Source organism: Anser cygnoides, chromosome 8 (genome assembly GCF_040182565.1).
Source record: "Anser cygnoides isolate HZ-2024a breed goose chromosome 8, Taihu_goose_T2T_genome, whole genome shotgun sequence".
Classification (NCBI taxonomy): domain Eukaryota; kingdom Metazoa; phylum Chordata; class Aves; order Anseriformes; family Anatidae; genus Anser; species Anser cygnoides.
This window is the reverse complement of record NC_089880.1, coordinates 9,463,801-9,526,088: the sequence shown is the minus strand read 5'-3', so window position 1 is coordinate 9,526,088 and position 62,288 is coordinate 9,463,801. Positions and strand designations below refer to the sequence as shown.

At 38.4% G+C, this 62,288-nt stretch overlaps 2 protein-coding genes and 1 long non-coding RNA gene across 4 annotated transcripts; 2 read left to right on the top strand and 1 right to left on the bottom strand.

Moving 5' to 3' along the window:
* Positions 1-3,516: 3,516 nt before the first annotated feature.
* On the bottom strand, positions 3,517-22,460 carry LOC125184907 (uncharacterized). Of its 2 annotated transcripts, XR_007169541.2 has the most exons (6): positions 22,382-22,460; positions 17,384-17,433; positions 10,475-10,549; positions 8,638-8,796; positions 4,680-4,768; positions 3,517-4,248 (listed from the first exon to the last, which is right to left on the bottom strand). It is a non-coding gene; the product is annotated as an uncharacterized lncRNA (long non-coding RNA). The 2 variants fall into 2 exon arrangements; XR_010833054.1 differs by lacking the exons at positions 8,638-8,796; positions 10,475-10,549; positions 17,384-17,433; positions 22,382-22,460 and adding an exon at positions 4,965-6,170.
* On the top strand, positions 11,474-22,396 carry RGS18 (regulator of G protein signaling 18). The gene is made up of 5 exons (XM_013190110.3): positions 11,474-11,817; positions 12,516-12,617; positions 15,566-15,627; positions 17,879-18,045; positions 20,636-22,396. Exons 1-5 carry the CDS (start codon positions 11,699-11,701, stop codon positions 20,888-20,890), a joined length of 705 nt encoding a protein of 234 aa, XP_013045564.3. The 5' UTR covers positions 11,474-11,698; the 3' UTR covers positions 20,891-22,396.
* A 5,621-nt stretch (positions 22,461-28,081) lies between the features above and the next one.
* On the top strand, positions 28,082-35,400 carry LOC106041579 (regulator of G protein signaling 21). The gene is made up of 5 exons (XM_067001165.1): positions 28,082-29,926; positions 30,345-30,418; positions 32,648-32,709; positions 33,321-33,487; positions 34,466-35,400. Exons 2-5 carry the CDS (start codon positions 30,408-30,410, stop codon positions 34,667-34,669), a joined length of 444 nt encoding a protein of 147 aa, XP_066857266.1. The 5' UTR covers positions 28,082-29,926; positions 30,345-30,407; the 3' UTR covers positions 34,670-35,400.
* The last annotated feature ends 26,888 nt before the right edge of the window (positions 35,401-62,288 follow it).

The following is a 62,288-nucleotide window of genomic DNA, read 5'->3' as shown; positions in this document are numbered from 1 at the left end:
CAGTTTTGCTCTGAAATAGCCCTGGCTCCCTCTTGCTTCTTCATGCTACCAGGAAACCTTCTACAATAATGACTTGTTTGGTTGTCCAGTGCTGTTAAAACTCTCATCTCTGTGTATCAAACACTTTAAGCAGGAGGGACATTGAACGTGCTTAGCTTCATCCCTACGCAGCAATGGATCTACACATTTGCTTAAATTTCATGAAGGTCAATCATATGTGTTTTTGAACCACAGCCTGAGAGAAAAAGCTTGAGAAGTGCACACTTTGTACATGTGTACCTTGGGTCTCCTTTAGGAATGGCTGTCAGTCAGCTGCTGGTAATGGTTCCGATTTCTCAGCAAGACTATTATATGATGTCCAAACTTCATTCTGCCAGTACAATGTGACACAGGTTTTGTTGGGATGTTGCCTCTACATCTGCTCCTAAAAAAAAATCTCATTTTTCTTTAAGGTTTTTGTCGCTTGCATTTCTCTGGGGGCATCCCATACTGAATCTCTTAGCAACCCTTCTCTGGGCTGGTTTGCATGGAAGGAATAGTCCCTCCTGGGCAGTTCGTACTGTATTACCTGCTTCAGATAACCCATGGAAAAATTCCTGGCCTTTGATTTCCATGGCATCAGTTCTGGCACTTCATGGTGTAAACTGTGTGCAGCACCCTGGCCTTGAGTGCTCCAGTGAGTATGTTCCCCAGCATCCACTTCTCATGACTGTGTGGAACTTGTCTTGGGAAGTCAACACAGGAGGCACAAATGCAGTCTGAGTCAGTTTTCAGGAGAACAGCCGCTGTTTAGATGGGACCGAACATGTGCACAGTGAATTGTTTGTGAGGATTTTGCTCATCTCTGATTCAGCCTAGGAAGCAGCCAGCAAAAACCACCCAGCCTGGCTTCAGGCCCAGCTCACACAATTAGAAAAGTATTAGTTGAACTTAATAGGAAAATCAACATTAAGCAGATAGAAGCTGGTGCAGTTGTTAAAGACAATGTAGTGTTTTTCCCTGGCAGAAGCCCAGGCTAATGGAGGGCTTCCAGCATCCAGAGCAGCCTCCAAATGAAGGCTTAATTGGCCTCTAAAGCCACTCATATAATTACAAACACTTGTAATGAAACATGAAAAATACAAGAGACCAGGACTGTGACTCGGAGGGAAGAAATGATCTTATCTGTCTCAGGAAATAAATCAAAGCTCTTTTACCTTTTTCCTTACGTTTAACCTTCTTTCCAGCTCCTGTCTAGCCTGCAGACTCCACTCTGGTGCTCGTTTCCACGGCAGTGCTGAGACCAAGGCGAAATCTTACTGCTTCCTGAAATCAGAAGCACAAAACTAAACTAATGCTTTTCCCTAGCAGCTGGGGACACCTTTCCACTCTGCCACTCTTGGTGCAGGTGCTTGGACATTGGATGAATGCTAGAATGGACTTAGACTGCCCACTGCTGGTATGCTTGGCACAAACCTGTCAGCTGCAAAACATCTGCTTGGGTGAACGTTTTATATTTTGATTCTGTCCAACTTTAGCTAAATGACCCTCCACAATTTCTGTTTGACAGGAAGAACAGAACACAGTGTTTGTGTAGCTGCTCCCTGAAACATGCATCTCTGCCAATTACTCACGTACAGCAGCAGCAGCTGTAGCACTTGGCCCTAGCAGATCCAGGTACCTCCCCCCTGTGGCCCCCTACCAGGGACCTGCTGCTCCTGCAAAGCGTGTCCCAGAGCAAACTGGGAAGGAATCCGAGGTAGGATTCCCTCCGTTGCTCTTCTGCATTGAGACAAAGATCAATGAAATTTGTGCCATTTGGTGCTCTACAAGTTTCTGGTTCACTGAGGACGACTCGATGGGTTGTTTGTACTAGGGCAGACTCCTAAGCCCTTCTGTGAGTTCAGGGTCTCAGAGTAACAGAGGCTAGAAGGGAGTCAGGAGCCATCTAGCCCAACATTCACACAAAGCAAGGATAGCTTTGACATCTTCTCTGCATCCTTCCTACAAATCAGATGGCATCAAGTCCAACTGAAAGGCAAATTAAACCAGGCTCGCTAGGGAGGGCCTAGAAGTTTTTAAACTTACATCAAGAAGGATTTCTTTCTACAGATACCAGAAAGACAGTTGTAACAGCACCACACCCAGCCTCATCCAGTCAGTCATGCCATCACCCTGGCTAATTAGCCCACTCAAAACTTTGCAAGACCACAGCTATATTACTTTTTTTTTTTTTTTTTTTTTAAGTGTCAGTTCAAATAACATCAGATCCTTCTTCTTTTTCAATGTTGGTCATTCAGGCTAGGGACAGGAGCTGTGTGCATCTGTCACCCGTGTCTCTGTTCCCAGAACTCACAGCTGCTAAGGCAGGAGGGAAAAAACAAAATAACAACAAAGCAAGAGAAAAATCCCAGTCTCTCCTAAGGGAAGGGAAGGCATGGCACAGGGACTACCACCCCAGCCAGGACAGCAAGAAAGCAATGACTAGTTGGGTGCCTGCCATGGGGTAGATACACACCATCGAGCACCACTTTTGTTTGGGTTGGTTTCCACCAGCCACTTGTGCCTTGAAGGCTCACTTCTCTACATGCACCTTGGTCTTCTGGCCTCGTCCCCGTCCCTTGTCCCTTGATCGGGGAAGCTCTGGTGCTCATTTCTGGTGTGTCTACACATGCCCAACACAGTGTCCAGACAAAGCCGCTGAGTCCTTGCTGGTGGGGATGAGGCGAGAAATTTCCATTTTCTCCAAGAAACTAACTTTGGCTGGACTTATTCAGTATTCAGCCTTCTGTTATCTCTGTGGCATTCAGCTGCAATTAAACACATTGAGGCTTGAACCTCGGTCAGTGGAGGACCATTTGTTTCATGTGACTAATGTTTGTCAGAAACTTCTGTCCAAGAGTTTAAATCCTGCGTGAGCCAGACTGCGTCAAGAAATACCATAGGACAGTCTCACATCTAGCACTCGTGATCTTACAGTGCACCAGCTGGTCTGCTGAAGGATTCAAGCAAGCGGTGAGCATCCTATCCCACCTAGAAAGATGGTGGTTAATGTAAACTACAGCTTCCCTGGCACAGTCTGGGCACAGGCAATCCCAAAGTCACACGTTTTTCCTTGCTTGTACTGGCTTTTGTATCCTTTTACAGCTTAAAATGCTAAAATGTGATCAACTCTTGTTTAGCTAGAGCAAGACCTGGCATGAGCTTAACTGTTCTCAAGTGATGATAAGCAGAAGGTTCAGATAAAGAAGCCACCTTAAAAGAAGCATGCTTTGCAGGAGCCTGAGTGAGACCTGAGACAGGCTCACCTGCGTGCAAGAGGTTTTCCTCTACTTTCTGTAGGCTCAAGCCTGGGGTTTTCCTTTGAAGTTCCTGCTCTGGCTCTGCCCCAAGGAGTGGGCTGGGGTTCCTTGTTTTCAGCTCTGCTCAGATAACCATCACAGTCAATCTGGCTAAATGAATACAGAATGGCAAGCACAGAGGTGAAGCAGTGACAAATGTTTCTTCAGCAGCCATAAAAGGACTCCAGCTCACAGTCCATCTGTTTTTTGCAAGTGAGATTATGCAGGTTCCTGCACGCACTCAGTTACTAGAAAATGACCCCAGGTGCAAACATGAAGAGCGGTTTGCGTGTTTTGTCACGTCTGCACAGCCCTGTCTTGAAAGCAGCAGAAACAAAAAATAACCAGCGTGCGTACCCTCAGCTCAACCACGGATTTCTTGCTGATGGAGCTGTCATTGGGAGAGGGTGACCAGGAAACCTGTGCTCTGTCTCCTGGCTCTAGATACTGGAGATTCACCAGAAGCAACAATGTGCAGGCTGGGCAGGAGTCAGGTAAGAGCATCCTGGCAATTCTCAGCAGGGACAGAAGGTTTCACTGATACCCAAGGATTTTTCCTGAGGTCTCTGGGCATGGCCATATGTCAAGCTGAGAGCTTGAAGCCTGACAAACAGTCCTCACAAGGCCTGCACACCATACAGGCCGCTCCACTGTCCCTCAGGAGACAGAGCTGGGCCTGCTCGTTTTCCTGCCATGCTCAGGTGCGGCAGGGATGTCCGGGCTGCCATTTCTTCCTGTAGCACACTGGGAGATGGAATCTCGGTGCCCAGCAGAGCTCTCACGGCCCTTCCTGTCAGCAGAAAAGTGGCTGCTCTGCCAAGGCTGCTACTGCTGTGGCCCTGCATTGTACTCCTGCCCACAAGATGAGATGGTGGCCATAGGGACTCTCCCTATCCCAGGGCCTGCTGCCCCCGTCCTGCGGCCTTTCCTGGAAAAAAAAAACATCTCCTCTCACTGAAGTACTTTCTAGGCAAAATATTAGCAAAAGATCAGACTAAATGTTTGACTTTAGGCATTAAAAGCGTATTTCTAGTGTATTAATACGTATTTCTACGTATTGCTACTGCTGTTAAAACAAAAAACCCTCTGCTGGGATACGTCAGGCAAATCTCAGCATTATACATGAATACAAGGAAGGAAAGTGCCTGCTGCAGAATGCACACAGCACTCGCAGGTTGCTTAGACTTGAACAAAAACACTGCCATCCATGCAAGGCTGTCCTGTCCCTTTTTTGAAGGGGAAAGGCGTGTCACAATTTTTCCAACAGAGGGAGCACCGTAGCCATTGCACTGCCTGCCCCTCCTTGAGGTGCCTTGTTTTATCAGTGGAAGTTCTGGACCCCCGTACAGCTGTTCTTACCTTTCTTCCAGGGGAGGTTTATCATCATTGGCAGAATCGAGGCTTAATTCGGTCATCAGAAAGCAAAGACATGAAACTTGGAGACCATTCTGGAAAAAAAAAAAAAAAAAAGTCAGCCTCAGTGACAATCTGTAAAGTTAGAATGTGAAAGGCACTTGTGGATCAAGCAAAGCAATCTGAAGATCTGCACTATGAATTACAAGAAAAAAAAAGAAAAAAAGAAAAAAAAGAAAAAAAAAGGCTTGTGGTCACTATGAATTGAAATGGAAATTATTTCATACATACCACGAGGACAAGCTTTACACTATCAGCTTCCATCATCAAGCAATTTGGGCTGATTTGCAACAAATGAAACGTAACATTTCTATTATATTCACTGGCTCCAGAAATGCTGAAATTATTAAATACATTTATCAAATTGACAGGGTAACCTGATAAACGATCACCTGTTTTTCCTCAACAGAGAGACTAGAATAGCTTGCTTCCTGGTACGCATACTGAAAGTGCAAATATCACGTTTTCTTCATTTTGAGGAAGTATTTTTGGCAAGCTTTGCAAAACTTATTTTTGCAATTACAGTTATTCTAGCTGTGACAGGGAAACGCAGGCAAGAGAAAGACAGGACCAACAGACTGTAGCAGATGAGAATTGGGTTTAGAAGTTGGTATTGAAGTAAAAGGTTGCCATGGTCAACATTTGGAAAAGTCATGGACTGTGTCAAATCAAAATGGTAATAGTGAAGCACACCGTGACGTGGGCTAAAAGCCAGACAGCGCCGAAATGGCACGTTCATTTGTCATGAGCAGAACAGCAAGGGGTGACAGTGAGGAATCCATAAAATCCATACAGCTGCATTGAATCCAGAATGAAGAGGTGGGTTCAGTTCTTTCCTTTGTTGCTGCTCACTTCTCCTGCATACCAAAACATCTCAGATTTTACCCAGATGACCATCTCCAACCCGACTTAGCAAGTTCATCAGATAAAATTTCTTGCATGACTGAAATGAAACATAAACATAAGTACTTTACGAGAGCAGAGTTTTATCTGTACTGTGCCCGAAGCTTTTCTGAAGCCTAGTTAAGCTTGTAGCCCTCTGTGTATTACTGTATTGAGTAACGAGATTTTTTTGAGGGTTCTTGCAAATCTGAAGAAGAAATTGGCTGGCAGTTTTGGGAAAGCTGGTGCTACCCTGATGTTTGATAGCTGAAGAATTTCGCTGCAAATTCTGGTATTAACTAGGAAGAGGAGAAACTATGACTGGCTGGTGAACAGTGACAATGAGCATCCCTGCCTTGAAGCCAGCCTCCTCACCATAGATGATTTATGACAGATTAGGAGGAGGAAACTACTACTGCAGAACCTTTATCATCTAGGAGATAAAACTGCACCAATTTACATTTTAGAATACAGATTTTCTAGATCCTCAAGTAATAGTTGAACCTTCCTGAAAAATTCCCCAGTCTGAAGAAAATTCCCCCAGTCTGAAGAAATTCTGAAGATTTGATAACCGTTGAAATTTCACCTGGAATGATTATTAAGTTGTATCTAACTTTAGTGGTGAACTTACTTCGTGTAATGGCTGAGGAGAAAAAAATCAAAGTAACTGGTAGCTTTAAAATCTTCAGACCTAGTCTTCTTTTGACAGAGAGATATTTTGTAGCTCATTTTATATGTTTATATAAATATATTTTATATATTTAGTGATGACTGAGATATTTTTTCTTTTATTTGGTTTCATTTTTTTACTGCTCTGATGAGCAATTCACCATACTATTTTCTAAAACCTAGCACTATTTACATCAGCTAAATCAGGACATCAGAGCAATGCACTTTCAGGAAGAAGTAACAATGAATATAACATAACCTATAAGCTGAAGAAAGTATTATTGCAAATACCTTGGCTGTGCTTTAAATAAGCATAATTCTGTATATCTGCACCAGTGTGAACTGATACAGAGGGAGGGCTAATACACCGACGGAGCATGAGATACAGCACTACAACCATCAAGGGTGTCTTTACAGTAGAACCTGAGCTCCTACGTCCTGCCTAATTTAATCCTGAATACCTAGGGTGTGACCATCAGAACATGTTTTGACTACTCTCGCAGCCCTGGGAGCAGCCCTCTTCCCCTGCAGAGCTACCTTTTTTATATGAAATGCTCCTCACATCTTCCCCAGCTTTGTGTTATGGACAATGCCTGGCCTAATAGTTCAACCCGTGCTGCAGGCATCTCGGAAAGATCCCCAAATCACCTTAGTAGAAAAGCAGTGAGGACATGCCTTGCAACACTTGAGGGCTCTGCTTAAACCACACAGTTCTCTGATAGTGGACTCAAGTCTGAGGTAGAAAAGAGATTTTTATTCCCTTGTCTGCTGTAGGGAATTTGATTTTATGACTCAGTCAGTGGACCACGACTCACTGTATTCTATCATGGCACTGGGAGGTTACTAAACCACAGTCTCTCTGTTCTGTTCTCCCACACCTTTCATAGAAGGACCAGAATACTTGCCATTGCTTGCACTGTTAATATGGGCTGATAGAAACTTTCTCTTGAAAAACAAGAAGGTTTTCATGTGCTGAATCCCTGTGGGTTTCTGTAAGTAATGCTTAATTCCGGTAGGATATTCTGGGCAGAATTTAGAGTACGTTCCCGCCTTCAACATTTCCTGTGAGTACACACTAGAAAAAACACATTTTAAAATGTATGTGTCCTAGGTAAGCACTTCCAGAAGCTGGGCATTAAAACGCATTTGTCTAACAAGCACTGATGTCATTGCTATACACTTGTGGAAAGCTAGTTGTAAACATTGAGTGGTTCAGCTGGGAAACCAGCTTCCTGCAGATTAATTGTGACAGTGACGTATGTAATATGTAAATAGAGCTAATCAGAAATGCAGGCCATATAGCCATGGGGCAGACAGGAAATGAATACTACTGAGAACTTTGCAGACTCAGTTTCTTATTTTGACCTTCCAAAAGACTAAATAATAAATTTAGTTTAGCACAGATGTAAACAACTTCCATAGCAGAAGTTCTGCAGAAACTACAAGCATTCCCAAAGCCTACTCCAGGTTTGATTTTTCATCTAGGATGCCTTACAACATTCTTTTGAGACCTCTGGCTGACAGGGCCTACAGACCCTAAATGCGAAGCACTCTGTTTGTGTTTTCTGTGATGCATATCTATAAGCAATGCAATTGCGTTTCCTTCCTTTCAGACAGCAGCAACAAAAGATTTCGTAATGTGAACTATGCATAGACGATATAATGGTTCTCTTCCACTAACTCTTAAGTATCCCACATGCCAAGTTCCTCCATTATGATGAATCTTTTAAGTGCACCACTAAATAAATTCACTGAAGTAGCAGAATGCAACCTCCTCTTCTTGGGATTTACAATAAAATTATCTTCCCTGTGGTATTGCTTCAGGAAGCTTTTTTTTTTTTTATTTGAAGACAAATAAAACAACAATAGAGTTGTTGATCATAGTGCTATTAAACTGTAGGCCCAATTATGGTTTCCAATAATGGGTAAACAACAAATATTGATGGAGTGGTGAATTGTTGAGATGTTTCTGAAGAGCAGTAGAATTATTTTTCAAAGCCAAATTCATTCAAAACATGTAGTTTTCATTTTCATTACTTCAAATATCATTGCAATAAAAGGAAAGAGAAATATGGAAGAGACAAAATGGAAACATTTTTCAGCCCATGTTCTTCAGTAAAAATTTTTACCTTGCTTATTCTTCCCTGGACAATAAAGATACTTTTACATTTTTTTCTTGACATAGGGATGAGTATCACTTCCCTTCAGCACAAAAAAGAACAAACATAACCCCACAGAAGCTATGTAGGTGGTAGAAAGGGACAGAATAAGAACAGTTGTAGAGCTCTACTCAGAAATCGGGGTAGTGCTAGAACGTGAACATGGATGTGAAGGAGGCAAGGTTTACACTTACCAGGCAAGTAATAAAAATACTTTGAAGAAAGATGCGGAGGGGTTGCTAATAAAGGAGAACTTCTGATTGTATTCTAGTTCTTAGTGCTGAGCTGAAGCACTCAATCAGGGCTTCACTTGTTTTCTGCAGAACTGAAAGTCTGAATATTTCAAAGCTTACCTTTTGAAAAAAAAAAAAAGACATTCAACATATAATACAAAGTATTTGTTGCTAATGCTATCGGTCAATTTTTCTTTCACAGAGGACAGCTATCAGTTCTATGCAACTCAAGCATGACTTTATCAATCAGCTAGATGGGTCCCCATCAAACACTTACAGAATTCAGTGCAGAGACATTTCAGATGAGAAGCAGACCCAAAGAGATGGTGCATCACCTCAAGGAACTTCCTGCACTTTGTGATCTATTCATTTTTGCTTTTTTGTCAAGGAAAGATTGTTTTTGGAAATACATATTCTATTCACCTAGTTGTGAAATGTTTGTGAATACATTTCAGAGTTTAGATAAATGGTCGTGAATTAGGACATCAGTTCTGATCCCAAATTTCTTTAGAGCTTTCTAGGGCTGTAGTCATGTCATCAGTATAATATTCTGGGCCTGTTTTTCTGGCTTAAAATAACTTACTCTTCTAGATTGTCATCTTGCAGTATATAAAACAGTCCAGAAGCATTTACAGGGTCATTTACACTGTTGCTATAACTACTGTAGCCTGCAGTGCAAAACAGAAACGCTTATTAGCACCAGCACCGTCACTGACAAAACACAGGCTGACTTTAATGTAATTTGGTTACTTCAGGGACAGGATTTAATATTAGCTTTCTATTAATGGAGAAAAAAAGAAAAAAAAAAGAAGATTGATGGCAATTATTCCATATTTTCTTTCAAAATTTCCAAATGAAGTCTCCGGAGATGTAGATCACAATGCTGCATTTGAGACTGATGCTATTACCACAATACAGTACAGCAATATTTCAAGCCCCTAAGACATAACCTGTTGCTCTGGAGTCCTTTAAGAATGGATTGGACAAGCCATTCAGGCAAACGCTGGTCAGAGCCCATCATTAGTGCATGCTGGAGGAGATGTCTCAACCATTCATTTCCACCTATAACTAGAATAGTTACTGTCCACTGGAATAGTGGCAAGGCCACCAGAAAGTTATTCACTTATGAGTGATGTTTCATGCTACAAATCTTTCTTAAATCAGCTTATATTAACTATTGAGTCTACAACTGATGACTTTTTTTCAGGAACTGCAATCACCAGGTAATAAAATTATGACTGATCAACACATAGACAGCATTAAACATCCATAAAAGGTGGAAAAAAGAGCTCACGTGACTACCTCTGTTGCAGAAAAGTGAAACAAAATAATGCATTCTCTATTTATTCTTTACTTATTTTTAAAAGGCAGAATATATTATTAAAGACAGCTGTGGTTAAAGCCGGTTCACAATAAGCAGGATGTGATATATAAGCCTACTCTGAAACTGAAAATGCTGTTTAAAACCATAACCCTGCTTCTTAAAGGTTCTTGGGCTACAAAAAGCAGTTTTGCACTGAATATTTTCCATTCAGTCTGATTTTAAAATTTGTGTCACAAAGATAATACTACGTATTTCTCTCTCTCTCTTTTTTTTTTCCTGTCTCTTTTTAAAAAATAAATTCACAATAGATTTTTTTATTATTATTTAATTTTTTTTGGTTATGCTTCAGGAATACGGAGTCCCAACAGAGGTGGTGTTTTTTTTTTTGTTGTTGTTTGTTTGTTTTTGACTATGAATGCCTCAGCTCTGCAGCCACAAAGAAAGGACCATGGTAAGACTCTCACCAGAACTTACCAGCATTGCATTAAGTGGCAAAAGTCATGGGAAGGTGATGAGGTCACATCACCTCTCCAGGGCTTGGTATCTTACCTGAATAATCAAAATGAGACATTAGCATTAAAAAGAGAAAGACTATATAATTCTGAATCAATGAACTACTGCGTAATTTAGCTACAACAAGGAGATTTCCTCTAGGACCATCATGTAGGTTGCTCTTTTCCAAGCCTTAATTCAACTAATAGTGAAGAGGTTTCTTTGGTAGTTGTATTATTCCTGTCACATCTCCAACACAAATCTTTGTTAGAACGAGAAGCTTAACTGAGACTGAGCTTGTACATGGAAAGGTTGTGGTGATCAGCCTAAATAAAATAGTACATTTAGGTTATGTGAACTGAAATAAGAATTTTTTGGTTATTTACTGCCAAAAAGAGAAAAAATCACAAATTTTGTGCTGAAGGACATTTTATCCAGGCTGGGAGATTGTAAATGAAAATAAAGCCACAGGTATAAAAGATAAATGAGAAGCTTTAAGGGGACAAGCTTGAAATTAGGCGTTCAACATTTCTGAAAAATTGTGTAAAAATTAAAATTTCTGCTTACAAAAATACCTGATTAACCACAACATCATCAAGCTCTTGCAGGACAGACTGAGAACCCCCCAGTTTCAGCTTAGCACATTGCAGATAGAACTAACTTTGTGTCCAGCATATGGCATCTGAGACTGCAGAAAGCAGTTAAAGGTCAGCTAGAAGCTCTGCTAAGAGCTTCAAGAAAATTTTGCATGTTTTTTAATGCAAACTGATTTTCTTCAAAGTTCATTTTAGAGAAGCTATACACACTTCTCACAGGTCTTTGGAAGAAAATGATGGTACCAGCCTAAGTCTACTAAAATATCAAGTTCTGCAAGCACAAAAGCAGGAGTTGCTCTCTGCCAGTAGCTGCGTTTGTCCGTATGATCAACAGCCATTTTGCAAAGTTGTAATCTCACTTCCCTAAATGACGACTGTAAAAACAGAACTCTACTTAAAGTCCTGTGTGTGTGCAGCTGCAGTGACAGCGGAGGTGGAGAACCTCCTTCTTTCCACTACCTGCCCTGGGAACCCTAACAGCCTATTGGGGGCAACGCAGCCCGATACAGCATGAGCACGCCTTCCTGAGCACGCCAGTTACACCAGATGAAACTGCTGTAAGGAAGTTAAAGAAACATTTTCTAAAACTGGGAAGCTTTTTTAGAAGAAGATGGAGAACCCAGTTCTTTTATTCCCCCAGCTAAACATTTCTGCTTCAAAGGATAAATCCTATTACAAAGTCACGAAGTCAGCAGTTAAGGAAGAGCCAAATAAAGCAAGCAAGGCTGGGTAAGTTTTAAGGTCATGCTGACGCTTTGAGTGCTCTGTTTATATACAGGATTCTTCTAACATAGCTCGTGGGTATGAATTTAGGGCACAGATATTTTTATTTCTGGCCAATATATGTGAAAACTCATGAATTACAAGCCTGGGAGTTGTATGCATAAAATATTAATTCATCAATTTTTATTTTATTTTATTTTAAGAACAAGAAACAAATAAACTAAACAAATAAGAAAGGAAGATTTCATAAAGTTCCTAGAAATGCTTTTTAAAGCCTTAATATGATCCGGGAAACTTTCTTTTTTTAAAGATTTCAAATGTCTGGAAGCAATACTTCCCTTTTCTTTGCAAAATGTTAAAAGTAGAAGATACTGAGTCACCTGTTTCATGTGTTCATGAGTTGCGTTCATGTTCTCTAACATGAAATTTCACCCTCCTATCTTTAAAATAAGGGAAAGAGCTGCTGAAAACAGAGAGATGTCCATTTCTCTTTGCCAATGCTTTGCATATAAATTCATGTTAATGTAAGAAGAAGAAATTCGTTAATGTGAATAACATAAATAGGAGATTGACAAAATATTACTGTAAGTGAACATTTGAGGGTCTGTGATGCAGAGGCAGAGTATCTTTTTCTTATTCAAAGAAAGAGTTTGGAAAAACCTTTAAATGAGGTTGATCTAAAAGCTACCTGAATTCTGTTGTAGAACAAAGCAGAAGAGAAATAGGCTGAGCCTTCTCCTGCAGAGATCTGAATACCACGAAGGTGAACATCTTGGTAAACCTGGAAACTTGACGAAAGCATCAAGGTAGGCATTATAAAAGACCAACAACGGGGATTCCTTCCAGGAAGTGTGACTCAGAACATTTCCTGCATTTTTGTGCGCATTCAGACTTGGCAGAGAGAAATGCTTTCAAGATCTATTTCATTTGAAAATCAGCTACCTAAACCAAGCATACAGACGATATAGAATTATCTGGTATACACCAAGGTAACTCACCACTAATGTTTTCATACCACTAAATGTAGACTGGTTACCCACACACGCATATGCATAAAAGCCTTTACTCATGTCAACAGTGTTTTTCTTAATCCACTGACTATATTGAGCAAGCATTGACTCAGAAATGAAGCTGACAAATTATTGCTTTGAAGGAAATCATATAGCTACTGGAAAACAGGTTTTCCAAAGAATTCTGTGATGAATGTCTAATACTGGATGGAACTATAGTTCCTCAATAATTGCAGTAATTGACTGAACACTGTCTTGTCTCCAAAATTCAAATATCGATGTTTAAACACTGCTGTAATATCATCTCTATTACACTGTTTTCTATTATGTTTCAGGGTGAAATCTTGTTTTTGTAAAATTCGGTAAGAGCTTAGTTCCTGACTTCACTAGGATACCAAAATCTGTGATATACTAAGAATTACATTTGTAGGTGAAAAGAACTGAAAAGAACTGCAAATGTACTGCAACTCCACGGCCTAAAAAATTTGTAGTTCTTTTCTTTCCATCACAGATCACTTCAGAGATTCTCATGTCATTCTTTGGTCTTGTTAAGCCTGATGAACCTTGTTTAAGCACCTACGCATCTGGTTAATTAGGTGGTGTTTGTTGGTATCACGTCCAAATATCATGGGCATCCAAATGAAGGGATGTACTCGTGATCTGGAAGACTTTCCACTCTACTGTCCCAGGGGATTTCATTACTTTTTTTTTCCCCCCTCTCTCTTTCTTTCTTGTGCTGCTGTTGGCAGAAAACTTAATTCAATGGTTTTACAGTTCACTCAAAAATAGAAGACCTTGAAATTATGAACAAAGGTAAAACCGTGTTGAGAACAACCTTTTTCAGTACCTCGGTTCCAGACATGTAAAATTGTGCTAAGACTGTATCTAAAAATAGAAAGTACAATCTCCATATCACCTGTAGGTAGACTGTACATTTCCAATACTCATTTTTATTTAAGTGGCTGATTACCCTTGGGCATCTCATACAAAGTACAGAGCCATCAAAGCATTCTTATCAGCTGTGAAAAGGCACTTTCAGACACAGATACAATATTGATAAGGAATTCTCTGAAGAATTTCCCTCTTCTACCAGACCAACACTTCCTTGCTCAGCCAACTACATTTTACCATGTTACTCTCAGCCAGATGCTTGACTAACATGGATTCAATTGAATAAAAGAGAAACTGGTTTTGGACTGCATATGTGCTCTGAAGCTGTCAGGGTTTATCTTTCACTACTGCAAAATTCATTTCTCTAGCTGTAGGAATCCATTGTTCCCAGATGTATGAGTACACACAATTCGAAGAACTGCACTTTTTGTACTTCCCATGATTAAAAAAGATCTGTAAGGGAGTGAGTTCTCTTTTTCCCCCCACTCAAGAATTCCCCTACTTTATTGGCCTACTTTTTTATTATTTTTTTTTTAAATTTCAGTTCTCCTGCATTTGTAACGCTCGAGATCTGTTTATTTTTCCCTAGCTAAAAATTTCATTCCTATAAGCAATGACTTCAGGAAGGAGACACATGACACCTATAAAAAAATAAAGAAACCCTCCTTTCAGTTTTGTACAAAACCAAGATCATTACTGACTTAAATTCCTACCCATAGTCATTAGAATTTCCCTTCCTCTAAAATTCATGGTCTTAGAGATTTTACCAAGGAAGCCCAAGCTATGTAAAATCAGGCTACAGGGCATACGTAAGCATCAGGCAAGAAAAAGAAATCATTTCCAGAATCGTTCAATCATAAGAACAGATTGTTCTGGTTCTCAGCCCCACTATCAATCAACCCTGGACAAGTTGCTTACATTAGGACATTGACAGTTTCGGTGTACAATGCTGTGCTACGTCAAAAATGGTTCTAAATATTAATACTCCTTCTTCGCCTTCAGGCTTAGAACTAAGCCATAGTCCTGGCCTCATAAAGTTAATTCCAGGCCTGCGCCAGCTCTGGTCTGCAAAAATCAACGTACTGTTCAGGGTTAATTTGTACAGCACACATAAAAAGTGCTTCCTGAAAATTTCATTTGGGTGAATGAAGTAGGATATTGTTTTTCCCTCTCTGTATTGTTCTCTAAGACAGAATATTTGAAATCAATGAAAAATACGTGTAACTTAGCATCTTTGATGAATATGTGGAGTTTTATAAATAGAGTTCAGTGTCTCAGAATAGCATGATATTTGAAAGACGGTTGTGGTGAACAAAGCAGACTGTATGTGCTGTTACCCTAGAAGACTGTCACCTAAATCATAGTGCTACAACTTCATCTTCAGCTTATAGAATTTCCCGTAGTTCTTTAAAAATAGGCTGTGGCAACACAGCCTCAGACTCCGTGCATTCAAAACCGCATCTCTGCAAGAGTATTTTTTACGCTTAAATAGGTGTCTGAACGGCTTCCCTTGTAAGTTTTGCCATACTGCATCATCTCTATTTCCTTAAAGATTAGTAGTACAACACAGACACTGAAGAGAAAAATCTCTGTTCTGACCTTTTTTTTAAAAGGGAAAAAAGTGCAACTCTGCATGAAAAATGGCAGGAAAAATTTTGCCATGTGTTTCTGAAGTCTGTAGTAGAGTTATTAATAATAATAATAAATAAAGAGTTCCTTTAGCAATATAATGTAATCAAACACTTTGTGAAACAGTGTAGAGCAGTAACAGCGATTTATAACGTATATCAAAATAGCTTTGTATATACACAATACATACAACTCTTCAAAACCATCTTTTGTTTCTTAAACAGTGTGTCTCCTGAAGAAGCAGTGAAATGGGGTGAATCTTTTGACAAATTGCTTTCCCAGAAAGGTTAGTAGTTTGTTTTTTTTTTTTCCTCTTCCTGAAGACTATTATGATGGAAAATTACAAAATCCAGTTGTGCATTTAAGTAGACATGGCTGTTACCTAAATTAGGTATGATGGGTCATTTATAGCAGCATGTGTTTCTGCTCTGCTCATGTGCTTAGGCTATAGCATGCTGTCAACTACTGAAAATAGTTGAAAATAACTTTTAAGTTGGGTATTTTGCTGAACAAAGCCAAGTAACAGGAAGTGAAGATTTCTTGCAATAAACAGTAAAAGGCAGCCAAAAGTTATTAAATTGTTCTATTATGAATAACATGCTTTTCTGCTGTATCAGTTCTTATCAGGCACTTGGAAAAATCCATTATAATAGTGGCATACTAATAAATTACTTAGAACAGCACTCACATTAACAGAAACTGATATTATCTTTTCTGGACTAAATTTTTTGACGTTGCCAAGAAGAATAGCTATTTTCTGATGAGGTAACTGCTATATTAGCATAAAAATACTGAATGACAGTTTAAAAAATGCTTGGATATCTGCTGGCTATTGTCTCATCCATCATTTTGCCTCTGCCTAGAATCCCACTGTATTGTTTCTGTCCTGTCTTATTGGCAGGCTTGTATAATGAAGGCTGAAAATGACTTTTTGTGTTATTATTATTATTGTACTTGGCACGAAGCAGTAATTTTTTTGTTCTAAAATACTTCATAGTGATTATTTTCCTACTAGGGATAACTAGCCATGTGTGGCATACAGGCAGTATTAAAATGAGCTTATAATAAAAAGAGGACTTGCAGACAGAAAGTGCCTCTATATTTTTATCAGGAGAAATATAAAAATAGGGAAAAAATCCAAGTTTGCATGGAAATCAATATCGCATCTTTGGCCTGCATCTTTGTACAATATATGCAAGTTTGATTCTGAACTTCATAATCAAACAGCTAATTAGCATTGTGAGTTTGTCTGAAGGCTAGAACTCTGAATTATCGTTATGGACACATTACTCTTAGTAAAACATATCAATTTAAACATAGAAAACGGGGAGTCCTTGCTTCTTATAAATGTCTATTTCTCATTGCTACATTGGAGGTACCCTATTTAACACTTCTGTTAACCTTGGGAAAGTAAGAGATGTTTAAATGGACTTCAGAAGATCTAAAATGTCTGGAAATGTCAGACCATTGCCTATTTCTGGTCCACATTTTACTACCCTCTTTCAGGTAGATAAATCCTTCCAGAACAGTTTCAGTGGTTTTAAATTCTTAAGAAACAATGGTGAAAGGCAGGTGAACTCAGTGCTGAGAGTATTTAGCCATATGTTCGTAGAAATATAAAGAGTCCCAAGGCAGAAATCATTTGCTTCAGATATAATAAGAGGTATAGGAGGCAACATTTGGCCAAATAATTGATTTTTCATGATGGGTATGAGGAAGACTTATTACATCACCTTCAGTTGAATATTGCTCAAATATTCCTGACAGCAAGACCAAAAACTTAAAAATGAAAAAAAAATAAATTTCTATGTACCTAAAAGAAGAACTTGTAACTTTTGACACAGTTGGTTTCTAAAACAGTGATAGTATCCAAACCGGCCATTGTTTGCAAGGGCCCATTGCTTACATAATTATCAAATGCACATATGTCCCCCTCTTCCCACTCTGGATGGATGCACATATGATCCCACTGCACTGCTGGACACTATGGTTTTCAAATATGTTCCTTGAACAGTTGACTCCAATACAATTGCATTACTTACCCAGGCTAAGCATCTTTAGGAAATAAACTATCTTCAGCATGTGATCAACACTAGGATAAAACAAAGAAAAACAAAAAGAAAAAAGAAAAAGAGAAAAGAAAAGGAAAAGAAAAAATGTTACTGGAGAGCAGTCTACTTGTGAGCAAAGATTTAAACAGTGTTTGTGTTAACCTAAATCTGATATTCAGCTGGAGCAAAATCCATCACTTCCAGATTCATCTAGATCTTTTGATTGCTTCCATCTATAAATTCATAAGGTCTTGGTAATAAATTTTTACAGATGCTGAGAATTCTGTAATGGGAGTTACAGCATTCAGGATCATAATCAAAGAAATGCACTAAATTAAAAACCTTTATGTAATTTAAAAAAATTATCTCTAATAGGATGTAACTCAAAGGGATCACAACCCATTTTGTTACTTTGCATAGACTGTTTGAAAATATTAACTGTCTGATAAGTATATATTTAACACAATTCAATATTCCTTTCTATAGCTGGACTGGATGCCTTTACAAACTTTCTGAAAACTGAGTTCAGCGAGGAGAACATCGAGTTCTGGATAGCTTGCGAGGATTACAAGAAAAGCAAAACTACACATGAACTTTTCCCAAAAGCTAAGACCATTTATGAAACGTTCATACAAAAAGATGCTCCAAAAGAGGTACAGTAAAAACATTCTTCAGTGTACACAATATTTGTCACAACTGCATCTGTTGAAATCGGCTTTTAAGAAGAGCATGCCCAGAAGCAGTGGCAACAGTTAACTGTGTACTCACTGACTTAAGAAGACAGTATCTTAAATGTCAAAACTTTGGAAGGAAGCCTGGAAGCAACTGCATAGATTATTCTTGCTGTCCTCCAGGCTCCTGGTTACAGGCAAAAAACAACTCATTTTACTCTTTTAAGTGTAAATGTTATATCTCTGGAATCAAAGATTCCTAGGGAGCTATGGAGCCACGATGGCTATATACAGGCTACTTTTATATAGAATACATATATATATATATATATAGAATATATATATATATAAGGGCAGTGTGTATATACATACACACATAAATATATACATACATACACATACACACAGAGTATTTTAAAGGAAAAATATTAATGATAAATGTTAATGTTGCCATGGGGACTTACCAACCGGTGTTCGTGAAAAAGTATTATCTGTCTTTAAAGCTGCCTTCAGAACAACAGAATAATTCTTTCATTTTCTTTAACTAGCAATTATTTATTAAATGATTACATAGCAGAGACTCAGAAACTTTTATTTTAAAGACTAAAGGAGAGTAGAAGAAACTTTTAAGTTAAACATGTCCTTTAAAGTAATAATTATAATGTTTTAAGCATAGACTTTTCTTGATTGATCTCCCTGCAAAGCCAAAGCTCTGGCTGAGCATTCTCACTATGTTACTGACAGCACAAACACAAATAAGTTAATATGTCAGTCCTCATTAGCACTAAGGCCTTTTTGTGTTACTGTAGTAGTACAAAGTCTTCATATTTATGTCTTCACATTGCTGAAATGTATTGTAAAGAAATCATATTATAAATGAGCAAAAAGAACATTTTTTGCCTGGTCTAGGAAGGAGATGAAGAGGTTGAGAAATGATGAACTCTCACTGAAATCAGGATCAGCTTCTTCAAAAGGCCTTTTGGACTTCCAATTTCATGTAATTCTATCAAGTTTGAGTAGATGAAATATGTCACTTGCTAATGCTCCTTTTCCCCTGTATTATTATTACTCCTATTATTGCTTTTACTATTTTTTTTTTGTATTTATTTGTCAGAATAGAAGTTAAACCCTAACTGCTACTTCCCTGTAACAAGGGTGAAAAAGGTCTAATTCTTATTTTAAGAAGATTGCAAAAGGGTGTAATTTCCACCCATAATTCCCACAGATTATCTTTAAGGTTCAGATCTGCTTTTGCTAGGACAGGGGGCCAATTTGATAGGTCCACTTGCAAAACTTATAGCCATTTTTATTTCTTTTCCTGCAGCATCTCAGCGGGGTGGACCTTACATAAAAAGAAAACCCCATAATTATTTGAGGTGCAACCCATCAGTGGCAGCAGATCAGTCTATAAGCAATTATGGTAGGGCGGCAAGCACTGATACTATCAACTCTTGAGAATGACATAAGCAAAAGGATGAGCAGGACGCAAGCTGGAGAGGGGATGGGGTATGAAAGTCACACTTTGACCAACAGTAACAGAATGATTTCTTTAACTATCGTACTTTTGGTTTGGTGCATGTGGTGTGGGTGCTGTTGTGCGAAAGCAGATGGCTCTGGTGAGACTTCCTTCCTTGGGTTCAACCAAGCAGCTGAGCCCAGCCAGCAGCATCTCCCTGCAGACCACTCAGCTCTGGAACTTGCATCTCCTCTCTGACTTCTCGTCCTTCAGTCTTGTCCTTCTTGTCCTCTTTTACAGACATTTTTTTACTGAGCATAGTCAAATAGGATCTTAAAGTCATAGGTCTGGTGGAATGGACCGTTTTACCATCATTAATTACTCTTCAGTTTTTAGATCTAAGCTATTTGTTATAGCTTTAAGGAAATGACACGTGTCATTTCCTTAAAAAAGAGCGTGTTACTGAAGCGACTTTTGACTGGATCAGGCATTTCTCATTTCTTTCAAAATAGCATGCTCAAACCTGTATCTGACACTTCAATAAAACCCTCATACTAAGTAAATCTTCCCAGGATTAATCCAACAGTACATGGAATAAAGGATGATTCTGATGCTTTCCCCATCTCTAAAGCCTCCAGAAACCTGTTATTTTAATTATTAGAATTTTCTCACCTTCTTGCCACCAAAACTCTATACAGGAGCTAGAAAGTTCAAATATGCACCAGCATATTCTAATGAGATGAAGTCCACATGAATCCTAAATGAGAATGGAGGGAGTTCTGCCTTAGGCTGCTGTTGCAAAGCTTGACAACAGGAACTATATAAAGATCACTGTTAGCAAGTCACTTTTACTCCAATGCTACCACAGCAAACTGGATCAGTTTTATTTTAACAGTTATTTTACCAGTTTTTCATTGTACCAGTGACATGTCTGTGAAGACTTTCTGACAGCCATTATTCAACTAATTCTGTGGCATTCCTACCCAGTTGTATAAGGGATTCAAAGTCCTCTTACCAGAAAACACTTTCACCCAAGTACAGTATCATTGCTATGGATAATAACACAGGAAATACATTAATGTACATTAAAGAAATACACTTTTCCTCATTCTCCAGGTGAATTTGGACTTCCAAACCAAAGAAGTTACAAGTCAGAATATTGAACAGCCTGTCATCACCACCTTCGATGCAGCACAAAACACAGTCTACAGGCTGATGGAGCAAGACAGCTATCCGCGTTTCCTAAGATCGGATCCTTATTTAAATTTGGTTAAGGGAAGAAATCCCAGTCGTCCCACTCTTAGGAGGAGGTCACGATCTTTTACGGTCAATGATTTCCAGGGTGTGCGACCAGACTTTACTGTTTGGTAACAGGAAACTCAACCCTTACAAATTCTAGCTACTGCGAGCAAACTGTATGTGTGTTCTAAAATCCAAATCGTTAGCTGTTGTAAATATGTAGAAAGCAAAATTGCATGCATTTATACCAGGTCACAGTTCTGTAGCCAGTGAGTAATCTCATTTATTGTAGCTAAGTGGGCACTATATATTGCCAAGACATGTTGTGTGAACCTTTTGTACTGTATTTTTTTTAAACTCAGTCAAGAGCTGTTATCATATCTGAAAGAAGAATCTGTTTCCAACATGAAAATGTTGTTTAAAAGGCCATTTGATAACATCCATCATATATTCTGAGCCTGTATTATTTAAAACAGAGTTTCATCACAATTTGAATCTATATACATAGCCTTTGCACATAACTTTGTTTTTGCAGTATTCCCTACACTAAGCACAGAATATTTGTGGTATTTCTCATATTGCAAAACACATGGGAACATTAGTTAGGTGAAATGTAAAAATTATATGGATTTTAACTACAGCCACTGCATAATTAAAATGTAGCTATTGCATATTTTAAGAGAATCATAAGAAAGCCTATTTAATTTTTATAGGGATACATTTTATACTGTTTTCTTATTATGTGTGTCTGTTCTCTCTATTTAAATTATTCTGTATAAATTCGCTTTGTCATCAAATGTGTTCTAATTTTTTTGCAAGCAAACGAGCAGCAATTAAGAACCAAGAATGCTATTTTAACGCAATGTGTGTTAATATCAAGTAATGTATATATATAAATATTTTTACTTTTATTTGTAAATATTCATGTTATACCAGCTTTGTTACTTAACTTTGTTCTAAATTTTTTCTGCCTTTTATTTTGAAAAAGCGTCTGAAAATTAACAGCTCTTGGACTAAGTAGAATAACGTTCAGTTCTACCTGTCATTAATGTACTCTGTGGGTATAGAAGAGGAAGGAAGAATCCCCCATTTTATTTGTTTAAAGTCATGCATATCATTTTTGTAGCAAGCATATGCAACCACCCTGTCCTTTTCTTTCAGGATTGATGCAGACATATTTAGAAACATGGGGAAATTCTTAAAATCTTAAACATTGGTTCTGTTCAGCAACTAAGTGACTGCAGGCTTTAGTTGGAACTGTGACTTGTATATTCAGTCACCTTGCATAGAATTTAAGCTTTCTCCCTTTTCTTTCTCTTCCACTATGTGGTCAAAGTGATGAGGTGCAGCTCATCATGAATTTTATGCTCATTACTAATTCAGAGTATATATGAACTGCTTGTTCTCAGGACTTCAGCGTCTGCTTTACTAACTTTCAATAAATCTGAAGTGATCTACTTAAAAAGTTGTCAGGATTCAGTTTATCACTATTACGTTGATTAAAAACAACAACAACAAAAACAACAAAACATGGAGGCTTCACTTCACTTATAATTAAATAGTAGCTGTAATCAATAACATTTCAGTCAAAAGTGGTATGCAAAGCAGAGACGCAGAACTCACCAGGGGATGCTGCCAAGTGGCAATGACCTGGGATCAGTGTTCTTCAAGCCCTTCATTTTACCTGTGAAATAGATAGAAAACATTTGCAGTTGAGGAGTGTGATCCTTCCTGATTTATTCCATTACTCTACCCTAACCCCAAAACTCTGGGCAGAAGTTTCACACGAGTGAATGCTGCAGTCACTATTTCTAAGACTGTAAATGGTCAGAAACTGGGCACAGTGATTCGGAAATAAACTGAATGTTTTTAGTAGGTTGATATTGTACTTCAGTCACCCTTATCAATATAAAGTGCAGCTTTGGAGCTTGTCAGCCTCCATTTTTAAAGAATCGTCAACATTCCTGTTGTCCTTGTTACAGGTGTCACATGAAGGAGAGAATGCAGCGAAACGCAACTTTCTAACCCAATGTCACTGCTGAAGTCAGTGTATTTGTCTAGATAGTCAATTTACCCTTGCTCTTTGACTGCGTCTCCCTTAAACATGAATCAATTCTCCCCAGAATCCTGCTTTTAATTAAGGAATCTCTAATATCACCAATAATGGTGCCAGAGTTCTCAGGTATTTAAAATATGCATTTTCTTATGATTTGCATTACTAACTTTGTTTGACATAGAGAACAGACCACCTCAAGGAATTCCATTCTTTGTGGTATAATCAAATTGTTCAAACCCTTAAAAAGGAGTAGCTATTACCCTATTTGGGTATTATTCGCGTCAACAACTCACTCTGAGTCCTTTTTCTGCAAACATATAGAGAAGACTGTCATTTTTTTCCTCATTTGTTTGCATGTCCAGCTCCTCACGCACTTTCAGCTCTTGGCCCTAAGGTTTTGATGTCTGAAGACGGTCTGGGAAATTTAACTTCACAATTGCCTAAACCTTTACATGCTGCCTATCCCCTTCTTGCCTTGTGCATTGCTACGCAGCCATCCTTTACTGTAGGTCTCACTATTTTTGCCCAATGAGTCTTGCATGGTGTCTGTCTACAAGCAACCCTCCTTTTCTCCCCCCACACTAAGCTACGTATGGAGCCAATTAAACAGCTAAATTAACTGTTGCTCACAATATGTAGCTCTGTGCACAAAAACTGAGTAGCCATTACTGCACCCTAAATGTTCTTTTGTGTGCTCACCTATCTGAATGATACCCTGCCAAATGCCTCACTTGGTAGTTCACTTGGGAGGTAGCAGTGGGTCTGTTACAACACAGGCATAAGACCTACATGTTTGCAGCTAGATTCTCAACCGCTGTGATTATGTTCCTCCATACCAGCTAAGAATCTGGACATTTACTCTTACCATGGATTAAATAAATTTAAAAGAATGTGTATATTCAATACTCATCCAAAACCCAGACAAACGACAAATATAGTGCTTTGAGTAAGACATTTTCTTCTCAGCAATAAAACCCCAGCTGTTAGTCAAAAGTGTCTGTAATGATAAATATAAGTAAGCAGGCGCCCTTTGTTTCATTTCACAGAAACATGGAAAATTTTGCTTATCTCCAGGGAGGCCTTCCTCAAAACCATCACTCTGTGGTACTGACAGTGCTAGTCCCTTTTATGAGTTTTATAATGACAGCAAACAAATAAGATATTCTTGGTAGCTATTTATGCATGTATGTTTTTCAGAGATAATTATGAACCAGAACTAAATTTACAGCAGACTAATGCCATGGGAACTACTGTAAGAAGACAGTCGAGATAAATTCAGAGAAAGGAAAACAAAGGGCACAAAGATAAACCAAAATAACATAATTATCTGGCAAAGGGTTCTTTTCTAGAAGTGGCTCCTTTTAGTTGCAGAAAAATGAGTGCTCTACTATAGTTCTGGAAAACGCACTAAACATAGATTTAGGACAAGTCTGTGATGCTTTTCCAGGAGTCAGTGAGACTGGATTGATCAGACTGAGGGCTAGCCTTGCACTGGTGTATTTATAGTATAAACCTCAGAACAGAGCCAGAAATCATAGTTAGGTTTCTGTAGGTTTGGCAGAATCAATGTCATAGTTACGTAAATTGTTTATCTGACCTAGTGCAAATAATACATACAAAGCCTATTGGGCATGTATTTTTATTGGGAATTATTTTATGTAGCAGCATTTTAGATGTGTATGCGCCATTCAGCATTCAGTAAGAGCTCTCAAAATACTCCTCTTATCAATACAATACTTCACCCCTACAAAAACACTTCACTTTACTCCTTACACATATGAATTCTTGAGACCAAATGTATGAGGGAAATAATCTACTGAATTGTGTAGCATAAAGGTTTGTTGCCTGTTTGGATACCCAGGTCCGATTAGATGCATTGAATTAGCTAAAATTATTATCTGCCATTCTTAGTTAGCTTGAGGGAGATCAAAATACACATATATACATCTTTTTTTTTTTTCTTTTAGGATTTGATTTGCAAAAGACAACTAATTTTTGAACTGACAAGGAACAAGAATGAGATCTAACATAATGAATCTCAGAGGAAAGGATAGATTTCTATCTTCCACTAATGTAGGCAATCGGTAGTATGGCTCTTATATGCCTCTACATGCTACAGCTTATAAGGGACTCACAAAAGGCAGGTCATTTTTTCTCTCTTCTTTTTGTCCCCAGCTGCTCAGCCTGCTTTAGTTGGCTGCTGCTTTGAATGCAGTTCCCTCTCCTTTCCAAATTCTTTTCCACACTTACTGTCAAAAAAATGAAAAAAAATGCATAGTATCATCTTCCTCTCTTCAGTGATTCATATGCTCATGCACATACACCTTGCTCAGATACCTGGCCTAGATCACTCTCTGTTTTTGACATTACAGCCAAATGCCTCAATCAAATAAGCTTTAAGCTCCTGTGTGGCTCTGTGCCAAAGATATAAATAACTTTCCTCTATACAGCATCCAGCTTGCCTCCATTCCTACTTTTTTCTTGCTAATGCCTTGTTGCTACATTCCATTTTTTTTACACCAACCATATAGAACTGTGTTTGTAAATGCTCCCTGCTTATCTAAACCACAAGGTTTATAATTTAGACTTTATCTTTGCCTTCATTATGAAACTTAGCTAAAATTCACTAGCATGAAATACAATCCTATGGACGGCAATTCATAGTTTTCAAACAGGACAGAAGATTAAGCTGAAGCCAAACATAATGACAAGTCCTAAACTGTTGTTTCTCCACCATGCCATTCATTTGCTTGTACTTTAGAAACTCTTGTTTCTACACAACTTTCCAGACCCATTTTAAATTTAAAGCTACTATTGAATCCTAATGTGGACTGTTCCCCTCTGGGGAACGCAGTAAGAGCTTTTCTACAACATACACGTACTTTGCACAGGTGACGTGAGTGCAGGCACACCGGAGAAGTGAGAGATATACTTCCAATAGTCCTTTACAAAAATAAGGCAACCAAGAACACCTATATTTTGGTTTTCCTTTTCATCCATTACCTAGCACAGCTTGGCTTGGGACACACCACCAGCAAGGCACCACTTAAGAGAAGACTGATATGGGGAATTATGGTTCAAGAGCCTTCTGAGGCATCATGCCTACCTTTCATACATTCTTGTGTTGGTGCAATTCATACCCATCTCCAAGCACAAGGTCACAAAACGGTCTTTTACATTTGCACTATATAGGTTCCTTTTGCAAACTGAAGTTTTGTGAAGTCTGATGCTATATAAATAAGAGCTTATTCATCCAGGACATGATCTGTGACAAACAATCTGCCAGCAAGTGCTAAACAAGAATCTTCAAGGTTGCACATTTTCTTGAGAATTGTCAATTCTCCTCTACTGTAGATTTGTGTTAGTATAGGACTTGGAAATCATGCATATAAGGAGCCTGGAATGATGTAAAACATTTTGACAGATTGTTCTTGAAATCAAATCTTTTACCTGAAGGGCATGCTTTGCTTGGGTGGAAAATAATAGCTTATTTCCTTATGCAAAAAAAACCCTCAGTGGCACACCAAAGAGATATTCACATGGAAAAAAAAAAAAAAAGTAGTAAGTTGACCGCACCGTGCTATTAGAAGGTGGAAGGCAGACATTTGCATAGTGCTGTGATTAAAATGTATTTGCATCCCGTATGACAGGTGGTTCCCTTTTACTAGGATGTCGGCAGTACTCCGCTCATCTTGGCTTCTCCCGACATAAGAAAGGTAGTAAAGTCCACATTTACTTGAATTACTTAGACCAAGAGAACATTAACCTTTCTGCTGAGGTTATGTTATACAGAACACTATCCAACAAGGCTCGGTGTGGAATGGATTCAACAGAGGCCAGGTGCTGAAGGGCAATGACATATTGAACCTGATCCAGGGGAAACGCCAAAACTGCTGTTGGAGAGTGTGACCTTTTCTCACGTTGAGTACAAGGTGAGTACAAGGCAACCCTGTTAGGAACATATATGAATGCAAGGGATATGTTAGGCTAATACACCATCAGTTTGAACATGAGCAGATGTTTTATGCTGCCTGTTGAGATAAGTATCTAGCTCAGGTGTGGCTCAGTGGAACACAAAATGACTTGCTTAATTTCCCTAATCAGCCAATAGCTTTTCATAAAGGCAGATAACTTAGTGAAACCAATGCATAAGGATACATAAAAATAAAAGACAAATACCATTAAAAAGTCAAGAGGTAAGCCTTAAAGTTCAGAAGATTCAAATACTTAATAAATCAATGGTTCTTATTAGGTAACGTCAGCAAAGGATGAAATGTGCAACTGATAGATCCACATTCCCTTTCCTACAGTTCTAGCTCTCCTACAGCCTGTCAAAGGCACGAGTCTCTGAAATCCATAGCACAGTCAACAGTTTCAAGTCAGAAGCCTCATAGATTTTTTTTTTTAAATACACTGAAATTAGCTAAACAGATATGGGCCTGAGCTACTTTGCAAGTCCAGTCTGGGTTATTAGTGAACTGAAGCTGCAAGCATCAACAACATCAGCTGGATCCAGATTTCCAGAAAGTTTGGAAGTAATTCTATGTGTAATTTCCAGCCCATCTCTAGTACATCTTCATATTTCTCTTTGTTTGCTTAATACAGTATATTATGAATAATTAACACATCTGCACAAGCAGCTGATGGATTTTTTTTTGTAATACCGAGACAATTATTCTCCTTATGAAATTTCAGTAAAATATTAGGGTTCCTTTTCAGAAATTATTAAATTCCAAACAGAGGAGTTATACGACAAATTCTTAAACTTCTTTTACTAACAGCTAGTCATTGTGGGAAGAGGTGACTGTCTAACTTCGGTATAGTATAGTTGTGATATCTGTACCGGGATAATAAGAATAGGCCTACTACCTGGTGATGACTGTTATATCTTCTTTGCAAGAGTCACATGCTGCCAAAACGATAACTGAAATAGATTGTATTTCTGAGGACCCGGAATACAATCAGCTTACATACACTAAGCAGGCACTGGGCAGCACATTACACGATGGTGAAAGTCTCTCATTTGCTCTTTGAGCTTTTGTGAACTGTGATCAGGTTCCCATCTAAGTACCTGGCCAGCTGACATCTATTTCGTCAAACCATCAGCACAGAAATAGCATGTGGCTGCCAGTCAAGCAAGGTAAAGGCCCAAATGGGCCAGGGAGCTTAAGCTATCCTATTTACACCAGAAACATTCTTCCAAACACAGGCTGGGGCACGCCGCATGCTGGCAGATGATATGGAGAAGGTGGTACTGTGCTTCCCAAGGTCCCTGGGAGCTGCCTGTCGGTTGCCAGCTTCCAGTGATAAGTATCCCTTAAAATGCAATAGCAGTCTGATTGCGTCCAGCTAGTTACTTTGTGTGCTAGTCAGAACACTCGTGGGTGTGAGCACCTAGTAAAGGCAGTAATACTGAGCCTGAAAGCATCTTCTCTGGATGCCTAAAGACTAAGCAAATCATGATGTTGAAAATGAGGCAATTACTTGCAAATGAAAGTTACATTACAGAGCATCCAGCAGTATCTCCAACTAGCAGTTCAGTATCAGTTTTAAGACCTGAGCCCTTGCATCTAAATTATTATCCTTCGTGTCTTGCTTTCCAATAGATTTCACAATTACATTTACCATATCTTGCTCTATTCTCAAGGAAAAAAATATTTTTTCTACACCATAGAAGAGATTAAGAGCATAACACAATAAATGCATCTTTTTAATTATACGTTCAGACACTCTTTATAGGCTGTTTACTGTTCACACTGTTTACCATTACAAATATGCACTATCTTCATGCTGGATTTAGCAAGTTCATCTCCAAATTATGAAATCACAGTCTTATTATTTAATAACAAATATGTTGATTACGTGAATACTGGCCAAAAATATGTATGTTCAGCTTTGCAGAGCCTTCTATTTCTGTATTAAAATGCTAAACCAGTGATCATAAACCACAAAATAAAAAAACAAAATTTCAACAGTCATTGAACAGTAACTAACAAACTAAAAATGTCTCACTGTTAGAAAATTCAAGTTTTAACTATTTACAGTCTGTCTAGCCACAATCTCTATAAATCAATATCGTTTACATTTTGTACTATGTTTATTCTCTTTTACCAGGCTCAAACCTGTGACTGAATCAGTCACAAATAATTTAATGTAAATTCAGATACTGGAGGTTTGCCCCCTGCCTGTAAGATGCTGAAGTTAGTCTTAATAACATAATGGATGAAAGGGTTTTGGTCTTGTCTGGCACTATGTTATAGTCCAAGGTAAATATTCTGTAGAAATGAGACAAAATAACTAATTAAGGGAAATGAGAAGCACTGTAGAGAATCAGATTGATAGTTCATATTTCTGTCATTCTAATATTACTTGCAGAAGCAGGTGGATTTGAAGGTAAGAAATTTGAAACGGGAGGAAAACAAGATCCAGATTTTGCTGCCATGAATCTTGTTTAGCATTAAAAAAGTAGGACTGGGTCATCATTTCTAGTTTTCTACTATCAAAGGCAATAATGTAAAACAATCTCTTTCATAAATATATCAAGCTCTGTCTTTGAAGAACAGAGGAGTAGAGAGGACAAAAATCCTACTGGGAGACCGTTAACAATGACGCTTTCTGAAGCCTCCTGATTTCCAGCCTAAAATTACTCACTGTCTGTTTATAACCATTTGTTCTTTTACTAATATGTTCCTTAAGCTAAAATACGTATATATTTTCCCCTCCATTAAGGAAGAATAAGGGAAGCTGGGTAGACTGGCTGAGCAAAGGATGATGCAGCAGCACATGATTTGGAGGGAGGCAGGAAACCAGCCAGGAAGCCTGCTTGTTCAGGAAAGCAAGGAGCACAAAGAGAAAGAAAAAAGCTAAGGAGGAAAGAATAGAGAAAGAGCAGAGAGATCACATCAAGAGCAAAAGACAAAATGATATGAGAATGTTTCTGGGGCAGAATTGTGCTCCTAGAAGGGAACAACACAGAATGAGTGGAAGAAATCACATCAAAATTTTCAAATATCACATGATATCATTATTTGTAGCAGTATCAATGTGAGCAGCCTTGCTTGAATAAACAACAGAGAATGGTACAAGGGCCTTAGACCTTCAAGATGTATAAGGTAATGGATAAGTTATATATGTACTACATGCTACAACATGCTACTACATGATACAACGTAAGAGCAAATAAATATAATGAAAAAATTGCTAGTTATGTGCACTGAATCTGTTTTCCTTCCTTCTTTTCCACTCTCAGTAAGCCAAACACAAGATGATTTCTCTGATAAGATGTTGTTCAGAGCATAAATGTTTTAAAAGATATTTGCATATAAATTGTATTTAATTAAAACTACTTTTGGTAAATTAAGATAGAAGGGTGAAATTCTACTTTTCTGTTTTATTTTTCTGGTGAAAAATAAGCTGCATTTCTGAAAGAAAAATTTAAAGGGGGTGTTATAAACAGCTTTTCAATTTGCATCGTACTCTTTGGTGATTCATGTGCTAATTGTATTGTTCCTGCTGTCACATTACCTTCAGCTTGAAGATCAGTCAGAAAAAGAAATTCTGCTCTACCTGTGACAGGCAGACAGTGGAACAAAAATGCCAGTGAAGTGAGTTGTTTTTTATGCCTATTTTAATCTTAGGAGATCTGTGGGATGGTCCTTGGGTTTTGAATGACCTGGACAGTTTTTATTTTCTCTCCCCCTTTATAATGTTATATGACGATTTCGGTTCCTTGTTGTCAATTCTGCTTGCTATTCCTATTCAAGTAAATCCAAGGAGATCAGTGAGATCATTCTCCAAGAGATAAACAAACATTAAATTAAATAACATTACTCATGAGGGAGAGAAGCCGAATTAGGTTCATACTGTCTTGTCTTCATCTTTCATTATGCTTTTTTGTTTGACAGGAAAGTTCTTAAGTGTTCACTGAAGCACCCCAAAATTTGTTATATTTGATTAGTTTATTACAGTAACTAAAAGAAATTCTGTGTTGATTAATCCCATTAGCACACGACACCTCACAAAGTACTACATAATGCTACATTTAGGTTTCATTTATTTTTAATCCAGACTGAATATATTTGCACTCCAATTTCCCTCCTGTATGTGTGCATATGTATGTATAAATATATATTTTTTAATTGTGTTTGAGTATCATTCTGTGCAGTCTGGATACAAGCAAACTGACAACTACAAAAATGCTTCCTTCCTAAAGTTGTCAGTGCAAAAATCAGTTGTAATTTTTATAAATATAACTGCAGTTACATGACATGATGCCATCACATTAGCTTTTGATAAATTTACAATTGTAAATACCATTACTGGTACACACAGTGGCACAAACTAAGCGTTCTTGTGTAAGTGTCACAAGTCCAGCCCAGAGGAAGCAGCACAGCACGCTCGAGCAGGTGCTCCAGCAGGTGCTCCAGCAGAGCAGAGGCCTTTTCAACCCCGTTTTTGGTGCTCCAGCAGAGCTTTTCCACCCCGTTTTCAGCACACCCAGTTTTCCCACCCTTCGGTATCACGGCCAGTTAGTCAGTTAGTGCACTGTGATTCTTTTCCAACCCGGCGACGACCTCCTGTACTTTCGGTTAGGCCTGTCTGCCCCCAGGGACACCAGCTGCGGCCTAGGCCGGAGGCAGAACACTGCTATGCTCCCTGAATTTGCATGTCTGAAACCAAAAAGACCAGCTTAGAAAAACCTTTCAGTACAGAGTGACTAACCTCCACAAAAATTAATTTTTGAATTTTTTTTTTTTTTTAACAGGAACAAGGACTAATCAGAAAATAAGATTTCTGTTTCTGGTAAAAGTTCAGGGATTTGTTTTGATTCTGCACTGAAACAAAATGTTTCTGAATTTTCCAGTTCCCCTTTCTTACCACCAAATGAGAAAGAGGATGAACACAAATGATTCCAGAGCTGCCAGTATGTCAAGTGACTATTATGTTCACATAGAACGTAAATTAAGTTTCAGATTCCCCACTATCACAACCTATATGAGACAGATAACCACAGGATTAGAAAGTTGGTTTCCTCTCTAGCTATTTGTATAAAATATGACAGTTTCAACAAAAGCAGCATGAGATGGTCTGAACTGAATATGAATGAAGCCTTCCCACATTACAAGAAAAAAAAAAAATCCCCCCACTTAGCACGCAGTTCCCTTATCTGACACCCTTCTGCCTGTCACAGCTTGCGGGTGCCCGCTGCTGGCCTCCACACTACGCCTTGCTTCCGAACCACCTTGGACTTCTTCAGAGCACCGAGGCAGGAGCAAGGCTCCATTTAGTTCAGTGTCTTGTTTCTAACAGAAGCCTACAGCAAGTTACAAAGAGCAAAAGCTAAGAATTTTTTCAATTTTTTATACCACTAAGAAACTGAAAAAATGCCCGTTATCCTGCCACCGTTAGCATGGTAGCTGTTTAGATAATTCTAATCATTCCAAGAAAAAAAGTGTCAAATTAATGGTTAATTCATCTGAACTTGAGAAGAAATTCAGTATATGCTCCGGAACATTTATATCCCTCCTATGCCTTTTTTATAGTTTAACCAATTGCAAGCACTATTACTGCTGTCTCTTGGGTGAATGATCAAGTTGCCAATGTTAAATAACATTCTACTTTATGAGTCTATATGTTTCTCTACACGCTTAAAAAAAATAAAAAAGAAAAGAAAAATGTGTCACACTTTGTGCTGACTTTCTGCTATTCAATAGGCAGGGTAATATGAACTACCCTGCTCCCTCAATGAATAGCCAAATAATAGAGTAGCTACCGCAGCCTGCACAGGCAAAAGATCGCAATGCTATTTTCAAGGATAGATGTTGTTTCCACAGGTCAAACATCGAGGAAACAATGGCTTCGTCTGAGTCTGTGGACACACTACTAGCTAATAAAGGTAAGGAGTACTTGAAAAATATTAAACAGAACACAACCACGTGTCAAACCAATTCCCAGACATTGCCGTCAGGTTTACACACTGGTGCCCAGCCAACTCGCCACGTGCTTTGAGCCACACCAGTGCTATGGCTGGAGGCATCTGAGCTTGACTCAAATTCAGACTCATTCCTTGAAAGGAGATGAAGGTGCTGTCTGGCCTGGCTAACCTCAGCTCTACAAGCAGCACGCTACCGCAGTAAGAACTCATTTTCATTGTGCTGCTTAGTCCAGGGGTCAGCCTCAAATCCTCAGCGACCAACATGCCCTAGATCTCCTTTTGAACTAGCAGCATTAGAGACACCAAACCACACTGGGAAGGTACTCGGAATATTCCTCAGTTAATTCTGAAAGAAATCCAATCAACACCCTACCACTGCTCGTTTATTCTGTTATTTGTTTCCCACCCAACAGCCTCTTTGGGCTAACTCCTGGATGACAGACAATATCAGAAACATAAGTGACACTACATACCCTGCATGTATACGTATATACATACACACACACACATATATAAACTGCATTGGTCTTTTGGCTTTCCTCTACCCATCATCTCATGCATTTTTTCTCCAGATGGCTTGGAGGCTTTTAGGAAGTTTTTGAAGTCAGAGTTCAGTGAGGAGAACGTAGAGTTCTGGCTGGCTTGTGAGGACTTCAAAAAAACCAAGTCCTCCACCAAGATCACCTTAAAAGCCCAAAGGATTTATTCTGACTTTATAGAAGCTGATGCTCCAAAGGAGGTAAATACTTTTTTTGCTTGTACTTTGGGTACTCACTGAAGATGGGAATAAAATGGAAAGGTCAGGTCCAAAATTCCTGGAATGACAGAAAACACAGTTTAACATGGTTTCTCTTCCATTTTTATGACAATTATTTACCAGGTGGAAAACACTGTGAAATTCTGAAGCAAACAAAGACCTCTTATGGTTAAATGCAATATGTCAAATACATTCTTCACATGGGGCATGTGTTTATCTCGCCTTCAGAAACTTGTCTTATGATTTAAGGAAATATATGTTCAATACAATTTGTTTTCCCTAACAGTTTTCATACAATAAGCATCATTTCCTTCATATTCTAGGTACAAGCATATTGGGATGTTAATGACTGTATTTGTTTCATTTTCTTTTGTACAGGTATTTTTGCCATGATGAATATTAAAATGTAAATTTGCAAAAATTTCTATCACAGCATTCCATTTTATCATTATTTAAAAAAACAAAACTCATTGTGGAGGAACAAATTGTTAATTAATTGTTGCTTAGATGTGTGATTCCTGACAAGCTTTAATGCTGATGTTTTTTGCTTTTGACAGTGACCATGCTTTGAACGTCTCCACATCTTATGCATGATCAAAATCCATTTAATTACTTTTTAAGAGCAAAAAATCCTTACAAAATGAGTAAGGCCCAAACCTAAAATGATATGGAATATCTTCATCTCTAATTTACTTATTAGTAAACTGTACTTCATAGGATTTTGTCTGGCAAGATGAGATAATCAAAAGCAAGTTTTCCTATTCTTTTTTTCAGTGATGCCAACTTTTAAAGAACCAAATAAAATGCAAAATTCAGCATGCTAGAAAAGAAGAGAAGACCTCCCTACTAATTTGCATCAGCCAGGATATCTGGGAGGAAGTTCAACTGCTGACTGTGTCCTGTACACAGACCTCAGCTTTCCAGTCAAACTGAAATTGATTTTTTCCTTTCTTCCTACAGATAAATATTGACTTCCATACCAGAAACCACATCTCTCAGAACATCTCCGAGCCCACCCTCAGTTGCTTTGATGATGCTCAAAGGTTAATTTATAGTCTCATGGCAAAGGACTCTTTTCCCAGGTTTCTAAGGTCAAACGAGTATAAGGAACTAGTAAAGAAGCAACAGAATAGAAATCAAAAGAGGTGGCTCCCATTTTTGTGAAAATGGAAATGCCAAAGACTTGAGTGTTTATGAATTTATAAATGTCTCCTGTTGCAAATCAGTACAGCTAATATTTTATTAAAGTGATTTTACGAACCAGAACTAGTGTGTTTTTAAGTGCAATAAATACATGATTTTTTCTGCTAAAGTTGGTGGAGAAGTATCCTAGAAACAGAATGGAAACATGCTAAGACATTTGAGTTAACTTTTCATTAAAAAAAGAAAAAAAAAAAAAGTTTGCTATTAAATTTTCCAATACTTTCTTTATTAGTCAAAGTGTTTTCACATTTTGTAAACAGAATGTTCTGGTTTCCTGGTTTGCCATTGGTTTTTCTTTAGAAGTATGGCCTCAAAAAATAAATTCCTTTCAAGGAACTTACATACTTTTATTCACCTCCTTATTTGTAATTGGTTAAAAAAAAAAAAAAATTGAAAACCTCTTATCATACTGTGAATGATAATAAATTAAGGACAATATATAATAAACAGACGCTTTCTGTTCCTGGCATTTAGAACAGTGAATGTTTCATAGTACAGCTCTCTTTAATATGACTCTCTTCCATTTTCTTTGCATCTATTTCATTTAAATTTTTCATTGAAATGTCTCATTTATTAATTGCATAGGCATTTTGGAAAAGAAGTGCAAACCTTTGTACATTTTCTATTAAAAATTCATTTTATTTGCTTTTCCAAATGTATTAATTGTACTGTCTACTTGCACTCATGACAAAGTAATGCCAGCAATGATCACTTTTTTTTAATGAAATAAAGGTAAGCAGAAAAGTAGGCCAACAGTTTTAGACAAGTAACCACATAAATCAGAATTTAGTGCATGGTGTCACAAGATATAAAAAGATTCTAGTACAATCTTTGCATGTCTACAAGCATGCACACTGATCTCATTCATTGCTACTAGAGGATTTATTGCATGTTTTTAGGTGAAAAAAGGAGCTATGGCATGCTCTTGAAGAAAAAAAAAGCATTCTAAACCGTATGGGACAGGAAGAATATTCACAATAGAAAATAGTTCTAAACATAAGAGACAAAAATAAGATTTAAAAAAAAACCAACCAACCAACAACAACAAAAAAACACCCAACAACTTTTATTTGATATGAATTTGATTCTTTTACTTTGAGCTGCTCTAAATCTCCAGGAATCCCTCCCTGTTTTGGAACCCTGTTCCTCCTGCCTTCTACATGCCATTGCATCCTATACACAAAAGATCCTCTCTGTTTTATCAAACTAAATTAAAGAACAAGTTTGTTTAGATAATAAAAGACATTAAGCAGTCTGAAAGCCCTAATATGCTGCTCTCAGTTATGTACTTAGGTACCACAGCTTACGTAGGTGAATTTGGTGTAAAATAGCTACTCTCTGATACCCACAGCCTAGGCTATTACCTACATTTTCTTCTTGCTTTCTGCATTTCTTTTTGTTTCTTTATTCCCCAGCATTAGTGGTTAACAGAGAAATGAACACGAGCACTGAGGTTGAGCTACAAGGAGGATGTGGTTTTGTTCTGCAGTCCCACAGCTACCATTCATTTTGCAATGATACTTCAGTGGAAAATTGCAGCTTCCGCCTGCAGCACAGCCTCGGCATCGCTTCTGCACTGGGGAATTTCTGCTGATTAAAGTCACAGTGAAGACAGAGATCAGGATTGCTGAAATTATATGATTTACTCAAAAATGTAGCAAGTCATTTTTCCCTCTTACAAATCCAAACCTCATTTTCAGAAGAGAAAATGCCCACATGTAGGAAGAGGCAGGATCAAGTCACTTTTCTTAATAGGTCAAGTAGAAAACCAAAAAATTCTGCTGCATCTAAGCAACCTAAGGACAAAGTACCTCGAAAATAGATGTGTGATCATGAAATCTCACACGTCAGTACTCCTTTAAAAATTCCCCACTTCTGACTTCATCACGAAGAGAACTAGAAAGTGCAGACAAGGTGGCTGCTAGGGATCTTTAATTCCTGACTGTTTGAAAACACAGGATAAGGAGAAGTTAAATATAAAACAGTCTAACTTGATAAAAACAATGCATGCTATTTTTCTGATAACTCTATAAAACAATAGTAGGAAGCCCTCAGTGTCAATACATCCTACGTCCACTGCAGATGGAGATCCGACTAATTCTCTTATTACCAGCATAATTGTCATCAAAAGAGGAAACCGTTCTTAACATATCAGCATTTGACATTCATTTTAATAATTACTTAATAAAGTACCATGGATGGTTTTAACACTATTTCAATTAATTTAGAAAATTTAAGCAGAAATGTACAGTAATTGCACTTTTAAGGGTTATCACAGACTGAAGTGTAATATAAAAATACTAATTTTTCATAGCACCTGATAAAAATTATTAGTGTTAATTAATTAACAAAGTTAATTAAAAATTTGCTGAACAGACCTTTCAACCCTTTTATAAATTAACCTATTTCTGGTGCTTAAATATGAGATGAAACTTCGCAAAGTTTAAATACACGATCAATTTAAATTCGGATATATCCAGTGATAATTGGATGTGTGTGTACAGTTAATTTTTCAAACCATCAGAGCACTATCTCACTACATAACAGGCAACCAAACAAAAGATTCTACAGCATGTTGAAGTGTTTTGGAGTTGAGCAATCAAATTTCTGAAAATTTATACAGTACATGATATGCATTATCAAAGATACATTTCAGAAAGCATCTGAAAACACCCAGATGAGAAAGCTGGGAGCCGATAGTCTTTATTTCTGTTTATCCTCTAGATCTAAAACTGATGCTTCAAACTTTCACGTGAAAAAAACTCAAAACCAAGCGTCCAAACTGTGGTAGTTCGGCACAGGAAAAGGCCAAGAACTGAAGTACGACTTAGAAGACTGAATTTTGCCCAAATCCCAGAGCTTTACCAAGAATTTCCAACATGAGCTCAGCCCGTTTGTATAAACTGTTGAGCAACAAATGTGAAATGGAGAGGTTACCCCCCTCTTCCATTGAAATGTAGTACAGATGTGTCCATTAGCATTTAGGGAGCACATAAACACTACAGGAAAGCCGGATCTGTGGTTGGGCTTTAGAGTGATCCCTGAGACCAAAGCCACTTAGCATCAGTCAGAGAAACATCTGCATTGCCAAAGCCACTAAAGTTTGAAAATCCCAGATATAAATTTCGTGGAGAGGGGTCACAACTAATCTTGTATGTTTGTAAGTTACCTATTCCTGTGGAACATCAAGTGCTAACATTTTACCAGAATTACTTATAACAGTTTTGGGTTGTAAGGGAAGAGAAGAAAAGACTGTAGTGTTAACAATATTCAGCATTATGCTTTCAACAATTATCTTACAGAATTTATGGCAGATTTTTTTAAGCTAGTCCGCAATAAAAGGATGAAGAAAATACTGTTGTACGTAAATAGAAAACACTCACAGAAAGTTCTATTAGGAAGAATGTTTGCACTACAACCCTCCCACTTGCTTTCACTAAGAAATAAGAAGTGATTATTTATTCCGTTTTTCTCTATTTACAAGTCCAAGCAAGGCAAAACTCTCAATTTTGAGAACTATTTTTTTAGAGGACTCAACCTCTTTCAGAACTAAAAAAATCCTACCAAATATAAATGACAGAAATAAAATGGGGTTTACTTCTTAATAACACCACATTTCTTAAAACAAAACCAAACCTCGGATCCTGCATGCAGTGACAATCCTAAACCTCCCACAGCATCTAGACTCACAGACTGCCAGATCCATCATGCACACATCATGACAGGACTGTCCCAGAATTACAATTAAAGGCATAAAAATATTATAAATAAATAATAATAAGCAAGTAACAAACAAGTTTTTTATATATATATATATATATATAAAATAAAGGCATAATTATGTCCTCAACACAGGACTGATTCCAGGCTTGCCCTGAAGCCCGGGATCCCGAGTTACAAGCGGCCTGGTATATTTCCAATGGCAGACTGGACTTTGCAAGACTCCTACCTATGCTTTGTCAAAGGTTTGTCAAATTGTGCACACCTCTGTTAATGTTGGATCTGAAAACTTGGCATTCTGCTTTTATCAGAAAATTTCCTGCTAAAACTATAATACATAAATGTAGTTGAACACACACACTGAGTCCCAGGCTTTGCACAAGGCCCTCCTAGACTCATTTCAGTCTTGATCCAAACAAAAAGTTTGAACAAAAAGTTCAAAATACTGAATCCCTCCAGCAGTGTCTGCTGCTAAATAAGATGATTATCGTGCTAAGATGATTAGAGAAGAGTTTAGCACCATTAACGTGTATTAAATAACAGTTTTGCATGTGTACCCAAATGTGTAAGTCTAATATCCATCTCTGGTTACACAGTTGTCACCTTATTTAAGTAGATATTCAGTCAACAAATTTCCATGCAGTGCTTTCCTAAGGTATTTTTTAGTGATGTCCAAACTCTGGAGATTCATGAAATCATTATAACATCCTTACTCCTGGAACTTTGAAGCACATTGTGGGCCTGAAGCACCGAGTGTATTTTCTACCTTTTTTCAAGCCATGAAAAGAGGAAATGCCATGTTTGTTAACATTGGTTAAAGATCTCAGGTAGCTCAAGAAGTCCCTGCTTTATTACTTGAATAACAAAAACAAGATCCTCGTGCATATTCTCCTTCAAATACTGTGTGATGTGCAGTCTCTACAGTGCTTAGGAATTATTATTGTTCAATACTGTAATTTTGAACTAACTCATTTAGTGACAAAGTATTTTGAAGGACTGATATGTGGCACTAAAAACATCACTAAAAGTTCTACTTTATATATTCTTAAGCTGTTCATTTTGAGACAAAATGCCTCCTAGAAAACTTTTCCATTTTCCCCAGTTTTTCAACTTCTATAATATTACGGTCTGTAAATTAGATTCAATGTATTCTTAGACATTTCAGAGGAGGCTCTGGATGTTCCGAGCTTTAGTGAAACAAATGAGACAGCACTAGAGCAAATGATTACCTTCATTTATTATTTTGTTGCTATGGTTTCTGGCTGCCATGATATCTTTTCTCTGCCCTAAATGAGACATTGCCTTGTATTGTTTTCTGCATTGCATTTATCTTTGCATATAAAATGAGTACAGCTGGACTTGTCTCCCCATCTATATCTGTTTGCATTTAGGTTTGCATATAAGGTTATATTTGTTCTGTGAATAGCTTCCCCACTATGCATAACAGTGCTGGAAAGGCAAACAAAAGCATGTACTCAATAAAAGTCTAGGGAAAACATTTATTTTTTTTTTTCTAATGCAGTGGTTATAACGTGAAGACTCAGAAACCAGGAAGGAAAGAAAAAACTTCTTAAAATTATGTTTCCTGAAGAATTTTGCATGCATTGTGTTGTTTTCTAAACATGGTGTTTTGGTAGAGAGAAGAGGGGAGGAAGAGAAGAAATCATGGAATTCAAGATTGAGTATTTTTGAAGAAATACCTCTTATTTTTATCTGTGTTGGTAGCAACATTCCCCTGCTTGCACAGCTGGGGAATATAGAAAGGCAGGATAGGGAGAGATTGCCCAACTCAGACTCCCAGACTTGCCAATCATCCATAGGCTGAAGCTTCTTTTGGTGAGCTACCCTGTACTCACCTTTCATATTTTCACTAAATTCCAGTAGAGAAAAAAAAAAAGCCTTATGTAAAATGCATTACCTTTTTCTCCTCCTGAAATACAGAAGAATTGTACTATGTTAACTACAGGCTACAGTCTCTAAATGACCAGCACACACAAACAATATTATTTAATAATATTTCTGATTTGGATATAGATATTTCTGCTACTAACCTAAGCAAGTAGCCAACATACGTGGCACAAAAGGCATTTGATTCTAAACAGATAAAAGATAAAGAACCTAAAGAAGCATAAATATATCACAATAGAAAATTATAATTTCAAGAAATTCAGATTATTACCAGGGTTAGCTCCTTTGAAAGGCGGAACTAGTTTGTTATTTAAAACATTCCATTCAGTAGAGGAGATGCATAGGCGAATGCAGGCTGAATTCACTGACAACAGAAGACTTCAGAAATATTCTTGACACTGTAAAACAATGCTGCATAAACTAGGAGGTATCAGAAAAAAATGCTATTGACTAAGACCAATTCTTGTGTTTTCTCTAAGTTTTGCACTCCACCTACCTGCCTAGGCTCATCACTGTGAAAAGACATCCTCAAGTTCATTCTAAACTTGTACAGCATTATCGCTTCTCTTGAAGCACTATCAGCAAAATTACATACAAAATACATATATACAATCATACAAAGTGCGTTATTTTAGATTTGAATTTAATTTCCAGAACAAATGGACTGGATTTTGATCTACATGCAATCATTTTGCCTGCTAGAATGAGATAAAATGGCAGTTCTGAAAGGCCCTTGTATTTATTGATTTTCTTACTAGAGGTTCATCTTTTAGAGGAATAAAATGAAAAACGTAGCTTGTCAAATGGCATAAAATATTTTTTTGTGACATATTTATCTTTTCATGTCAAATGATAAGTGCAACATATGCTAGGCTAGACACTAATTCTGACACTTCTCACAGTCTCAAGTGGTTTTCACTGATGATAGTGAATCAATATCAGAAGTTTTATATACTAAGACAGGAGTTACTAGAATAAACTGCACTTCTGTCATACCTCCTACTTTGATATTTATGTCGTTTTTCAGTTAGTCTTACGTTACACTTTATGTTGATCTCTCTGCACTTACAATGTACATACTACAGTGATGCTGAATTCTGTAGCCAGGAATAGATTTGTTTTCTTAATGAAATTACCTTTTTGCCTAAATTATAAACAGTTTTTCTTTTTTTTTTTTTTTTTTTTAAATAATAAACTTCCTGGTTGTAGTTCTTCTTATGGTAACTCCCCAAGTTTTTTCTAAAATTTTCAAAAAATATTTTTAGAAGGACTAACACATTACTTAGCCATGCACGACCAGGTAATAAGTCTACTCTGAACTGAAATTAGAACCGGAGGAATGGCAAAGGGGGACACAAAAGGAGGATTTCAGTAATAGACTGCAGTTTTTAAAAAGTGCTTGTCTGCTTTTCTAAAAAAATCTCCACAGGTTTTGTGAATTAATAAAAAAGAATGCCCACCACCATTAAGGACTTTACCCCCTAAAAATGCAGTTTTGGGTCAACTGTATCTATGGATTTAATAATTACAAAAATAAAAAACATTCACTTCTTTCTTAACAAGGTTGATTTACTTGGTTTCCTTTCAGAACAGAGTGAAATTAGAGTTATTTCATACTTTATTGTCCTCTACAAAAAGATTTTGATGCATTGGTACTAGAAGTCCATAAGGCAATTCCTTTGACTTACTGCTTACCAAAGTGCTTATTAATGCATTGTACACAAAATGATGATGTATGTTTCTTCTTAAATTATCTAACAATTTTTGTAATAAATTTCATTATTATTTTGGTGTTACTATTTATTTTTGTAATAACTATGCATTAAAATTATCCCAGGAGTTGATTCTTTTTAGCAATCCATGTGAAAAAAAAAATTGACAGAAGGAAACACAACCCATCAGAGACCTTCTTTAGGTTCTTTGATTATACAAAAGCATGGAAAATTCATATGCAAATGAAACCTGCAGGTTTTACAAAGGTAGGTAGTACAAAGCAGTTGTACAAAACTGCACGCAGCAGAATAAAGACAGGAAAAAAGGTAATGAGGCAGTTTCATAAATGTGAACTAATATACTGAAGGAAAAACACCTTAAAATGCAGCCCGCTAGGCAGGTGTTACCTAGCAATATTGTTGAAGGACATTGCGCACCTTGGCAAAAAAGCATGCTTATTCAAATGTGTATTTTAATTGTTACCGAAAAAAGCTTCTCAAGATCTGAACTAAAGACCATGTTTATACAATGCTCTTTTAGGATTTGGCTACCATGTGGAGTGTAGAAATTTAACTCCAGGGACATCACTTTTCATTAAGGACAACCTGCTGCTGAATTTTGCTTCAAGGACTGGAAGCAATACACATGGAGCTGAGCATGCAGGCCCAACTGCAGCCCTACAATTCCATGCACATCTTGAATGTTACAGCCTGGAGATGTATTCAGGGCTCTTCCCCCCTCATGATACTATTGGCACGCAGAGTTCAGAGAACTCATCTTCTCTTCAAAAGTTTCAAAATTCAGTATTTTGAAATCAGTTGCACCCCATTTATCAGAAAATTACTAGAGAATAGCAGGGAGTTTGGTTACTAGGAAATTAGGGCAAAACACATTTGATTTATTAACAGACATTAAAGAGATGAGCATAAACACAGTGTCTTTGTCAAGGAGGTACATGAACCATATGGGTTAAAGGAGCACGAAGACAGAAGGCACAGAGTGTGACTCAAGAAACCAGAGTAATGAGACTACAAGTATAAAATACAGATGGATTAGCAATGTTTCCCTATTTTCCCTGAGAGAAGGGACAGAATTCCTATCACATGGGATACTCACTGGAATAAGTAATGGACCAGAGAACACATCCTCACCACTAAATTATTCTTTTCTGTCTGTAATTCACTTCAGTCTGACACTGATACCACCACTACAGCTGGCACAGAACATGGAGTTAGAGCTCAATTCCCATACTGCAAAACTGTCCAGGTTTCCTATCCCATTGACTCCTAAGTGTCCTGCCATTTTCAGATAAATCCCTTTAAATAATTCAGGCACAACTGTCCTTGACAAAGAGCTGAAAAATGTTACAGCAGCTAGCACACAAGAGAAAGAAGGTGAAAAATCTAGATGAACGTGAAGATTATTTTGCTTATTCAGACCATACATTAGGAACCTATTTAATCTGCTTCACTTCCAGCACCTAGATAGCGCTACCTTGAGTAGTGATGGCAGAACACATTGCAAATGTTGGCGTTTTGTTCAGTCAGTGTCATGGACAGACAGACCCAATTGCTCATGCATGAATAGGAGCAAATGGACATACTGTGAAAAGTACTTCTGCAGCATTAAGGGGTTTTATCTTGAAACAAGGGCATGTCTTGTGTATCCACATCTATTTTACATTACACTGATATTAAGAAAAATTTTGTTTTGATATGGTAATTTCAACATCTTACAAAATACTGTGGTACCACCTTGTGGCAGCTTTTTAGATAGCACTAAGACTATGTATATTTCAAAAAATTATATAACTAACATTTGTACTGATTAGTCTTGAGCTATGTTCAGAACCATCTGCATACCAAGAGCAAGTAATATACTTGATGGATTTATGTTTCTCTGTGTTAGAGAATATTTGAGACAAATTTCAAGTGTGTTTCCATGAAAGCTGAACATCAGTGTTCCAACTCTGCTCAAAAATTACATATGTAAGAACTTACTTGTTGAATCTTCTCGGTCTGGCATTGCTCATGTACACAAATATTATCACAAAGGAAAAAGACACTGAAACAAGGGTAGCTCCTGCCTCTGTTACGGCCATCAGATCAGTGACAGTGTCTCAGACTCCGAGCTCCGGAAATGACAACATATCTCTTCTGAGGCCAGGGCTGGGAGAAGCCACGGGTACATCTGTCAGGTAGGACTGGCTATGGCTCCTGTAACCTCATCCCATTCCATGCAAGCTTGAGACACTGCTGAGCACAGATGAGCATCAGCGATATGAGAGCGCTAACAGACCTGGAGGAGCCCACGGTGTCCCTGTTGCCTCGCACGTGCAAAGAGGAAGAAGCCAGTAAGATGTACAGAGAGGTGACAGCAGCTTCTGCTCTTATCATACTAAGATTAGAGGAAGGCGTGGAAAAGTCCAGAAAGCAAACAGGCATGTAAATGAACTACCACTGTAAAGATGAGCTTTTGGAAAGAAAAACACAGAGATCCAGACACTGCTGAGTTGACAAAAGATGTCGGACTAAGAAAGCATTTGGTTTAGGTGACCTGGCTGGGCCAGTCCTTAGCTAACAAGCCCCTTGTACTCTTCTGGTTTTTGACCTTATTAGAGTCACTAGAATTTAAACAACAATACTGTGTCAAGCATCTTTTAGTCTGCTTCTCTGATAGCCATCTTCATCCTTCTTTTTCAGCATCACCACAGGAGATGAAGTTTCTGCTCTCAGTAAGACATAACATTTATTTAGACTTTGTGCTTTGGTTTAGGTCCATCTTTGGGTATTGAAACTTAGGTGTAATTTTCTCTTACAGTTTTGACTACCAAAAACACAGAGCAGAGCAGGAAGGAGAACTTCTTTTGTTTGAAAATGGTAGTTAACAGGTTGCTTGTTGTGTGTGCTGGGAAGCTCTGGATGTCTTCAAATTAATGCTTCGACTTTGAAGCAGCTTCCACATTCCATCTCCAACTCATGCTTGCTCCTGTTTTGTTTGCTATCTGCAAGCATCAATTCTGTTGTAAAAAAAATTAGAAACTGGCAGAGAAACTATGTGTGAATAAGCCATTTCAAAGCAAGGACTTTTAGCTCTGCAAGGTCTGGTTCTCTGCCAGCAGCCTGCTTTCTTCTTTCCAGCTGAATCACAAAGGGAGAAGCACTGGGATTATATAATAAATTTACTAAGTTTGGTAATGAAATAGGAAAAAAATGCCAATAGAGAAGGTGTTTGGGTCAAGCTGAAGAGAAGGCAGAAAGCTAAAACATAAAGCAATATAAACTTTAACAAATGCTCTTGCACTATCTGAAGAACACTATCTTCCTTTCACATTTTTTAATCTCTCCACTGTGAAAGCCTGCATTACCTCTGTATCTCAGACTCAAATTTAAAAAAAAAATAAATTAGAAAGAGGATCCATTAGGTGATTAGCAAAGTAAAACCAATTTGTTCTGCAGATGGATACAGATTCCTGATAGAATAATCAGATGTTTACTCTTTACTATCTTCTTCGTTTTTAAAAGCCAGCCTTCAAAAGCCCACACCGCTTTGTTAGGAGCAAATGTCAGGGCCTGTTACTGGAGTAAAACATTTTCCACTAAGTAGGCACTTATGTACCTGAGACATTTGTTTTCCAAACTTTCTCATGCATACTCTATAAGGCAATGTTGACAGTAACCTGCCAAATAATCTTTGCAAATATCCATCATTATAGTAACTATAAGCCCGTACCTTGATGTTATATTAAATAAGTTGTAACTCATGACAAGAGGAGAAGCAGAAAGAGGAGATATATTGGGCTAATTTAAGGAAGGTTTCTTAAGCAGTTTCTTTAACCTTAACATACTAAAGTCCTGTTTACCATTTTATGCTGTATATTTGTGATATACTACGTCACGTCATCTGCTCTAGAAGGAAGGCCAGTTCAGAACATGCTTAAACACATGCTTACCTCACAGCTGGTGAGCAGTGCAGGGGAAGAGAGGGAACATTAGAAAAAAAAACACACATGGACACGAGTTCCTGAGGAGAACGGCAGTGTACTTAAGTGTAACAGGAATTTACATTTGTTCTGACACCATCTTAGAAATCAGTTAAGGCCTATGTAAGAAGATAAGTGAAAACCCCTCCAGTCACGGGTAAGGATACTGTCACAAAGTTGTGTGTATTAACCTGAAAAAACAAAACTGAAATTGAAAACTGTTCAGGCTCATTGAGAGTCTTCAGAAGCCACAGAAAGGCGACAGAGAGAGAAGGCTGGAGGAGGCATTCAGACGCGTTATTTTTGCCCAGCACCAGGCTAAATGCAGCTACCCGTCCTGCCAATGGCAGCTGCCGCGCACCCAGCCTGATGACAAGAGAAACACGTGTGCTGGGCGCGCACAGCTGCGCAGCACCCCGAGGGCTGCCCTCCTGGCCTAGCGCTGCACCTCCGGCCTCCTCCTGCACCTGGCACAGCCAAGGGCTTTGTTTGTAGCTTATCTGTACCTCGGTCCTTGGCCTTGTAGGCGGGATCCTCTCACGTTCGGATCGTGCAGCTGACAGACAAATGAATAGCCCGTGATTCTGTTCTTGTATGTAATGTTTTTAAATCTGGCTGGGATTTTTCAATGAAAGCTTTTTGACTGGAAAAGTCTGAGTGACTGAAACCCTGAATTTTCTAAGGAAAAACGGACATTTCAAAAGGGTTGTCAGGAAATTTTCTCAGGACAAAGTTAAAAAGGAAAAAGAAGAAAAATCTGTTTTGTTCACCACCAACACATTTACTCTCTATCTCCAAAACAGCCCCTGATTTACAAGCTAAGCTGGGACACAGAGAGGTGCATGTGGAGCCCAGGACACATGCCTCAAGCCTCCCTCATTCCAGATACCGTTCATCTTGTGACTGAGGAGTGTCTGTCTGTCTGGTGTGGGTTCTTCTGCGACAGCAGTAGTTTCAGTTCTTCCATAATGAGGAGCAGAAGCAAACACTGCAACTACTGTATTCTGCCTGAAGAAGAACACTTGCTTTCAGACCAACTTAGTCCTGACACAGTTGCTACCGACTCCTTTTTTTTTTAACCCAGACCCTTTGACCCCACTTGACATTCACCTCTTGCCTTTTTATCTTGATTTGGGGTATTTTGGTTTTTGAGGTCCTGGTGATGTCACCACCCCGCCTGTTTCTCAGCCTACAGAAGTCTAAATGCTACTCTGCGTGGAGGTGAATTTATGGCCTTGCATGCTTTTTTGGTTTGTCTGACTTGTGGGAGGAGGTGGGAGATAGCACTCTGGCCCACATTCGAGTCTCTCCATCTATATATAAATGCATGTGTGTGATGTTTCCACAACTGCAGGTTTTGAGGGCCATCTCAGAACAGCAGAAAGAAGGTGGTGACTCAGAGGGAAACTGTCTGCCAACATGCCCACCCATAAACGCACGCCCGAGTCAGTCAGCTGCGTTCTCATCTGTGCCACTCCTGAATCGCCCATCCTAACCCAGCCTGGTACATAATCCCCTCCCCTGCTCAAAGAAGTCTCCTCCTTAGACTCAGAAGTGAAAATGTAGCTTTGGCATTTGCAACTGCCTCTGTTTAACAAGTTGTGGTGAGAACACTGGAACCAGTGAATCCAGTTCTCAACGTGGAAATTGGTGACATAAAGTCTGGCCCTACTGTCACCTTCCACCTAACCCCTAGGCGATGCTTCCGTTTCTTACGCCCACAACCCTTATGTTTCACGCCTTCTCCCTCCCACTGCCTGTAGGCCTCTGACAAGGCAAGAAAAAGCAGACAGCATGTGGTTTAGAGACATCACGCGCTCTTTGTCAGCAGCGTATGAAACCCAGTCTCTCCCACTGAGCCACCAGTTTCATCAAGCTGAAAGGACCAGACCCATACCCCTCTGCCAAGGCCAGTTACAGTCAGCTGAAACCCAAAAGGGTTACTGTGCAAGGTGGCCAGGTAGACAGAAGAGCGCATAACTAGGCTTCATTTCCTTACGAAAGTAGTCTGATTATTCATTAGCCTCGCTCATTTTGAGGAACAGACCACCTGGGAACAAAACCTGGTTTCAGCCCTGTTTACCCACTCACATATAGTGGCAGGCACCAGCAGACCACTGGCTTTGAGGGCTCTGCCTCAACCTCCTACCAAGCCCACGTGATTGACTAAATGACCCAGATCACTCAAGCATGGGCACAAAAATATAAAAACAAAACAATGAACCAAACCAACCAACCAACCAAATATGTACCAGGTTTTAAAGGGAAAGAATGAACAGTAGTCTGCAGTAAAATAGGCTCAGACAAGACTCTGCAAAAGGTGTTTCAGAAAGTTCAGATTTACTTTACTCACCAGCAGGGGACAGCAAGACTATATACACACAGAGAATCTTTTCTGATTTTCTGGTCTGATAAAAAACAAAACAAAACAAACAAAAAAATGTTCACTCTCTACATACCGTTAAGCAAAGACTTCTAAGAAGAAAGTCATGAATGCTCAAATTCAGACAGAGCTGTAGGATAGCAATGGCAAAAGACCCAGAACAGAGATTTTAAGGCTCAGTCTTGGATTAAAAATACAAACATCACCCTATTTTACTCATCCAAGGAGAGGTTTAAATTTTAAAATAAGGGTTTTAGCACTATATTACATGCTGAATGGAATCCTACCCAGCCTTAGTACTATTCAGAATGGCAGAGAATTGAAAGTTCATTGTCATAGCTGACAGCCTCCATATCTTCAGTATTTTAGGATACCTACAGTGACACTAAACAGCTATATTTAAGGCAGCTGGCTCACACTTACTGTACTTTGGGTGGGTAAGATGCTTAGAAATGTAAGTAATCATTCCTGACCACAGCTTTCCTTCCATGATTTTCCATTCCACATGATCTGATGACACTTATCACCATGGAATGACAACGTTTACGCAGCCCCCCATCACAGACTGCCTGCACCAACTGTGTCTTAGCAAAAATCAGGACTAGGGATTTCTTATTTAAGTGGAATAGTAAATAGTCTTCTTTTCAACTTTGCCATACAAGAAAAAATGCCACTTTTGAAACAATATCAATAATATATTTTTGGTTTAATAAAAATTTTCAAAAATGTATGTTACCATGTAAAATTGCCAGGTACTGAAAATGAATTTGGACCATCTCTCAATAGCTAGCAGTGTATGCACGTGCTGCAATTCCTTTGAAGGAATTTTGCAAAATTAAAAAAGGAAAACCTTTTCTGTTCTTAATATACAAAATCACATTCAGAAGCTGTTCATATTCACCCAAAGTGAGCAGATACCAGACCCACAGACCACAACCCTGAACTCTCTTTATGGTATACATGTGTATATATGTTTATGCATGTATATATTATATACACACTTGCATATTTTTTGTTTCAGTTATGATTATGAAGTTCTTTTTTTTGTATTTTGATTGTTCATACAGAGAGGTATTAACAATCTTGCATACAAAGAAGGCCATAAACACCATCCCATGCCTAATTTTGATCTCCATGTTTAAAAAACACTGTTTCCAAATGTAAGGTGTTTATAAGAGAATCAGGGTTGAGTTCCAGCAATCTGCTTTCTAGGAAAAGAACAAAGAAATTAATGCTTAATCTGTTTAATTTGCTGAGGAACAGATTCATGACTAACTATAACAGAGAAGAAAAAGCAAGACAATTTCAAACTAGAAGGAGATACTTCTTAACAACAAAAATTAAGAGATGTTATGATTATGCTGAGACTTCAAATCCAGATTGGAGAACATCCTAGCATGTTTTACTCACACCTGATTCTAAAGCTTTTATTTTACAGTGGGTCAAACTTGGTCACCAAGGTCTCTTTTGGCTTTAAAAAAATCTCTGAATCTATTGTAAGAATTCTTTTGTGAGTATATATAAACACTATATATTCTCATCATTACCTCTGATTTGACACCTAGAATTACTCTAGGGCTTACTGTAAACCTTCTGAATCTCACAACAATGCACGTGGACTTCAGAACTTTTTTTGTTTTGTTTTTGTTTTATTGCTGTTCATGATGTACATGAGATGTAGGATTGTGCCAGATATCTCTTTTTTCCATCAATAAATCTTTTTTAATGCAAGCTGAGTGTACTAACATTAATAAAATAATGTTCTCAAAAAGAGAAAACACAGAACACCCTAGCTGTTGGACATGTAACCTATAACATGCACTGGTTGCTATTAACAGCTAGAAACAGTCTTCAACTTCTGGCAGTTGTACTGTTTCATTGTCAACAGAATTTGCAAGAACTTGAAAATCAGACCAATGAGTAATGAACTTGATTGAGGAGCACTCTCAGAGTTACATTTATCCAGACCCCAGTGAAGTCTAAAGTTCAAGAACTGACACTGAAGTGCATTTGCTCTCTCTTACTATTCTGTTCCTTGAAACTACTGATTTTTATTGAGATTCAGTGTATCTACCAGTCTAAAATCTTTCTTTTTAGAGTCTTGAATAAATATTCCCCAGATCTCAACTTTTCCAGAAGCATTGCAAAGAGTAGATGGAAGGTTTGCTGGTTCACTGTCAAACATTTGTCTCATTTAATCCACCTTATCCTTTGTTTTCAGACTCTCTCTCTCCCTCTCCCCTCCCCATTCTTTTTTCCCCCCATTAAATATTTTAACTAAAATATTTCATTTAAGCCAAACCTTTTAAATAAATTGAAGTGATGTTGGGGGATCTCCCTGAATTTTTACAGATTTCAGCCTGGTAAAATAAGTAAATTAATACACACACATATATATATACTCCTTATCCTCCCCATCCCCTAAACAGCTATGTTACATCTCACTGCACAACTAAATGTCACATGTAAATAATTTCATATTGGAATTTTAAAAAGGTTGAATTACAAATCAATTGGTTACCCTTTTATGTACTAACTGTTGTGTTCACAAATCAACAATGTGTGCTTGGTCTTAAAACTGTAATGGATGCATTTTAAAGAAATGCCATTTAAATACCATGAAGATGTTTCTTTCAATGTTAGGCTTTATAAAAACTGTTTCATCCTTAGATTCAAGTGCTAGAGTGACTGAGTTAAAATTCATTTGACCACATATTTAACATATGTTAGAGCATTTTTCCTCAGGCTTAACTGCAGTTACATTTATTAGAATAGTTCAGGGAAGAGTATTTCCATTAAAAATTGAATTCCATATACTGAAATACACAGTCTATTTGCTTTAATATCTAGCATGAATTACTACTGATCACACTATAAGAAAACAGAAGAATATCCTCTAGAAAATATTCCCTTAGAAAATGACATAGCATAACTGGAAAAAATATAGTACCAAAATATGTAATGAAGTTCTACTAAGTATGTTGATTTGTTCATACAACAAGGAGACAGTGCGTAAGACCAGATTTGAGTCTGTCTGGCAAAAGTGTGTGGTTATGTGGGACGTATGTCTCAAACGCAGTTTTTCAGACTACTTGTCCCCAGTTTCCTTTTTTTATGTTTGGTCTCCTCTATAACGTGGTTCTCGGTGGAAGTCTTCTGCTTCCGTTTTAAAAGACTGACTAATCAGTTGTGACTTGTGTTACTCATTTCACTCACTATCTGTAATTTCACAGTTAGATAAAGAAAAAGCTGCGTAGGCAAAACACTTTTAGGACGAATCTAATATCCTATTCTAATGAGGGGGCACTGTAAGAGTATGGAAGAAGCATAGTCTCCCTACATTCCCCTTTTAGTTGGGGAATGTAGGGAAACAGATGGGAGTGCAAATAAGAAAGACAGCTGTAGATGTAGTCAGTTATATATCTAAAACTGTAGAAAAAGAAAGAAGGAAGAAAAAAAGGTTTTCCGTTTTCGGTTAATTAAGGGAGCAATAAAGCAAAAAACAGAAGATACATTTTGAAAGACCTCAAGTACCAGCTAAACTAACCCACTGTTAACTGTGATGCAGGTTCAGTCTGTCTAAACCTGCCACAAATCTACGTGCTTTTGCTATTCATACTCTGAGCAAACCACTTTGAGAAAATCTAGTCAACCCCAGGCCATGTACCTTTGACAGCTTCATAAAACTCATCAATTCACTTCCGATGCACCTTACACCTTAGGTTGGGCTAATAACCTTCTGAGTTCAGCCTTGACCAGGCTGCACACATCTAAACTGGACAAAACTCCCCTGAAAAAAGCAGCTTTTAGCTCAGGGTTATGTGAAATGCAGATATCCTAACATTCTAATGATAAAACTCAGAGCTAGTCTTTGCCCACATGAAACCATGCCAAGGTTCATTTCACATTTTTTCCTTAATAAGTTTACTCTTGGATCTTGATTTTTCTACCACCTACGGCACGTTTGCTAAATCCCATACAAATCCTCACCTTCGACTTTGGTTCTTGCCACTTAGCTCATCAATGGCCAAAACGGGTGTAAATACTTTCAACTTTTTCCTTTTTTTATATGAAAGATTACAGGTTCTGCCTTCCCTGCAATGATGTGCAAGACCCAGGACCGAGACTTCTATGCCCCAGACTGAAGGTGGTCTCCCCGTGGGTTGCCGAAGAGACGTTTGGTGCTTGCAAAAGGCAGAGCACAGCACTGGAGCCTTTCAGTGTCTAAAGCAGACAGAAACAGGACAAGACCTCTCACATCACTGACCAAAGATCACTGACCATCAAGACTCTCTAAGTTAGGAAAAATTAGAATGGCTTTTTATGGTACTGATAAAGTTTAAACTCATATTTATTAAAGACCTTTAAAAAAAATCTCTCTCCTTTAAGTGAATAAAGTGACAGCCCATGTTCACACCCTGCCAAATGTTGACAAAATTGTTTTTTCTCTGTGGTATTACTTATTAGAGAGAAATATTTTTGTGAATGCTCAGAAAAGGACTGCTAGAAAGTTGTCACATAATCACTTTGTTTTCTATAGGGCTTCTAGAAAGCTTATTTTACAATCTCATTAGAGAGAACACAAATAGGATGGGGCAAGAAATAATTACTCCTTCCCTCATTTTACAGATAGCAGAAAAGAAGATTCAATTTGGTTGCCCACACGTAGTGGTGTAATACTATTTGCTATTCACTCAAATATCACCTGATCTTCTTTCTCCTCCCCATAGGTCCTGTGTCATACTTGCCAGCACTGTCTAGACTTTCCAGATGCCCTATGTCTACTCCAGATGGGAGTAGACACCTATGCCAGATAACTGGTCTGAACTCAGAAAGGTTAAGTTTTGCTCTCACTCACACAGGAAACCCATGGCAGACCCAGAAATTAGACCCAGATCACTTAAGTGCCATCCAGTAACCACAAGACCCCTAATTCTGCTGGCACTGAAACTTACTTAAACAGATCACCACCTTCTGGTGGTGAGAAACAGCCTTCTTTTTATACATCCTTCAACGCCAAAAAAAAAAACCACGTGCTCTATCTTCCAATCACTCTGACATGACTTCTCAGCTATTTTTGTCCCTAACATTTGATCTACTTCCTTCTCTTGCTCTCTGTCTCGTACTGATCTCACTGCTATAGCAGTAAATAATGCTGATACATGACCAACATCCAGATTAAGATCCATTGAAGCACTAAGCTGCTTATCTACACGTCTAATGTTCTGGGTATTAGCAGGGTGCTCTTCAGAAGTGAAATCATGTCTTGCAGATTAGAGTTGATCTTCATGTAATGAAACTTCATAACACAACAGTTGTGAGCCAAAAAAAACACAAAACAGTAACACCAGATGAAGTTTCTGAATTCAACGTGCACAAGTTCCAATTCCTCTATTTGTTTTCAAGTGGCAAGCTGATCTGCCTTCCTGTTTCATGTCTCCACAAGGCCACATTTTCAACCAATTAACTAATTCCAAATATCTACTTTGATATTCAGACAGGTGAATGGCTGCATCTAGTGAGCTGATATGAGTGATCTCAACAGGTTTTAGAATATTAGTGTACCTTCTGAAAGTCAGAGGACACAAAAGAAACAGCAGGCAACCCCTTGGGACAAAGAAAAAAACCACAGAAGCACAAAAGGAGGAACAAAATTCATATTAGAGACACATTAACAGAGTACAGAGGCTGTTTCATGCTAAAAAGTACCAATTAGGATCAACACCTGATCCTACAAAGTAACGTCAGTCAACATTTCCGCTCAAAACTACAGCTAGGCAAAGTCAAATATCATATGGTGATACTTGGTAAAGGCTAGCAAGCATTTATCTCTAGGTTTCTATCAGTAGGCTCTCTTCATTTTCTTCTCATTCTGTTAATGTTTAATATTAAAATCATTTCCAAAAAGTCAGCAGTTTAGAACTGTGCAAAGCATTTGACAGTCTCTGAGAACAGGATGGGATCCTCATTTATGTCAACGGGATCCTAGCCCATTTGAAGGTATGGCTCTACATATAATCTATGAGCCAATGCACAAGAATCTCTATCTTTAGGGACACCTTTCTTTACCAAACTTCAAAAACATTACTGCTTAGGGACTTGACCAAAAAGGAAATGAATTCAAGTTTTGCAGGTCCAAGGATCCTGCAAGAGAGATTCATCTAGCAATTTCTCTTTTTTTTTTTTTTGAACCTGTAGCAGTCGTGCTAAGAGCATACCAAGTTGGCACATCAGCATTTCTTCCAATTTCTTCCACGAATTCACAAAATACTTTTTTTTTTTTTTTTAAACACATATATATGACCATGGCAGCTTTCTTGCCAGCACGTGGATTATCAGGTAGAGGGAGCAGGAGGGACGCATGGAAAGCTGAAACACCTGCAGCTAACAAGAGGTGCATGTAAATAGGTGAACCACACCCCTAGGAGGAAGAACATGTGCTTGTAACGTGCATGTCCATATTGTTAAGGGAATAAAATAAAGACAAGAGAGGCTTTTCCCTTAATAACTGATAGGAAACAGCTAGGAAATTGAAAGCATCAAGCAGAGCAGGGGCATGAGGATGAACCTTGAAAGACAGCTGTGGTGAGCCTGAAGTGAGAGACCATTGACTGAGCTGGATCTTAAGACTATGAACCAGTAAATTTGTCTCAAACTAGGTTGAGATGGTTTTCTCATTTGTATAGATGCATTTCTATGAAATAGTGTTGTTGGTTTCTTTAATTAGAATTTTCTAATGAACCAAATACACAGAAAAAAATCCAAACCTGTCTAACAATGATGAACAAGCTTCCTAATGCTATTTAAGCAGTGCCACAGATTTCTGAGTCCATAGCAAGATAACTTCCTTTTACCTGCTTATGAAATAAGCAGTGCTTCCCAATGTTGTGGTTGGCTCTTAGTAGTTACTAATTCATATTTATAGAGCATCCAACAGTTCTGTGAATGCTGCATAAAGGTTCCTCACCTGCTCCTGCAAACAGTTCTGTAATGAGCTGCCAATTGAGCAGAGATCCCAGCAAAGGAGGTTGGGTGCATTTACGTGGAAAGCAGTACAGAAGGAGAAGGTGAGTTAGCAAGACACTTCTGCATACATACTCTGTATAAAACAGACAGTAGACTTTCAAGTTTATTTCAAAGAATCATGGCTTTGGGTTTGTCTTAAAATTCAAGTATGCCACCCCTACCCCATCTTATTGGCTGTTATAACACTGAAAAGGAATCAGTTACCTTTTGAAAAAGGCTGATAAACATTACACAGACAGCGGAAAGCCACATTCTGAAGTGGTTTCCTTTTGCCAAACCCTAGGGACAGCAGCTGCAGATGTTATAGTGGCCACGACTGCTTCAAGTGTTTCTGAGGGTTGAGCACCATGTCTCAGATCCCATGAGAAAGAGAGAGGTGGATGCCTTACAGTTTTGGTGTTAACTCTAGAACAAATAGGTTTGTGCAGGTTGGGTTTTCTGTGTCATTCCTACAGCCAGCGTTTGATAATAAGCAGACCTCACCAGCACCCTCAAATACTGAGACGTTTAAAACAATGAGTCATTTTTTTTCTAAAGCCTCGCTGCACATATCCTTACAGCTCTTGGCAAGTTTTAACAAAATGAAGTTCAGTTCTGTCCTAAATGTACTTTCAACGGAATGTGAACATGAGGAAATTTCAAGCTAAACTCCACTATCGTGTTTAGGGAGAAAATGAGCTTAACACCTCCTTTTTCCTCTCACTATTGACCTCAGACAGTCCAGGCTTTGCACCCTCATTCCACAGCACAGCTGCAGGTCATATGGAAGAGTGTTCTCTCACTCTGTTCTACCTTTGTTTTTCCTTTCTTACCAGCTCCTCTGCTAGTTTCGGTCAGCTGTTACCATTACCTCACACCCATAAGCCTTCTGCACACTGTCAGCTCCTTGAGGTTCCTGTGCAGGAATAACATGAGGGAAAGGCTAAGCTGAGTGGTCTCTTCAGCACTACTGACAGATGCTTCACAGAAAGAAGAGGATGAGAAGCAAGAGTTGATGAACATACGGGGAATAAACAGATAAATGACAGATCCAGCATGATCATATATATATATTTATATTTTTAAATACTGACATTATTTGTTTCCTAATCTTAGCATTAGCCCTCACTTCGTTTCTTGAAAATGCAAGCATACACAGTGCTGAATAAAATAAAGCCCTGTGGTCGTCTGTCTTCAGAGACGAAAATCCCTGATGAGATTCTTATAGATTGCACATGCACTTCTTTATGAATACAAGATAAAACAAAAATTAAGCAAAAAGGAAACAGGTGCGAACATGCACCAGTGAAAGCGAGAAAGTAAAATTCACAGAAATGACATTTACAGAAATAGCAATATATACCGAAAACTTCTTTGCTCTTGAACTGTGCCTGTTAACACGTAAATCAGGTAAAGAGCATCCTCCTTCATAAATATAGTCATACACTTTGTAAGGTATACGTTCTGCATACTGTAAGTGCTGTGAGGTCTGTGATAGTCCCTTGGGTTCTGAGGTCATATTTTTCCTATTGTTTTGCTCTGTGACTGGAAGCCGCATGGAGCCCTGGGCTCTGTTATACCGCAGCTCCCTAATATTTGGAGTGTTCCATAGCAACACACAGTGAGACTAAACCAGATGACAAGTGAAAGTGGTGCTGGTTATTCAGTGAATGCAAAAGGAATCAAAAAGGAAAAATTTGGCTTGTAAAACACAAGACTTGCTGCAATAGAAGACAAAAGCAATAAAAAAAAAGAACAATATGCAAACAGTATTCTGAACTTCAAATGACGCAAGCAAGCATTGTTAGGTCTATTTTGTTATGGCCTGTCCTCAGAGGATGATTTGCATGAAACAAGAGAATACAGTAAGGATGCATTAAATGCTTTTCAAGCCCCACTGTAGCTTTCTGTTCAGCATATTCTGCTTATACCATCCTTGATGGTCAAAGTTAGAGATGCCATATCAAGCAAAATGTCCAATTATACTTTTTTTTTTTCCGCCCAGCAGTATTAACACATCTTCATTCTGTAATTGTCAAAGCAGTAATATTTGTATACGGGAGGGGGAATCTACCTTATTCATAATCCTAAGCAAAATATAACAAAGTAGAATCATTCTAACAGGAAAAAAAAATCTCATGGGAAAGAATCCATGAAATAAATTCTGTACAAACAATAATCAGCTGATAAATTAAGTGGTGTGGCATGGCAATTTAGTAGAGAAAAATAACCATAACATATGAAAAATCCTGCCTTTTTTGTTCCAAGTGCATGAGGAATTTCATCAATAATCTTCCACTGTTTATCCATGTTTTTCTGGTGCATTTGAAGGCTGTTATTTCTTATTCAGTTCAGCAATTAACTTACTTGCTGAATTGTCATCCTTACTTATTTGGGTCCTAGGTCCCAAGCTTTATAATAAAAAATCTAGGATGCCTTTGCTCCACACGCTTCTGACTTTCAACAGAGCAGCAAAGTAATGAATTTACTATGGTCTTATGTTCTTCCTTCCGGAAAACGATAATGAGAGGAAGGAAGTGACAAGTGAAAAGAAAGAAAAATCTTCAGCTCTTCAAAGGGAAGTGTCTCAACGTTACGGTTTAGGTGGAGACTTTAAGGTCAGTGTGGCTACACTGATTTTAATTCAAAGTGCATTATTACCTGACTTGATTTTTCCATTAAAAGTAAATAAGTGGGGGGCTATTCCTACAGTTTTCAGAAAAAGAAATTCAGCAAGTGTTAGCATTTCAAGAGCATTAATGAACATGAAAAATGAGAAAGTCATACCTGAAAATCTAGTTATCTTCTATTTCTTTGATTTACCGTGGATATCCCTAAATTAACTGAGTTTATGATAAACCTAAAATGTACTCAGACCCCAAGCAATTCTAAGATCACTGCTGTGCTTCTATACAGACTAGCATTTTATTACATTGTTCTTTTATCTAGTTGCAACACCAACATGGGGTTTGGTGTTCATCACTGAACGCAGCATGTTCCTATACATTGCAAGTGTTAAAGATGACACTTTAAAGCCTAACCTTAAATGAAAACCACAAATAAAGTGTTTAAGATGACTTGAAAGTTGCAAAAGTGCTTTAAATGACACTAGTAGAGCACATTTAGAGATCTACAAACATTTCTTAACAGCTGTTTTCATCAGACCACCTGCAAACATTGCGATATGGGTATATATCATGTAAAGAACAGAACAACTCTACTTCTACATAAAAGGGATATTTGAGATCAAGTTATACAGACACGCAGATCCATATTTGTAGAAATATCTTTCATTCATAAGACAGAAAAGATATTAAGAAGAGAAAGGTTCAGAGGGTGGATTTTTTTTCTTTTTTTTTTTTTTTCCCTTTCCTTTTACACTGCCCAGGCAGTGCCAATCAATAGGAAAGCCATCTTCATAAGGGAGTTGTGATCCTGCGGTTTCTGGGCCCCATTTCTCAGGCTGAGGTTAGGAGAACATACATCGAGCTTTCACGATTGCTTTCAGAGTAACTCAGAGCAGCACAAAAAAGCTCAGCAGTTAACAGCTAAACTATTACTGTCGTGAAACTCAGCGGGTTGCACTTCCTGCTGCTCGCATGAAGCCATCCCTCCACATTTGGTTATCTTGGTTTGCACGTTGCATTTTCTTCTGTTCTCGTCTTCAAATTCAGTTGAAAAATTAAAGGGAAATGGACACACACACACATTAAAGCTCACCTGGTTTACAGTACAGCAGCACTGACACGTATAGCATACGCTCAGTGGGGAATTCCAGGCCTAGCAACGTACAGACCACGCTGCAGAAATGAGTGTGGGGTTTTTTAACCTTTCTATGGACTGTCACAGAAACTAGGCTGAAGTAATTAGTTTTCATCACTAGTGGGGAAACTGGAGGGACACGGTAATCACTTGGTGTTTTAATAATGACACACATTAGGAAAATACATTCTGAGGTTATGACTGCCCCTCTTTTGAGCAAAGATTATATTCAGTACTCATAATAGCCAAAGCCTTTTTCTGGAAGTAGACTTTCAGATAATCTCTGAGGAACTGTACAATGACTTTGAATGACAAAGGCCCGCCTTTCTATGCCCTGGAATTTAGAAGGAAATTAAAAGTGTGTAATTTCCTACCCATTTCAGAGAGAGGCCAGATGCTCAGTGACCCAAAGAGGCAAATATGCCTTTTGATAAAACCGTTAGCACCTATGCAAGTTACCTAACTCCACAAAGAGAAGTTCTGTAAAGAATTAGGCTGCTCTCGGTCAAAATCATGCATCAAAACTTTTCTAAGCATTCAGACTGGCGTCTTGAATGATGCATGCCTGAAAAGTGAGTGCCAAGCATAGGTAACGGGGGGGATATATTCAGAAATATTTGTCTTGTTAAACACAAAACCACCTGTTTGTTACAAACAGCTTGTGTTTACTAAAAAGTATATGACTAAAGAGGTCAGTTTTCAAAGACACATGGTAGGCTTACGTTGTAATAATCCTTTTGCCCTCGTTCTGACCAGGAATGAAATGCTAACTGCTGGTAGCTGGATTTCCCCTGGTACCAGCAATTCCTAAGTAGCAGCCACCTCTAGCAAGGAGACTTCTTACAGGATTCTTCCTCATTACCCTAAATTGACAATAACCACCCTGCTAGTCAAAAGTCAAAATCCTTCCCCGACTAAACTAGAACTTCTCAGCAACTCCATTGTGCAGGGTTAGCTCCATTTTCTTTAAGCATTTGGAGACTCTGAATCCTCAGATCCCCCACCTCCTTCTTTCATCCTGCCCCTTTCAGCTCTTCCTTGGCAGCCCCCACACATGCAGCAGCATATTTAGCACACTAAATATTAGTAGCATATCCACGCTTTCCCAGCCAGCCCAAGCTCTGCAGGGATGAGCGTGCAATCTCAAAGCACAACTGCAGAAGCTTTTGTTTCACTGTGTGACCAGAACTAGGACTGACTGTCTCAGAGGACAAACAGATTGAGGAAAGCAGCACATCTGTCAGGAAACAGCCTTTCTGAGCATTAGGGAAACCAAGTCAGGTGTGAGGCACATGGGAGGAGAGGGAGGCAGACTGATGGGATGAGAGAGATCTCTCCCTATGGTACAGCTTGGGGAATGCCAAGTTCCCACATAAAAAAAGCAAGTATGATGACTCTGAGCAAATTCAAGTTTTTCTGTTGCACACATTCTAATACCTGGTAATTGGAAATAGAGAACAGGTGAGATTCAAAGTAAATGACAAGAAAGGGAACTAAACTCTCTTCCTCTGGTTCATCACATACAGCACTGGTTCTAACATAACATCCCTGAAGATTGCTAGCTCTTATATCTTCATATGTACTTAGATGGAGAATGTATAGCTGTCTTCCATTTTCCTATTTCTTGAAATAAATTGCTGCTACTTTATTTATATACCAGGCAAGTATTTTCAGAGGGAGAGGGAGGAAGCGATAGTTTGATCGATGCACTTTCAGTATGTAGTTCTCATTCAAGAAAGACAAACTGGAACCCTCTATTAGCTTTTACAATTACCTTTCTTTCCTGAGCAGGACTCTTAACTGAATTACAATTGTATAACAATATTTGTTCATGCCCCAGCCCTGCCCATCTTGGTTGCCTCCTGCCGAACTTGCTCATGTTTGTCAGTGACATTTGTATTGGTGGGGCCCAAAACTGCACACAGTTCTCACTGTGGTCTACGGAGTGCTGAGTAGGGGGGGTAAATCGCTTCCCTTGATCTGCTGGCTATGCTGTGTTGATGTAGCCCAGGATGCTGTCGGTCTTCCTTGCTGCCAGAGCACTCTGCCAGCCCATGCTGACTGCTGTCTGCCAAGCCCTGAGCTTACCCCCCTCACCCCACCTTTTTGGCAGAGCTGCTCCCCAGCCGGTCAGCGCGAAGCCTGCATTGATGCACACGGTTATTCCTTCCCACCTGGAGGGCTCTGCGTTTGTTCTTATTGAATATCAAAAGACAACTGCTTTTTCCTCCACCCTGTCTAGTTCTCTCTGGAAGGCAGCCCTGCACTTAGATGTATCTCTAGGCCTCCTCATTTTGGTGTCATCTGAAACCTTGACAAGAACAGGATGTTGGTCAAAATGTAAAATAGAGCAGATCCTAGGATAGACCCTAGCAGTGCTCCACTTATTATTGCCTTTCAGGTATATTATGACCCATTAACCAATGGTCTCTAAGTCCAACCATCCAACCACTTTGTTTATTCATCTGGTGGTTCATCTGTACGATTGTAATGTCCTAACTTTATATTCCACAAGAATACTATAGGACACAGCACCAAAAGCCTTGCTAAAGTCAAGGTGATATCCACTGCTCTTCCGTCATCCTCCCATTTTAGCCTTTCACAGCTAATGCAGTGGCAGATCTTTGTGTCCTTTTACATCCCATACAAATCTCAGCTCTTGGATTTCCAAGTTTTCCAAGAAGCTTGGCTTTCCAACAGCATCCCTACACATCTGGGTGACATTTCTAAATTCCTCCTTCGCAATCTGTCCCTTCTTCCATCCCTTTTAGGGTGGTGCTTTTTTGAATCCGAGCTGTCCTGAGTGCCTTGCTTAGCCAAGCCAGTATCCCAATACAGTTACTTGTTTTCCCAAGTGTCAGATGGACCCTTCTTGTGTCTGGAATGGCTTCCAGTAACATAGGGCAATTTTCAGGTGAACCCATTCCTGCGAGGATTTTTATGGTCAGAGGGAAAGCTAAGCCTCCACTGAGGTGATAATTCAGCTAACAAATTTACAACAGCAAGTATGAAATAGTTTCCTGAAAGTGTTCATAGTTATGCTGAAAAAAGTTTTCTGTAGAACTCCACCTAATTCTTTGGTACTACTTTTCCTGTTCAAAAATGCA

Coding starts and splice junctions, on each gene's coding strand:
- RGS18 (XM_013190110.3), top strand. CDS start 11,699: ATGGAGAACCCAGTTCTTTTATTCCCCCAGCTAAACATTTCTGCTTCA. Junction 15,628..17,878: donor CAAATTGCTTTCCCAGAAAG/GTTAGTAGTTTG, acceptor TCCTTTCTATAG/CTGGACTGGATGCCTTTACA. Junction 18,046..20,635: donor AAAAAGATGCTCCAAAAGAG/GTACAGTAAAAA, acceptor CTCATTCTCCAG/GTGAATTTGGACTTCCAAAC.
- LOC106041579 (XM_067001165.1), top strand. Junction 32,710..33,320: donor CACACTACTAGCTAATAAAG/GTAAGGAGTACT, acceptor TTTTTTCTCCAG/ATGGCTTGGAGGCTTTTAGG. Junction 33,488..34,465: donor AAGCTGATGCTCCAAAGGAG/GTAAATACTTTT, acceptor TTCTTCCTACAG/ATAAATATTGACTTCCATAC.